The 72,089-nt window shown below is 37.7% G+C and overlaps 1 protein-coding gene and 2 non-coding genes across 3 annotated transcripts; all 3 read left to right on the top strand.

Annotated features, from left to right (window-relative positions):
* The first annotated feature begins 38,434 nt into the window (after window positions 1-38,434).
* LOC149990283 (small nucleolar RNA SNORA42/SNORA80 family) lies at window positions 38,435-38,571 on the top strand. The gene has a single exon (XR_016508875.1). It is a non-coding gene; the product is annotated as a small nucleolar RNA SNORA42/SNORA80 family (small nucleolar RNA).
* Window positions 38,572-46,053: 7,482 nt separating this feature from the next.
* On the top strand, window positions 46,054-64,822 carry LOC149990281 (zinc finger X-chromosomal protein-like). The gene is made up of 7 exons (XM_090265496.1): window positions 46,054-46,136; window positions 51,675-52,223; window positions 59,965-60,114; window positions 60,292-60,435; window positions 60,781-60,936; window positions 61,364-61,504; window positions 62,245-64,822. The coding sequence occupies exons 1-7, from the start codon at window positions 46,082-46,084 to the stop codon at window positions 63,423-63,425; spliced, it is 2,376 nt and encodes a 791-aa protein (XP_090121622.1). The 5' UTR covers window positions 46,054-46,081; the 3' UTR covers window positions 63,426-64,822.
* On the top strand, window positions 58,635-58,763 carry LOC149990282 (U4atac minor spliceosomal RNA). The gene has a single exon (XR_016508877.1). It is a non-coding gene; the product is annotated as a U4atac minor spliceosomal RNA (small nuclear RNA).
* Window positions 64,823-72,089: the final 7,267 nt, after the last annotated feature.

The raw sequence follows: 72,089 nt of genomic DNA, 5'->3' as shown, positions 1-72,089 counted from the left end.
ATCCAAAACCTACAACCACGAATACTCTATCCAGCGAAATTGTCATTCAGAATAGAAGGACAGAGAAAGTGTTTCCAGGACAAAATAAAACTGAAAGAGTTCATTAGATCCAAACCACTGTTATATGAGATGTTAAAGGGACTGGTTTAAAAAAACAGAAGCTAGGGAGATGAAACAAAGGTAAACTAAATAGGCAACGAGAGTGGAAAAGGAACTGTGGGTACGGGAAGCATATTGGGGGGAGGTCAACAGGGAGGGGGAATGGGGAAAGGAAGGGAGATGATATAGGAATTGGGGATCAAGGTAGGAGGGAATGGAATAGACGGAGAGAGGTTGGGAGGAACTATATGCAAAACTAATGGACATAATCTAAAAGGGGGGGACAACTGGAGGGAGGAGGGCCACTGGGTGGAGGGGAGCAGAGGGAAGGGAAATTGGCACAAATGTAATATTTTAATCAATAAAACACATTAAATCTGAAAAAAAAATTTTATTTTCTCAGAGATACAATTTTTTTGTTACATTGGCTTTTTCTATTGTTTTTGAATTGTTCATATATTTCTGCTGTAATTTGTTTTTGTTTTTGTTCTGCCAGTTTTGTTTGTTTTTTCATTTTTTAAGATATCAGTTTAGATTATTGACTTGAGGGTTTTTTAATGTAGGCTTTTTACATATAGGCTTTTAAAACTATAGATTTTTCTCTGATAATGTTTGGATGCATTATCTATACAGTATTCCCTCACCTATCGCAGGTATTACATTCTAGACCCCCCTGTGAAGTAGGAACCTTACATTTATTCTACACTCTTAAGCCCGCGTAACTTTAACAATATATGTATACAGTACCACAAAATCCTGTGATATAGTGAAAAATCCATGATAAATAATTAAATATAATATTTTTAAAAATCTCGCAATATAGTGAGGCCGTGATAAGTGAACCGCGATATAGAGAGGGACTACTGTATAGTGATTATTGATATGTATGTATGTATGTGTGTGATTATTATAAGCAAAAATTGATAATAATGAGGGAAGAGATTGTTCCACAATAGCAGTTGGAGACTTCAGTATCTATTTTAGAATAAATAGAACAACAAGTAAATAGAAGATCTGAACAATATTATAAACCACAAAAATACTCTCAAGAAATTTAGGAGGGTGGAAATTAATTGAAACTATTGTATTTTGTACTACAGTTCAAGAAGATTCTTTTGTGATTTCAGTATTTTTATTTTTTTGAGTTTCTTTTATGTCTAGAACAGGCATCCCCGACCTCCAGGCCATGGACTGATATAGGTCCTTGGACTATTAGGACCTGAGCCGCACAGTAGTTGGTGAGCAGTGGGTGCACAAGCAAAGCCTCACTTGTATTTACAGATGCTCCCCATCATTCATATTTCTGCTTGAGTTCCACCTCTTGTCAGGTCAGCAGCAGCATTAGGTTCTCAAAGGAATGCAAACCCTACTGTGAACTGTGTACAAGGGGTCTAGGTTTCGTGCTCCTTAGGAGAATCTAATGCCTGATGATCTGAGGTAGAGCACAGGCAGTGATGCTAGCTCTGGAGGGGTGGCTGCAGATACTGATTATCATTAGCAGAGAGGTTTGACTGCATGGAAACTGTAATAAATCAATTGCTTGCAGACTCATATCAAAACCCTATCATTAAAAAAAAAAAAAAAAAAAAAACCCTATCAGTGAGTGGTAAGTGACCATTAAGCTTCATCTGGCGACAGGCTTTATAGGAGGAAGTGAGTTGATGTACTTCACTTGTACAGCTGCATCTGTTGGCAGGCTTTAAGTCAAAATCTGACACTTATTTTAGTCTGTGGGTAGTCCGCCCATTATTTTATTTACAACTTTTGAATATGCCTCTTTCCCACACTGCGCACTTGTCTCGGTCACAGTTTTGGTAAGCCCCCAAGCTAACCCTAGCCAAAATGAAAAAAAAAAAACAAATATTGCTGGACAGCCTCTTTGTAAAGGGGGAAAGACCCAATGATGAGCCATCAGAAGACTCTTAAGACTTCCAACAGAAAGAAAGCTGCATTTAAAAGAAAATACCAAGAGTCCCACTGAAATTACTGGTTCATTGCAACAGGTGATTCACGTTCTCCAAGCCCACTTTGTATAATATGTGGCAACTGGCTATCCAACAAAGTCATGAAGCTTTCAAAACTGCTTTGCCACATGGAAACCAAGCACCGTGCATAAAAAGACAAGCCTTTGGAGGTTTCCAAAAGAAAAAACTTAACACAAAGAACAGAGCAATTATTGAAGGCCACACTTCATCAGATGTCTCTGCACTGACAGCATCATTCTTTTGGCTAACATCGTTGCTAAAGCTAGGAAGCCCTTTCCTATGGGTGTAGAGTTGATTCTGCTTGCTGCTAAGGACATTTGTCATTAACTTTTAGGCTGCAGTTCAAAAGGTGACACGTTCCTGTTTCAGCTAGCACCATAACTAGAGGAATTGATGAAATAACAGGACAATGAAGTCCATTTGTTAGAGAATTAAGGAGTCATCGTGGTATGCAATTCAGGTTGTGTGTCTACCAGTGTTGACAACAAGGCAACAATGCTTGTTTTTGTGTGATATTTTTCAGGGGGATGTGCATGAGGATATGTTATGGGCACTTTTGTTGCCAACCAGCACCAAAACTGAAGAACTACTAGGTTTTTGAATTATTACATATCAGGAAAACTGAATTGGTCACTTTCTGTAGGTATATGCATGGATGGAGCAGCTGCCATGACAGGATGGCTTTATGATTTCAGTTACTCAGGTCAAAGAGATCGCTTCTGAATGTGAGTCTATGCACTGTGTCATCCATAGGGAAATTCTTGCTAGCCAAAAAAATGTCACCTGAACTTAACAACATTTTGCAGGATGTGATTAAAATTATCAACCACATTAAAGTACATGCGCTTAACTCAACATCTGTTCCAACAACTCTTTGAGGAGATTCATGCTGAGCACACACATTTTCTCTTATACACAGAAGAGAGATGACTTTCTAAAGATAGATCACAGTCCAGAGTTTTAATTTACAAGAGCTGCTTGAAAGATTTCTTTAAAAAAAGTCACCTGGCACCGCTTTTCATTGGCATGGTATGGGGTGCTTACTCTGCTCAATAAATTCAATCTGTCACTTCATAGGAGAATGACACCTGTGTTCAAGTTGGCAGATAAAGTGGCTGCATTCAAAGCCAAACTGGAATTATGGGGGTAACAAGTGACCATTGGGACTTTTGACGTTTCAAACATTAGCAGACATTTTGAAGGAGAATGAGCCAGGGACTTCTTTCTTCCAGCTGGTGCACAATCACCTATCTCAGCTTTCAGAAGACATTGAGCATTACTTCCCAACCACAAAGACTCCCAAACTGGAAAAGAATGGATCTGTGACCCATTTGTGAATAAGCCAGGTGAATTGACTTTGTCTGTGTTAGAAGAGGATCACCACAAGTGATGGTGGCCTTAAAAGTATGTTTGAGACAACTTCAAATTTCCATACATTCTGGATTAAAACCATGGTGGAATATCCTGAGGTTGCCAGAAAAGCACCAAAAGCCTGCTTCCATCTTCAACAACCTATCTTTGGGAAGCAGGATTTTCTGCAGTGATAGCAACAATAGTGAGATTACAGAGTAGCTGGGCATAACAACAGACTTCCAAGTATCACAGTCTCCCATGACGCCTAGATGAGACCATCTAGTTGCAGGAAAACAAGCTCAGGACTCCCACTGATTGTGCATTATGATAAGTTGTATAATTATATCATTATATGTTACAGTGTAATAATAGAAATGAAGTGCACAATAAATGTGATGCACTTGAATCATCCCCAAACTACCTCCCTACGCCCACCTGGTCTGTGGAAAAATTGTCTTTCATTAAACCAGTCCCTGGTGCTAAAATGGTTGAGGACTGCTGGCCTAGAATATCGTTTATCCTAAAGGATGTTTATGTGCCATTGAGAAGAATGTCTTATCATGTTGTATGGAGTGGAGTGTTATAGCTCTTTGGTCCAAGTAGTTTATATTTTTGTTGAAGTATCTTTTTTTTTTTTTTGTCTTTGGTGATATCACAGACATGGTTTAATTTTCGAGTGAAACCATATTTTAAATGAGAAGAAACTTTTAAGACGGTTAGTTGCCCTGTTTTATACTCTACTACTGATCATTGTGATTTTCCTTGAATAGTGATTTTTCTCCCTAAGATTACCCTCCTTGTCTTTAAAGGAATTGCATTAAGTCCATTTTTAATTTATCCTGTTCATTTGCATAAACATAACAAGAGCAGCAAATGATCACTTAGGATCTTTAGTTCTGCTTTGCTGGAACTTACGCAAGGAATATTTGGGGTGACCCTCAGTCTGCTTTTCAGGGCACAGAAGCTGGGCCACATTCCTGGCATTCATCCTTGCCTGTACACACCTGTCCTTTCCAAGTCTTTCTGGTTTTTCATTGTGCCTTAAGGTCCCTTCTAGCCACCTTTCAGGAAAACAACCTTCGTTCCTTCCCTGGAAAGATTGCTGTGGACCGCACAACCAACCATGGTACCAGGCCTTTTATCTCGCAGGCTTTTATTACTTTTGAAAGTCATTCCCAGTTCCTCGGGGCTTTTTCGTAACAATCTGTGCCCAAGTATGTTTCCTTTAGGCTTGACATTCCAGTCAAAGACTTGGTCAAAAAAAAAAAAGAAAAAGAAAAAAAAGGAACCTCTATTGACCACTGGTCTTATTAGTTCTATGCAAAGAAACTTATGTCATTACTTACTTGTTTAGAATGCCAAACTCTGGAGGGATCAAATAGGGAGAAAAATATACAACGTGAAGGAAAATCTTTGTCCTAATATTCACTGAACTGGCATTTCCATTCTTCATATTTTCATTTTTCCCCCACTAAAAAATAAATTTTTGTTTGTTTTTCCATTACAGTTGTCTCACTTTTTCCCCCTCTTGCTTCCCTGCACCCTGCCCCTCCCTTCCCCCACATTTAGTCTCCACTCAGTTGCCCATGTCCATTTGTTGTTTATACATGTTCTTTGACTTGACACTTCCCCTTCTTACCCCCTTCTCTCCCTCCCACCTCTCCCCTTGTTACTGTTAGTCTACGTCTTGTTTACATACCTCTGGTTCAATTTTGCTCATTTGTTTGTGTTGTTCATTAGTTTCCTGTAATAGGTGACAGCATAAGGTATTTTTCTTTTGTTGCCTGGCTTATTTCACTAAGCATAATTCTCTCTAGTTCCATCCATGTTGTTGCAAATGGTAGAAGTTCCTTCTTTTTCTCTGCTGCATAGTATTCCATTATGTAAATGTACCACAGTTTTTTGATCCACTCATCTACAGATGGGCACTTAGGCTGTTTCCAGCACTTGGCTGTTGTAAATAGTGCTGCTATGAACATTGGAGTGCATAGGTTCTTTTGAATTGGTGTTTCGGGATTTTTTGGATATAATCCTAGCAATGGAATTGCTGGTTCAAAAGGCAGTTCCATTTTTAGTTTTTTGAGGAAATTCCAAACTGTTTTCCACAGTGGCTCCACCAGTCTGCATTCCCACCAGCAATGCACCAGGGTTCCCGTTTCTCCGCATCCTCTCCAGCACAGGTTGTTTGTTGATTTGTTGATGATGGCCATTCTGACTGGTATGAGGTGGTTTGAAGTATTTTTTTTTTAATGATTTTCTATAGGGTAGTGAAGTTACCAATGATTATTATAGGTCTGTCTATTGAACTGCCCAGAATCTAGCAGAACAGAAGTCTATAAGGAAATATAATGGAGATATAAAAAAGGCTGTTTCACACACACAGCTGTGTGAGAGTTAAAAAATAAGAGGCATAGGGTAGGTGGAGATCAAAGGGAGTATAGGGGGAACAATTAAAGATGGAAAAGAAGAGGTACACTTCCCCTGTGGAGATGTGCCCTGAGGATAAGCAGTCTCACCCCCACATCAGGACACCCAACACAAGGTTTCTGTGACTGGAAAAGGAGTCCCTATAACTTCTGGCTATGAAAACCAGCAAAAATTGTGACTAATGTGAGGGCTCCTGGATCTCGCTCTCTTTTTTTTAAATGTCCTAAATAATGTATTTTTATCAAAGTTCAGTCTGCTCTCTCGCTTGTGAGACTAAATTGACATTGGGAGATGGTGCCATGTGGTCTTCATTTCTATGTTTGAAGAAGTCAACTCAGGTAGAGCTGGTCACCTGAAAAGAGAGCAGTTTGATGTCAGCTTCCAGTGACATCAAAGATTTTCTGGAGAGCAGGTAGCTTTCATTCTGAAAGTTTCCCTTCATCAGGTGTGTATTTGTATCTGCGATAGGTGTGGTTTGGTGAGATGCAGATTGCCCAGCCAGACCCATGCTTGTGCTTGAAAAGTGATGACACCAGCTCTCATTCATTCCATCAGACTTTGTCCCTGTCTGACTTGGGTTGTCACCACGTGTGGAGGGAGAGACTTTATTTTGAATACAAAGCAGCAAGCTTGCTAAAGATAGGGGTCTCATCTGTGTCACCACCCTGCGTCCTATGCTCCCTGGGACTGAACAGCTGGGGAAAGAAGAGACACTCTAAAATGGCAATGTCCAAGGCCTTTATAAAAATTTACAGAGGCATAGCTATGACATGAAGACTTCTGTAAAGTATGAAGTCAGATACAATTATTGTTGTTATTAGAGTAGGCACTTGATTAAGCAGTTAACAAATAGTAGTAAGAAAAAAAGTATGGGAAAAATAAGTGTCCAGGCAGTACTTCTTAAAGGGCTACTGAATGGACTTACTTGGATTCACTTGCTCTGAGATCTAGTACTGGAGCAGCAGCTCAAAAGACTCCAGGGACTTACAAGAAGTGACTGAATTGTCTGGCCTCAGGCTGATAGCTGGGGGTATACAAAAGTGTTGTCAGAGACCATTGTTTCTTTGCTGAGCCACCTTCCTCCTCCCCCCTCATCCCAAACTGCCAGTAGGTACCATGTCTGGTCTCCATCAACCTGGCTCACACTGCTTAACCCCTCCTGGTGATTCTCTGAATCCCTACCCCACCCAACTTGCCAGCCCACCAAGGCTATTTCTTGTGGCATTTCCATAGAGCCTGTCTAATGCTGTGGACTTTCCTAAATTTTCTCAGAGTTTCAAAAATCTCTAACAAGCAGCGTCTGACCTCAGCATGCTCTGTACCTCTTACTAAATGTCCCTAGGCCTGGCACTAGTGGAATTTAGCCTTGGTTTATATCTTGTCCTCTTTCAGCACAAGTTCAGCACAAGTCCAGCACAAGTAGCAGCTGCCTGCAGATCACTTTGTAACTCATTCTGGATGTCTCTGGCCAGGGTATATGCCATGGATGACCTTGTTCTATACCTCTTGGGAGGCCCAGAGGCAGTACAACTGATGGACAGTTTCAAATGACACCAAGGCACCACCCAACCATCTCCACACACTGAAGAGGTAGGCTCAGCAGGCACCACAGACCTGTTGAAGTGAATCCTGCTCTGTTGGGTTAGCTCCTACCAGGAGATCCTCTATAGCATTTTTGGCCAGGCTTCACAGCGGATGTGCCAACAGCAAAAGAGGCTCAATTATATCAGGAGGTTCACATAGCCCACATAGGGAGGTGCACCTGGAGCACCCAGGTGAGGTGACTGGGGAGGCTGCACCATTTGGCCGAACAGGACAGGTAAACATAAGGCTTCTCTAAAAACACCAGAACAGAGCAGCTCTACCTAATACACAGAAGCAAACACAGGATTGACTTAATTCATATTTTCAGAGCATGTCACCTTAAAGCAACAGAATATATATTTTTTTCAAATGGGCGTGGAACATTCTTTAGGATAAACAACATATTAGGACTCAAAATACATCTAAGGAGATTGAAGTCATACTTAGCATCTTCTCTGATGATAATGGTATGAACCTAAGAATCAACTACAAGAAAAAAATCTGAAAACACATATATGGAGAGTAAATCAACATAAAATAGGTTAACAATGACATCAAGGAAGAAATAAAAACATATCTTGAGATAAATGATAATAAAAACATCATGGGACACAGTGAAGTGACTGTAAAGGAAATTTATATATCTTCCTCAAAAAACAAGAAAAATCTCAAACTATCCTTCCTTATCTAAAATAACTAGAAAAAAAATCTAAAAGTGTGTAGAAGGACAAAGGTAATGAAAATAGGAACAGAAATAAATGCAATAGTCTAAAAAATACAATAGGAAAGATGAAGTCAAGTGCTAATTCTTCAAAAAATAAACAAAACTGATAAACTTTTAGCTAGACTCATAAAAAAAAATGTAAGCAAGACCCAACTAAATAAAATCAGAAATAAAAAAGTGACAACTCACACCACAGAAATACAAAGGAATATAAAAAAATATTAAAATTATATGCCTATGAATTGTACAACTTGTCAGAAATGGATAAATTTCAAGAAGCATACAATTTTCCAAAGATAAATAAGGAGAAAACAAAATTAGATCACTGGTAACTGCTAACACAATTGAATCAGTAATAAAAAAAACTCCCAAGGAACTAAAGCCCTGGACCATATGGCTTCACAGGTGAATTTTATCAAACAAAGAATTAACACCTATCCTTCTCAAACTATTCTAAAGAGTTGAAGAGAAGGGAAGATTCCCACGCTCTTTTTAGGAGGCCAGCATTACCCTGATTCCAAAACAAGACAAAGATATTTACAAAAAAAAGAAAATTATAGGCCAATATCTCTGATGAATATAGATTCACAAATCCTCAATAAAATAATTAGCAAACCAAATTCATCAAAACATTAGAAAACTCAAACAGTTTGATCAGTTGGAATTTATCTCTAGGGCATAAGGCTGGTTCAATATCTCCAAATCAATTAAAATGATAGCTCTGGCTGCTGTGGCTCAGTGGATTGAGCATCGGCCTTCGAGCCAAGTGTCACTGGTTCGATTCCCAGTTGGGCACATCACTAGGTTGCACGTCAGGTCCCCAGTTGGGGGCATGAGTGAGAGGCAGCCACAGAGTGAAAAAAAAAAAAGACATATTACATAAGCAAAATGAAGGATAAAAATCATATGATCATATCAATAAATGTAGAAAAACATTTGTCAGAATCCTATAGCTCTTTAAAAAAAAAAATCCCAGAGCTATTTATAATTAAAACTCTCAGCAAAGTGGCAAGGTGCAGAATATATAAATTTAGTGTAGGCTATGCATACAGTATTTATAGGTCTATAGTAGTTAACAGTAATGCCCTTGGTTTTCACAATCACTCACCACTCACTCACTCACTCACCCAGAGCAACTTCCAGCTCTGCAAACTCCATTCACATTAAGTACCCAATATATGTGCACATTTTTTCTTTTTACTATATATTTGTGGTTCCTTTTTAATGGTTATGTGTGTTTATATACACACATACTTACCATGATGTTACAGTTGCATACAGTGTTCAGTACAACAACATACTCTTCAGGTTTGTGGCCTAGGAGTAAATAACCTATGCCAGATACCAGTGATATTAAGCATTTTTCATCTCATGGTACAAAACCAAGTTACTAAAATTCTGTGGCACACTGAAAAATATGTTCTTTGCTGATCCGAAAAAGGATTAGATATAATTCTGATACATTCACACCAGATAGCTACTGTGTTGCTATTGTCTTTTTTTAACCTGACAGTCTAAGAGAAAAGATATCAGTGCCAATGATTAAATAGTCAGGTATTGCATGTTTTAAAAATTCTTATATCACACTGGTTGAAACTCACTGCCATATAGCCTAGGTAAGTGGTAGGCTATACTACCTAGGTTTGTGTAAGTCCACTTTATGACGTTTGCACAACAATAAAATATCCTAACAACATGTTTATCAAAACATATCATTATGAGATGCATTACTGTAACAGAAGAGCTAATCCCTTTTCTACCCACATTCAGAAACTGCATACAAAGCAGGCCTTATAGCAGAAATTTGACCAGTGTATAAGAAGGCAATAATTTTTACCTTAAATATTCAGAGCACAATAGTCTTAAAAGAAAATAAGCCAGGCAAAGAAAGAAAAATACCATATGATATCACCTAATACAGGAAACTAAAGAACAACACAAACAAAAGAACTAAATAGAACAAAGAGCAGAATAGCAGTCAATAGGGGGGAGAGGGGAGGTAGAGAAGGGGATAAGTAAGGGAAGGGTCTAGTCAAGGAACGTGTATAAATGACTCATGGACATGGACAACGGGGAGGGATATGACTGTGGGAGAAGGGATGGGCTGGGAGGGGGGAGCAATGGGGGAAAATGGGACAACTGTAATTGAAAAAACAAAAAATAAAAATAAATTGAAAAAAAGTAAAAAAAAAGAATATGTTACCCAACCCATTTAAGGAGCTAATTTAACCCCGATATCAAAACTAGATCTAAAAAAAATAACAAAACAAACAAAAAAAGAAAACTAGATCTGTGTGGTTCAGTTGGTTTGGCATCGTCCTGTAAAGAGGTCACTATTTGATTCCCAGAGGAAACTGATCTCTTTCTCTCTCACATCAATCTTTATGTCCCTCTCTTTCTCCTTCCCTTCCCCCTTTCTCTAAAAATAAATAACTTAAATCTTCAAAAAAACAAAAACAAAACAAAACTAGATCTCGCATGAAAAAATTATAAGCAATCAGTACTTTTAAACAAGAATGTAAGTATTATAGATTGGCTTTTGGAGCTTCTGTAAAAGAATTATGACTGCATAGAATTTATCACTGAAATAAATAAATGGTTCAACTTTAGTAAAAATTGATAACAGATCTATATGTGCAGGTTAAAGAAGAAAATTATGATTATCTCAATTCAGTATTAACTCCTAATATAAATTCCTAGCAAACGAGGAATGGAAAATTTTTTCCTGTCCTCTTATTTAGCTACCAAAAATCTAGTCTAAAAACCATGCAATTCCAATTTTATTTACTTTAGATTACGTAATTTCTAAAAATAGAGCTTAGTCCTGGCCAGATGGCTCTGTTGATTGTAGTGTTGTCCCTACACAAAAAGGGTGAGGGGTTTGACTCCTGGTCAGGGCACATGCCTAAGTTACAGGTTTGATTTTCCGTCAGGGTGCATACAGAAAGCAACTGATTGATGTTTCTCTCACATCCATGATTCTTTCTCTTACTCTGTCTCTCTCCTTCTCACTCCTCTCTAAAATTGATAAACAAATCATTGGATGAGAATTAAACATTTTTAAAAATATAGCTTAAAAGTAACCTTATTTATAATTGCAGCACAATAAGGTAACTGTAAATAAACCTAAATAAAAATAGTGGTAATTTTTATTAAAATGTTAGAAAATATTTTTTACATAGATATAAGGAAAATAATTTGAAATTATATACCAAATTCATGTATGGAAAGGATCATTAAAACACTAGTTATCCCCAGATAAATCTATAAATAATTTACTGTAATTATATTTCTTTAAAATACCTTGTAATATTAAATATTTATTTTTGACTTATGTTCATATTTCTAAGACTAAATTTTAATATAGATATGAAAATTTGGGTGGGGAAGCAATCTAACAAAATAAAAAGTTATAATAAAGCTTGTAGTTTTTAAAGAATGACTCTAGTGTAGGAATAAATGAATATATTAGTGTGCCAGAGCAGAAACACTAAAATATTTTTGGGCCAACATTAAAACAGCATATAATAGAGTTGATCTCACAAATACAGGGTTTGGCAAAGTAGGTTTACAGTTCTGAGTATGCAAACCACAGGGTTAATAAAGCTATTTTAATAATCAAAACCACATGTCTTTTTCCATATAAACAACTGTAAACCTACTCTTGCCCATCCCTTTAGACAAAGGTTGTGGTATTCAACAAATGTTAAAACAAGTGAATTCCCACAGGGGGAGAAATAAAATTAAGTGCTTCCATTAATACACATACCCATATACACAAAATAAACTCAAGATAGATTAAAGAATTATGTGACAAAAAATACTGTATTCAATGTCCTGGGAAAACTTTGGATTTCTTTAAAGAGACCAAGAAGTAAATAAACAAAAATGATTGATATGATTATGTGAAATTTAAAGACTATGTAAGTCATCTGGTGTCACAGATCTAGTTTAATTTACAAATGCAAGGTACCTTTAAACGAAAAGAGACTTTAACGACGGTTAGCTGTATTACCATTGTGATTTTCCTTGGGTCACGATTTTTCTCCCTAAGCTTACCTCCCCTGTCATCGAAGGGACTGTATTAGGTCCATTTTTAATTTATCCTGTTCCTTTGCATGAACTCAACAAGAGCAGCAAATGATAAATTCTGATATTTAAGTCTGCTTTGCTGGAACTTATACACGGAATATTTAGGGTGACCTTCAGTCTGCCCTTCAGGGCACCGAAGTTAAGCCACGTACCTGCCATTCAGCCTGGTCTGTACACACCTATCTTTTCCAAGTCCTTCAGGTTTTCCATTGTGCTTTAAGGTCCCTTTTAGCCATTTCTCAGGAAAGCAACAGTCATTCCTTCCCTGGAAAGATTGTCATGGACCGCACATCCAACCTGGGTACCAGGCCTTTTTCTTCGTGGTGAAGCCCACAGTTTTTATAGGGGTGGGGAGATGAGGGATTTCCTTCCTATCCAATAATCTTGCTAGGTTTGGTACACTCCAGGGCCCAGTCCATTCTCTTTCTAGCTTTTGGCATGCTTGGGCCCTAGCCATTCATCTTTTTAACTTTCAGAGAACTCTGCTCCTGCCCATTCATGTTTCTAGCTTTTGGCATGTTCAGTGTCAAAATTTGACCTGTATACCTGGTAGGAGAAATATTATATGCATTTTAACTGATTTAGAGGTCTTCAAAACTGAAATTAACAAGAATTAAGAGATGCAATATCCTTACTAATTGCTGTATAATTTAATATTTTTGTTGTTGTGGTTGTGGTTTTTTTTTTCTTTTTTACATTATACACTTTCAATCATGACATGCTGGATTTGTGGCTCTTTACTGTTTAGTGATAAGCTTTCTAAAAATATAGCTATGCTGAGGTTATGTTACAGAAACAGGGGAGTCCAGATATCCCCAGAGCTTGTGGCTGGGGGATAGGGAGAAGGAAGCAGCTTTTGGAATGCCTCCACATGCCTGAGGCTGGTGGCTAGTGTCTTTTTTTATGCAAAATGGCTTTAATGCATCCAAAGCCTCAGGTAGATGGGAGGAGTCTTGAACCAGGGGACGGTATGAAGAAAGCACACAGAGCCTGCGTAGGGGTCTGTGAATGGTCAGAACTGTTTGCTACGCCCACTGCGTCAGTTCTGCATTGAGAGCTGGAGGGCACCACACCACAGAAAGGACCTCCCCAATCAGATTTGAGTGATTGGTAGCTGCTGGTAAAGCTGAACTGTGTTTGGAAAGTAGGGAAATGGTTTCTCTAACTTTTCTAAAACTAGCCTGGTTTGGTAGGGGGGAGGCAAGGATATGTGTTTATGGGTGTTTTAAAGAACATAAGACTTAGCAACAGAAATCCGCCTGGTTTGGTAGGGGGGAGGCAAGGATATGTGTTTATGGGTGTTTTAAAGAACATAAGACTTAGCAACAGAAATCCGCAAATAGCCAAATCTATGTAACTGTTAAATAAACTATTCTTTTTCTTTTCACCAAACTCTGGTATTGAGAGTTATAATTTTGGCAGCAGGCAATTGGGCCCCTAACTAAAGAGCCCGTGGGTTTGTTTTCAACTGGAGTAGCCCAGGGCTTCTGTAACAGTTACACCCCAATAAAATGAGAATTTCTGGAGCTTGATTATGGACAATGATTTTTAAAAAGATCTGCAGGTGATTTTGATTAGGCTTAGAATAACTGTACTATTAGACAAAGTAAAAAACAAGTGCCCTGTCACGGGAACTAATCATTGTGGTTTGCTTTGGGACTTAAGAACTTCTCAGGCACAGGACTTTTAATGTCAAAAGTCCTGAGAAAATGAGAGGACTTTGTTTCCATAAAAGGAAGGGGATATTTGAAACAAATACAGGCAGAAGGGATTAACATTCATAATGGATAAAATATTTGCAATATAATAAAACAGAAGATAAAGGATAACATTATTACAAGGTAATTTATAAAAGAGGGAAACTATATAGCTAATGATAATACAAAACCTACAAAATTAAAACAACGCTAGGATTTCACCATTATTAGGTTGATGTTTAAAATCTTTTTAAGTGTGAGCATATCAAGAATAGACCAAAAAGCTATCCCAAAGGCTAAGATGACCATGACTTCAATTCTGCTGCATCCTTTCAGCCACTACACCCTGCAACTATGCAGTGTCCCACCATGACAACGGCAACATGCTCTTGTCTAGCCACCACCAATATCCCCAGGGCCCAATCTTGGAGTGGCTGAACAAACAGAGCACCTCCATTGACAGGGAGAAGTTGTCTTCCTTTATTGTCCCCAATAAAAATGTAAACCTAGCCCTGACCTGTGTGGCTCAGTTAGTTGTGGTGTCATCCCATAAAGCGAAAGGTCACCAGTGATTCCTGATCAGGGCGTATGCGTGGGTTGCAGGTTCAGAACTGATCAGGTAGTGTTCCAGACGCAGCTGATCAATGTTTCTCTCTCGCATTGATGTTTCTCTCCTCTCTCCCTACTGTAAAAAACAAGGAAATAGTGACTCCCAAACCAGTAGAAAATCATTAGTAACAAAGGACAAATATAATCAGGGGGTCTTCAGGGCAAATGTAATTAGAGGATCTCTGAGAAGGGAGTTGACAGCATTTAGCATATTTACAAATCACAATAGGGACATTCGGATAATCGCATTAAATTGTCGTCGTCGTCGTCGTCGGCAGCCGTCCGTCTCGAGAGACGATGGTGTAGCTTCTCAAGAGTCTATCTGCACCGCCGAGAATGGCTGTGCAGTCCGACTCGGGAGTGACATCGTATCTGTCTCCTCCCGTGTTGAATCAACATCTTGCGATGACGCTGAAGCTACAGAGCCTGGGCAGGGTGATATGGAGGGTCTGCTGTTGCCCATGCAGCAGACCCCCCCTCTCTTCGCAGCTGAAGGGTCCAAGGGAAAGACGGAGTCAATACAGCTTGGCTTCAGGTGCGCCGCAGGAGTTGCCGGTGTTGACTACAACGTCAAACCGCCTTAGGGACTCCGGCTCCGGATTTTCTGTCAGGGTTTACTCCCTTAGCCTTTCCCCTGAAGAGGTATGCCGCAAGGCAGCGGAGGTTTTTTGGAGTCAGAGTTTTCCTTCTCTGATGTACCCTGACTGGAAGATCGAACCAGCGACACTTAGCTCGCAGGCCGACGCATTAAATTGTAACTCCTGAGTAACCAGTAATGGAGAAACGGGGAAGAAGGAGAGGGGAGGGGAATCTAATAGCGTTAGAGAGGGGGAGTTATTCTCATTATTGTAAAACCGGTTTTCTTTGTTTACGTTGCCTCACGTTCTCCTGGCCCCATTCTGCAGACTCGTGAATAAACGCCTTGCTTTGCTCCTCAAGTCCTGTGTCCTGGTTTTCATTGTGAGCATTTCTCACACTACCTTACTCTCTCTAAAAAGAAATAAAATCTTTTAAAAATAATGCAAAACTACCCCCTACTGGTAGGAATAAAAACGACTATGGTCATATTACTACACTATATGGTCCTATTGTTAGAAACAAGGACATAGTGACTCTCAAACCAGTGAAAAGTCATTAGTAACAAAGGGCAAATGTAATTAAAGGGTCTTAAGGGCAAATGTAATTAGAGGGTCTCTGAGAAGGGAGCTGACAGCACTGGCATATCTATAAACCACAGAAGGGGCATTTAGATAACTGTGTTAGATTGTAACTCCAGAGTAACCAGTAATGGAGAAACGGGGAAGAAGGAGCGGGGAGGGGGAGCTAATTGCGTTAGGGCGGGGAAGCTAATCGCTCTCACTTTAGGGCAAAGAAGATAATCACTTTAGGGTGGCAATTTCAGGATGGAAAAGATAATCACTTTAGGGTGGCAATTTCAGGGTGGGGAAGCTAAGACTATAAAACCAGTTTCCTTTGTCTACTTGGGGCGCACATTCTCCTGGCTGTGAGGGTGCGCCCGGCTCTGCAGACTCGTGAATAAAGGCCTCGTTTTACTGCTCAAGTCCTGTGTCCCAGTTTTTATTGTGAGCATTTCTCACACTATGTACTAAACCGAACAATTTTATCTTTATCCTCACGCAAAAGCCGTAAGTGTGCACAAAAAGATGTGCTAATATCTCTGTTTTGGCATTTGGGTCACTATGTTACTATAGACGGTCAGAGCTCCACAGAGTCTCCCCTATTGGTCAAGCTGGCAGCAGGAGGATGTTCTTATACTGAATGTGCCAAAAGCTAGAAACATGAATGGGCAGGAGCAGAGTTCTCTGAAAGTTAAAAAGATGAATGGCTAGGGCCCAAGCATGCCAAAAGCTAGAAAGAGAATGGACTGGGCCCTGGAGTGTACCAAACCTAGCAAGATTATTGGATAGGAAGGAAATCCCTCATCTCCCCACCCCTATAAAAACTGTGGGCTTCACCACGAAGAAAAAGGCCTGGTACCCAGGTTGGATGTGCGGTCCATGACAATCTTTCCAGGGAAGGAATGACTGTTGCTTTCCTGAGAAATGGCTAAAAGGGACCTTAAAGCACAATGGAAAACCTGAAGGACTTGGAAAAGATAGGTGTGTACAGACCAGGCTGAATGGCAGGTACGTGGCTTAACTTCGGCGCCCTGAAGGGCAGACTGAAGGTCACCCTAAATGTTCCGTGTATAAGTTCCAGCAAAGCAGACTTAAAGATCAGAATTTATCATTTGCTGCTCTTGTTGAGTTCATGCAAAAGAACAGGATAAATTAAAAATGGACCTAATACAGTCCCTTCGATGACAGGGGAGGTAAGCTTAGGGAGAAAAATCGTGACCCAAGGAAAATCACAATGGTAATACAGCTAACCGTCGTTAAAGTCTCTTTTCGTTTAAAGGTACCTTGCATTTGTAAATTAAACTAGATCTGTGACACCAGATGCTTAAGTTACAGGTAAAAAGGATGTCAGATGCCTTGCAACTGGATGTCTTCCCATTAAGATAGGCTTACAGAACTAGAGAATGGTTTGTGGGTTATATTACATAAATTAACATGTGTTTTCTGTCTTCAAAGGGCATAAGCCTAGTATCTCACTACCTGAGTGATTGTATGCAGGTATAGTCCTTACTTAATCCTGTCTGCATCACTGCCTCCGGAGACTGAACAGTTTGGCTCTACCAAGCGGCTTGGTTGGTGAAGAATGGGATGGTCTGTGGGCTTCACCTTAAAACAGGTTTCTGTTTTCTATTCCAATGGCTTGGACAGAAAAGACCCAGAGGTCTGAGAGGGGGGAAACCTAAAATATTTCCCTCGGCCCAAACTAAATATAATGGTCAAAAGGGTTCTGGATGGATATGATGTGCCTGGCACACCTTCCTCCAAAGAAGCCCCTCTTTTTTTCCCTAATGTGGGACATTGAAAAATTAATCCCTGCCTTTTGTCATCTAGTGGTTATGGATTGAATGATGCCTTCTAACCATGTTGCCAAATCTGTTGCCCCCAGAATACAAGGATGCCAGCCTGTTAAGCCAAGCACGCCGTTGTCTGGGGACAGACAACTGACCCAGAGTCTGCACAATCCTTCCCCATGTGGGAAGGCCACCCTCCCCTCCACTCCCCCACTCTTATTAGGGATTTCTGGACCCAAGGGTAGGTAGGACGAGGACCGTGTCCAGCTTGAAGCAGCTAGAAGAGCAGGAGACCGTTGCCCACTGTCCTCTGTAAGATTACAAAGGGTCTAAAGTCTGGGGGGTGGGGGGGATGCTACTTTTTTTATTGTTATAAAAAAAATCAATGAAGTAATCATAAAATAATGGTAACATAGGAAAAGGAGAAACTGGAGAGATTGTATGCAGGAATCATGGACATCGACTGGGGAGGGGAGGGATTGCTGGGGGTGGGAGGTGCTGGTGGGGGGGCAAAGGGGAAAAAAATGGAACTACTGTGACAATATAATCTATAAAATGTAATAAAAAAAAAAAAAAACGAAAAACCGTGGGCTTCAGCAGGACGATGAGATGGTGTTTGATACACAGTGCACTATTCTCACAGGTCATGAGTAAAACCTCTTTTCTTTTGCATCATAAGTTTGTTTTTTGTTGTAGCTGGCAGCTTAACCTTCATTTTGTTAGCTACAATTTGTCTGTATCACCTGGGCTTGTTAGAATTCTTGCTTTTGGCCTAGGAGTTAGGGCCTAGGAAACCTGAATCTTTGTCAACATGGTTCCGTTGATAATTTCAGAATGATTGCTGTTTTAATTATAACTAACCTCTGTTGTTTATAGGTTGTTTAGTTATTTAGCTGTTTTGCAAATGTGTTATAATGTAGCTTGACAGAAAAATGAGGAAAGAAGTCATAAGAATCTATAATACTTGCCTTTATGCAAATTTTCTTTGAAATATAAAGGTAAAAATTTTTTTTTTAATGAAAAAAGGCAATTTCTTTGTTTTATAGAGTTCCCTATCTTCTGGATTTTGTCAATTTATTCCTTTAGGTCACCATACACCTTTGTTTTTGTTTCTCTGGACTCCTGTATCTACTATAAATTTCCTCATTAAATCTTCAGTGTTGATCACATTCACATTTAATTTTGGGGAGAGGTAATGAGGCACTTACTACTTTATAGGTGATATTGTGTAGAGCCATTATGATGGAGATATACAATTGTCTCTGTTTTTAAGTCATAGATGATTATTGCTTTGATTAGATATTGTATTTCGGTAAACCTTTTTTAATGTATTAGTTTACTTCTATGAAGAGAAAATTTATATAAACTCTTTAGTTGGAAACAGTTTCTAATCATTTCTCAAAATAATTTGTGGTTCTTTAGTATAATCAAAATGTGATTATTTTTAGAAATGAGTTCATAAATTTGTAAATCTGGACAGATTTGATGTGTTTAACTCCAATGCAATTAATATTTTTATTCTCAAATTTTCTCATTTCTAGCAAGTGGGAGCCTCTGCAAATTGGGTTGTGACAGCTTTTGATATATACTAGTAATCTTTAACACTTAAAAAAACTTTCTGGTACAAGATGTCCTAATTCAGGAATCAACATTTCTCTAAAGAAAGATAGTTGGGAAATTGTTATTGAACAAAAATAAATTTGTTTGCTTGTTTGCTAGGAAAAGAATGAAGTAATGAGTCAGGTGCTGGTACAAAAGGAAAGAGATTTAATCCGGTGATGCACAACCTGGGAAAATAGTAGACTTCTGTCTCAAAGACCATCTCAATCCCCCGCTCAAGCCTACAGCTCTTATAAGGATAGGGAGGGGAGGTTTTTTGTTGTTGTTTTTTTTAAATCCAATTGTCTTTCTAGTTTTTATTGTGCTTGGGGTCCTATTCATTCACCTTTCTACAACAGGTTTTAGCTTACTCTGGCCCTATGCATTCATCTTTCTAGCTTTTGGCATGCTCAGTTTAAGGAATTGCCACTGTCGTCATCTTGGCTAATGGGCAGGGACTCCCCTGGAGCTCGATTGTTTTACAGTAATAGTTCTCCTTTCAAAACTATGCACAGTTGTAATCTTGGAAGGGTAAATAGATGAAGGTCTCATTCTTCTGTAGTTACTTCTTGCTGTCAAAGGACTTAGTCTTACATATCCCAGGTTCTAGAGATTCTTACTATCTAACAAAGGAAGAGGTGGGGACCGGGATGGGGCAGGAATGGAGGGAAGCCTTTATGCCAGGTAGAATGATTGTTGTCTTCAGAAGGTGGCATATATCGTGTGTCAAAGATGGTAGTGCTCAACAAGCAAAGCTTATGGACTGCTTCATGTTTCAAGAGATGGCATTGCAAACGGGGTCGCAAAGTGAGACATGCTGTGTTTAGTAAGGGGTCAGAAATTAGGGACTAAAGGATCCCCATGATCTAACCCAGAACAGGGGTTTGGACAACAGCCTTCCACAGCAGAATAAATTTGCTTTAGGCAATCCCTATTTGGGAAATGCAGAAGAAATAGGAAAAAATAAAATAAGATAAAAATAAAATTATTTAAAAATACAGTGTCATTTAGCTTTGGGAGCCACTGACCCTTTCCAAAAGAAACTTTAGATCTCCTTCAGGAGTGCAGGTGCAGCTTTCCCTGGCAGTATCAATAGTAGCACCACATTATCTTTGTGTGGTGGAGCCAAGGCTTTTTTCCTGTGAGCTGTAGGGAAGAGTGTGTGGTCAGCAGGACATCATGGGGACAAGGCCATTGCTTCACTAACTGCTGTTCAGGGCGTTGAGTCTTCTAGGTCTTTAGCAAGAATAACATTAGTATGGACACTTAGTATTGCTGGGGCATTGAGACCCTGTCCTACCTAAGACATAAAAAGTAAACAAATAAACTAAAATACATTTTGTTTCCTCACCAGTATATTATTGACTATATGTTTAGAGTTTGTTATTGTTTAAAACTGTCTTCACCTATTATTTATGTTGTTACTGAAGAAGATAGGATGGCATGTCTCAGTGTAGGGGAAGACCACCTACTTTGAGTTTCAAATTCAGTATGAAAAGATAGCATGGAAATTAATGAATATGCAAAATAAGTTTTTGGAGATGATATATGTTGTGTGCTTAATCAAATATTTTTCCTTTCTTTCTAGTGTCTTTAAAAGCTCTTGCGTAAGCAGTTGTTTTAAAAAAACACATACACAGCATGCCCAATTCTGCTTATACTAAATATGGAAATACAAAAACTCACTATGTGTGAAAAAATTACACAAGACATATTTCATAGGCTCCAGGATCTTGAAACACAGCTACATATAACTATACATGAAATCATTTTACATTTAATTGTGTGCAAGCAGGCTGAAAGCGTAGTCTTTACCATTTTCAAACCAGTTAAGATTCTCTGACTTAAGTATTTTAAAATAGAATGGATTGGTAGTTTCTTTAGAGTGTCTTCTCTTTGCCACATTACCCATTTAGACTGGCAAGCCTATTTTCATTTTATTTCAAATATATATAATTTAAGAGAGAAACGGACTGCGTGGATTGCTAAATTGATCCTCGCCAGCCACAGGAATGAAGGAAATACATGTAGTGCGAGCAGGGGGTCTGTGGCTCTGTAAACAATTTGAGCGGGCGCCTGGACGAGGAATGTGAAGTCCAGGCTCCGGGAAGGGCTCAGTGGGGCCACCATGGCTCACGGGACAGGGTACGAGGGTATCTGGCGGCCTGGGCCCAGCGCTGACTTTATACTCAGGGCGGCGATAGCCACTCGTGTTCGGCAGCGGGCGGGAGCGCAGAGGAGAAGACATCGTTCTCACAGACATTCCAGCGGCCGGAAACCCAGTCTCTGCGAGGTCACTGGGATCGGAGTCGCGAGACCCTAGAACCCCCTGGGCGGAAGGGGCCCATCTACCCTTCCGCATTTTCCTGGGTTTCTCTGCCGGGCGGTGACGTGACGTGCTGACGGAGGGCCCGGGCCGACGAGTTGTACGGTTTTCTCTTAGGTCTGAGCTCGGCCCCTCCTCTCTCCCTCATCCCGCCCCAGTAGTCGAAATTCGGTCCAGGATTCCGGAGTAAGGCCGGCTTGCAGCACCCGATATAGACACCGACCTTCGGTACCGGGTCTGGTGAGTTGGAGGCGCTGGCGTGGCCGCGGGGCCTAGCGCGCGTGCTTCGGCCTGGTCGGCGCCCACCTAGGCGCCATTACGCGCTAGGTATGGGGGCGTCGCGCGTGGCGCCGAGCGGGCCCGAAAGGGCCGCAGTTAGGCCCGGGCAGGAGCCCGGTTCCCGGGTTGGTGTCAGTGTCGCACTCCATAAACTAGTGGGAGTTGGGGGACAGTTGCTTGGTGGCTCGTGAGGCTGACAAGGGCCTAGGATCGGCACCGCTCGGGGGCGAGGCCTGACCAGCTGGCTAACTCTGGCAGGCTTGTGAGTTGAAGGCCGTTGGCCGGCGGGCGGATATTCGCTATGTAAATATTGGCGAGGGGGTGGGGGAGGGACGGGGACAAAATGGCGGTCGTTTGGCGTCTGGTGCAGGGGATGATTTAAGGGATGGCCGGACGGGGATTCCGCCATCTTGAGTGCCGTGCGGAAAGAAAAATTTTCGTTGCATCCCGTGAGAGGGCTTTTGGAGAGGGGACTGTGGCAGCTGCAGTTCGACAGATTGGCCCTGCAGGCCGAGCTCGTTAAAGCTTGTGCGCGCGCGCGCGCGCGGAAGGGGCGTGCTCACACCCCCTACGCCATTACGCTCTATACGTTGATGCGCTCCAGGCTATAATCGGCAGACCCACCTTCCTGCCCTGTCTCCTCCCTCCCTGTGACAGGCTCTTGGCTTACGCTGTATTTTAAGTCGGCTGCGGCAGCGCGCAGATGCCTTCGCCTTTCTCCTTAGCGAAAGCATCACGCGCAGGCAGTCGAGGAAACCGGGCTCAGCAAGGCAAATGGTGCCCCAATAAATTTTAATTTAAGCGGCATAATTCCTGCCTGATAGAGCGTATTCCGCTCCGTTGTTTTCCAGTAGTTACCTTCCCAAGTGTTAAAATTTTGAGTTAACTTTGGGTTAATAGGGGGGTAATATTGCATTTTTTGAAGATTAAAAGCGGAGGACTATTAGACGACTTTTTTTCTTGCTTAATTGAAAACCTATAAGTTAGTGATGATTTTATGAGATATGAAAAATAATTTTTCTTATTTAGGTACAACAAAATGTACATTGTTTACCGGGTAATGAACCCTGGTGATAATTTCTTCTCATTAAAAAAAGTGTAAGGTGCAACTGCATTCGTTACAGTAGTTTATATTTCGTGCTATTCAATTTGATGGTAAACTCCGAGGCCAGAAAGGCCGGTGCACCGCGCTAAATAATTGAAGAGTTTCTTAAAATGTACGTCAGGTGGCTGAAATTTGGACCAAATTTGGATTAAACGGTTCTTCAAGTATGTAACAACTTGAAAGGTAAATTGAAAGATGGCTAAGACTTTGTTACACGGAGGAGGGAAAGTAGAAAGTAAGGGTGAAGCTTCTACAGAGCACAGCAAATACTTTGGTTGGAATATAGGTAAGAGACTAGTAGGAATTTGTCTACTAAATGTACATGGTGAAAGTAGCAGAGTGATGAAACACCCGAGCTGTGCTTCAAATTCATTTAGTAGTCTGGCCCCAATCTTCGGAAAAGTTTCAAAGTTGACAAATAATTAAAATAACTAATGTCTTACTCAGTTTTTCATTACTAAAATACATCAAGAATGCTGTTTTTTGAATGAATCGTGTCTTTTCTGTTCCTTCTTTTCTGTACTAAATTCAAACACCAAATAAACTTGCTCAGAAGTGTTGTTTCCCATATTGAACAAAATTTACTGTGGTTGAGAATTACAGCGATAATTTATAAAGCAAATTTGAAAACTGCAGTACAAGAGTAATTTCTAAAAACCTTTCAAATGGCCTTATGCAAACCTCCTTTGCCCTAGTGAAACCTCTCCCTCATGAAAATGACCTTTTTAATTAAAAAACAATTACGGATTTTAGAAGAGAGGGGAAGGCAGAGAGAGAAAAGAGTTAGAGACTAAAGACATTGATTTGTTGTTTCACGTTTTTATGCATCCAATTGCTTGATTTTTGTATGTGCCCTGACCACGGATCAAATCAACACCCTTAGTGTATCAGAATTATGCTCTAACCAATTGAGCTACTTAGCTGGTGCATGTAAATAATCTTTTTATCACACGTTACTAAGCTAAGCTTTAAAGTTCATATTTTGGTCAATATATGGATGTTTAGATGAAGTTCCAGAAAGCATGTGGCGTTTCCGAAGATTTTACAATACAAAAAAACAAGTCTCCATTTTCCTTGCCTGTAACAGGTCAGGCACTATAGTTGTTGAGGTAGTAAGGCTAAACAAACTGTAGAAGTAGTTGCATTATATCTTGACAGCTGGGATGGGCATAGAAGAGATCTAAAGAAGATAGAGTTGTATGCTGCACAGTGCAGCAGCAGCAGATGTTCCAGTACAGCAACAATGGATATTCAATGTTAAAAATAGATTAGACTCAACCTTATAATTAAGAGAGGTAAGTATATAAATTAAAGCATTTACATCAGAAATGGTTCAATATAAACGTTTTGCTCACAGGGTTATACTTGGATGATCTGGAAAACTGATAGACTTTGATTAGCCAACTGTTTTGGATAAATGAGGTGTTTATAACTTAGGTGTATTTTTAAAATAGATGCAGCTTTCTTCTTTTAAATAAACCAAACCATGCTTTTTTGTTAATACTTACTCTCTGACCCTGCTAACACTTGTATTTTCACTAGTTGATCATATTTCTTGCTGTTCCACACTGGCAGTTACAAACTGTTATTATTTTATCTTAATACAACCCCATTATTTGAAATTCCTCGACTTCATGGATCACTATTTTACTTAACTGAGGAAGATAAATGGCCATCTGATATAAATGCTTGATATCTAACTTTATGCATTTTCTCTATTTCTACCTAGGCTTTTTTTTTTTTCCCTTTTTCTGTAACAATGCCCTTCTTCCAAGTCCAGCTTCTCTGCTTTATGTTCTTCCCTGAACTCAGTGACTCAGTTCTCCTAAATATTTGTTGTTAATCTAATAAGAATCTCATTTGTCTTGTCTTTTCATCTGTTTTATTTCTCTTTAACTTATTTCTAAATTTATTATTTCCCAAATTATAAAACTATGCCACAGTTAATAGGTATGTGTCATAGAAGTGTTTTGTGTTCCAGAAACTGAGCCTTCTTTGCTATGGTTTTTCTTCTTCTTTCGCATCACTGTCTCTTATTATGCCTACCTTTGATTTGAGTGTCTCTTCTAGCATTTCCAGTCACCTACTGAACAGCTCTATCCTGATTTTTCTTCATTCCTCAAACTCATTATTGCTGAAATAAACTTATCTGACTTATAGTAGGTGCTCATACTATTTACTGAAAATGTTTAGGAACTAAGGTTCCTAAAACAGTTCTTTCTTCTTGATTTCTTTCTGTTTGTGGTTCTTTTCCCCAGACTTACTCTTTTCTCACATAGAAGGAATGTAGACTTTAGCATTAAATGTTAGTCTTCACTAAACTTTGAAGGTTCTAATTGTAGAAAGTTTCTCATTCTGTGTTGTCCCCTTGGCAAAATGATTTGGTACATGGACATTTTTTCAAAAACTTTTAGATGATTGAGTACAGAGATTATTAGGGATTTGAATAGCTTTCCAATGAAATTAAGTTCCTAAACAGATACAGTGTTCTTGATAAGAGTGTATAAATATTAAAACATGCCACATACATTGTGTTATGAAGGCACCAGGGTTAGAGTTTGTTTTTACCATGAAGAGGTAAGAATATACAAAATGTGTCTGTTTATAGGCTTTTATGTTTATTATGTTAACAGCATTGTGCTATACTGTATAATTTTTGTTAACATAAGAATAGATTTTTAAAATTTAGTATCTTGTTATAAATTATAACCAACTCAACTGTTGACTGTTGTAGTGATCATGCAACTTTACACCATCATATGCATAACCATATTGCATACATTCTGAGATGCATTTTCCTCATATTTTTATATTTCTGAAATCTTACGTATTTTACAACTAATGGGGTCTGAGAATCATTCTTGTCCAGGCAGATATGTATCTACATATCTCACAGATTGCAATAGTCATGGACTATTCATTTTTTTGTCACTTCATATCCTTTATTGGATTACTACTACATGTGTTGCTGCTAATATATATCAGACAGTGCATCTGAAGGTAGAATGAATTGCCCTTGGAAAAGTTCAAAGATGTTTGAAGTTGTTCCAGAGGCTCTGCAGAATTATTTTATCCATCATGAAAGAAATACCTGCTATTACCCAGCTTTTCACCAGGTTTAGTTTCCTCCTATGAAAACTTGTGTTACAAATTTACTTCTCTTTAATTTCTGGCAACTTGAAACCTTTCTTTAATAACATAAATCATATTTTCTGAGCATGACTTAAGGAGGAAAACTTAAAGTTAATTAAAAAACTATATATTTGGGAGATCATAATCAGAAAATTGATTTTTGCATACATATTAGCAAGCATATACTTCATTTAAATATATGGGAAACAAGCACTGTTTTAAAACTTGCCCAAAAGAGAGAAATAAAACTAGGAATCAGGATTTATGAAGTATAAATATTGAGTAAATTACACTCATTAGTATTTTAACAGATAAAAGATTGCTAAACTTGTTCAATATGTGGTGTTATTGTTTTAAGGAATGGAAAATTATTTTTGCGTATTCACTGGATTTTTTTTTTATTACAACTAAATTTTTCAGCTATGAATTCTCCCAGGAATCTCATGATCTTACTTTCCTTTTTTATTTTTTGTTAATGTAATTATTGATTATATTGTTACAATAGTTTCAATTTTCTCCCCTTTACTCCCCTCCACTCAGCATCTCCCTCCCCCAACAATACCCCCCCCAAGTCCATACTCATGGTTCGTAAAAAATAACTATCCTTCCCTCTCAGATATTAAGACCCTTTGTAATCTTGTAAAGAACAATGGGCGAAGGTCTCAAGCTCCTCTAGCTGCTTCAAGCTGGACATGGTCGTCATCCTACCTACCCTTGGGTCCAGAAAACCCTAATAATAGTGGGGTTGTGGAGGGGAGGGTGGCCTTCCCACATGGGGAAGGATCATGCAGACTCCAGGTCAGTTGGCGGTCTCCGGACAACGGCGTGCTTGGTTTAACAGGCTGGCATCCTTGTTGTGTTCTGGGGCAACAGATTTGGCGAAAAGGGTTAAAAGACATCATTCAATCCATAACTACTAGATGACAAAAGGCAGGGATTAATTTTTCAATGTTCCACAATAGGAGAAAGGAAAAAAAGGGGGGGGGGGCTTCTTGGGAGGAAGGTGTGCTAGGCACATCTCACCTGTCCAAAACCCTTTTGCCCATTATACTTAGTTTGGGCTGAGGGAAATAGTTTAGGTTTTCACCCTCTCAGACCTCGGGCCGTTTCTGTCCAAGCCATTAGGATAGAAAAGAGAAACCCGTTTTAAAATGAAGCCCACAGACCACCCCATTCTTCACCAACCCAGCCATTTAGTTTAGCCAAACCGTTGACTCTCAGGAGACAGCACTGCAGAGAGGATTAAGTGAGGCTTACACGTACAGACAATCACTCAGGTAATGCGATCATAGGCTTATGTCCTTTGAAAACAGAAAACACATGTTAATTTATGTAACATAACCCACAAACAAGTCTCTTATTCTGTAAAACTGTCTTATTGGGAAGACATCCAGTTGCAAGGCACTTGACATTCTACTTGCCTGCAACTTGAATATCTTTGAGGATATCACAGACATGGTTTAATTTTCAAGTGAAACCATATTTTAAATGAAAAGAAACTTTTAAGACGGTTAGTTGCCCTACTTTATAGTCTACTACTGATCATTGTGATTTTTCTGGAATAGTGATTTTTCTCCCTAAGATTACCCTCCTTGTCATTAAAGGGACTAAATTAAGTCCATTTTTAATTTATCCTGTTCATTTGCATAAACATAGCAAGAGCAGCAAATGATCACTTAGGATCTTTAGTTCTGCTTTGCTGGAACTTACACAGGAACATTTAGGGTGACCCTCAGTCTGCTCTTCAGGGCACAGAAGCTGGGCCACATACCTGGCATTCATCCTTGCCTGTACACACCTGTCCTTTCCAAGTCTTTCTGGTTTTTCATTGTGCCTTATGGTCCCTTCTAGCCATCTTTCAGGAAAACAACCTTCGTTCCTTACCTGGAAAGATTGCTGTGGACCACACAACCAACCATGGCAGCAGGCCTTTTATCTCGCGGGCTTTTATTACCTTTGAAAGTCATTCCCCGTTGCTCAGGGCTTTTTGGTAACAACCTGAGCCCAAGTATGTCTCCTTTAGGCTTGACATTCCAGTCAAAGACTTGGTCAAAAAAAAAAGAAAAAAAAAAGGAACCTCTATTAACAACTGGTCTTATTAGTTCTATGCAAAGAAACTTATGTCATTACTTACTTGTTTAGAATGCCAAACTCTGGAGGGATCAAATAGGGAGAAAAATATACAACGTGAAGGAAAATCTTTGTCCTGATATTCACTGAACTGGCATTTCCATTCTTCATATTTTCATTTTTCCCCCACTAAAAAATAAATTTTTGTTTGTTTTTCCATTACAGTTGTCTCACTTTTTTCCCCCTCTTGCTTCCCTGCACCCTGCCCCTCCCTTCCCCCACATTCAGTCCTCACGCAGTTGCCCATGTCCGTGAGTCATTTATACATGTTCTTTGACTAGACCCTTCCCCTTCTTACATCCTTCTCTCCCTCCCCCCGCCCTCCTTGTTACTGTTAGTCTACTTCTTGTTTACATAGCTCTGGTTCAATTTTGCTCATTTGTTTGTGTCGTTCAATAGTTTCCTGTAATAGGTGACAGCATAAGGTATTTTTCTTTCGTTGACTGGCTTATTTTGCTAAGCATAATTCTCTCTAGTTCCATCCATGTTGTTGCAAATGGTAGATGTCCCTTCTTTCTTTCTGCTACATAGAACTCCATTGTGTAAATGTAGCACAGTGTTTTGATCCACTCATCTACAGATGGGCATTTAGGTTGTTTCCAGCACTTGGCTATTGTAAACAGGGCTGCTATGAACATAGGGGTGCATAGGTTCTTTTGAATTGGTGTTTCAGGATTTTTCGGATATAATTCTAGCAATGGAATTGCTGATTCAAAAGGCAGTTTCATTTTTAGTTTTTTTAAGGAAATTCCAAACTGTTTTCCATAGTGGCTGCACCAGTCTGCATTCCCACCAGCAATGCACCAGGGTTCCCGTTTCTCCGCATGCTCTCCAGCACAAGTTGTTTGTTGATTTGTTGATCATGGCCATTCTGACTGGTGTGAGGTGGTATCTCATTGTGGTTTTTACTTGCATCTCTCTGATGACTAATGATATTGAGCATTTTTTCATGTGTCTATGGACCTTCTGTATGTTCTCTTTGGAGAAGTGTTTGTTCAGGTCCTTTGCCCATTTTTTAATTAGGTTGTCTGTCTTCTTGGTGTTGAGTCGTATGAGTTCTTTATATATTTTGGAGATCGATCCCTTGTCTGAGATGTCATTGGCGAATATATTTTCCGATATGGTTGGTTTCCTTTTCATCTTGCTGATGTTTTCTTTAGCTGAGCAGAAACACTTTAGTTTAATGTAGTCCCATTTCTTTATTCTTTCCTTTATTTCTCTTGCCTTAGGAGATACATCAGTGAAAATGTTGCTACGTGGGATATCCGAAATATTCCTGCCTATTTTTTAATCTAGGACTTTTATGGTGTCACGGCTTACATTTAAGTCTTTGATCCATTTTGAGTTTATTCTGGTGTGTGGTGTAAGTTGGTGGTCTAGTTTCATTTTTTTGCATGTCACTGTCCAGTTCTCCCAACATTATTTGTTGAAGAGGCTCTTTTCACTCCATTTGATGTTCTTTCCCCCTTTGTGAAATATTAGTTGACCATATGAACCTGGGTTTATTTCTGGGCTCTCTTATTCTGTTCCATTGATCTATATGTCTCTTTTTATGCCAGTACCAGACTGTTTTGATTACCGTGGCCTTGTAGTATAGTTTGATATCAGGTATTGTGATTTCTCCTACTGTGTTCTTCGTCAAAATTGCTGTGGCTATTCGGGCTCTTTTTTGGTTCCATATAAATTTTTGAAGTATCTGTTCTAGGTCTGTAAAATATGTTGCTGGTATTTTAATAGGGATTGCATTGAATCTGTAAATTGCTTTGGGTAGTATGGACATTTTAATGATGTTGATTCTTCCCATCCATGAGCATGGTATACGCTTCCATTTATTTGTATCTTTTTTAATTTCTTTCTTCAATGTTATGTAGTTTTCTGAGTACAGATCTTTTACCTCCTTGGTTAAGTTTATTCCTAGGTATTTTATTTTTCTTGTTGCTATGGTAAATGGGATTTTTCTTTCAGTTTCTATCTCCGAGTTTTTATTGGTGTATAAAAATGCCTTCGATTTCTTAATATTGACTTTGTATCCTATTTTGCCAAATTCACTTATTAGGTTGAGTAGTTTTTTTGTGGAGTCTATAGGGTTTTCTATGGACACTATCATGTCATCTGCAAATAATGACAGTTTTACTTCCTCTTTTCCAATTTGGATGCCTTTTATTTCTCTTTCTTGTCTGATTGCTGTGGCTAAAACTTCCAAGACTATGTTGAATAGGAGTGGAGAGAGCGGACATCCTTGTCTTGTTCCTGATCTCAGGGGGAATGCTCTCAGTTTTTGCCCATTGAGTATGATGTTGGCTTCAGGTTTCTCATATATGGCCTTTATTATGTTGAGGTATGCTTCCTCTATTCCCATTTTGCTGAGAGTTTTTATCATAAATGGGTGTTGTACTTTATCAAATGCTTTTTCTGCATCTATTGATATGATCATGTGGTTTTTGTCTTTCATTTTGTTTATGTGGTGTATTACGTTTATTGATATCTGAAAATTAAACCATCCTTGCATCCCTGGGATGAATCCTGCTTGATCGTGGTGTATGATCTTTGTAATGTGTTGCTGGATGTGGTTTGCCAATATTTTGTTGAGGATTTTAGCATCTATGTTCATCAGCGATATTGGCCTGTAGTTTTCTTTCTTTGTTGTGTCTTGACCTGGTTTTGGAATTAGGGTTATACTGCCTTCATAGAACAAGTTTGGGAGTCTTTCCTCTTCTTGTATCTTTTGGAATAGTCTGAGGATAGGAGTTAGTTCTTTCCTAAATGTTTTGTAGAATTCACTTGTGAAGCCATGCGGTCCTGGGCTTTTGTGTGCTGGGAGATTTTTGATTACTGCTTCAATTTCACTAGATGTTATTGGTCTATTCAGACTTTCTGCTTCTTCTTGATTCAGTTTGGGCAGACTATAGGTTTCCAGGAATTTGTCCATGTCCTCTATGTTGTCAAATTTCTTGCCATAAGTTGTTCGTAATAATTTCTTAAAATCCTTTGTATTTCTGTTGTATCAGTTGTGATTTCTCCTCTTTCGTTTCTGATTTTATTTATTTGGGTCCGCTTTTGTTCTTGATGAGCCTGGTTAAAGGCTTGTCAATTTTGTTTATCTTTTCAAAGAACCAGCTCCTACTTTTGTTGATCTTTTGAATTGTTACTTTAGACTCTGTGTCATTTAATTGTGCTCAGATCTTGATGATTTTCTTCCTTCTACTTGATCTGGGCTTTGCTTGTTGTTCTTCCTTTAGTTCTTGTAGCTGTAGGGTTAAATTTTTTATTAGAGATTCTTCTAGCTTTTTTAGGTAGGCCTGTATTGCTATGAACATTCCTCTTAGGACTGCTTTCGCTGTATCCCATAGGTTTTGGGTTGTTGTGTGTTCATTATCATTAGTTTCCAGAAACTTTTTGATTTCTTCCGTGATGTCATTGTTAACCTATTCATTATTTAATAGCATGTTATTCATTCTCCATGAGTTTGAATGTTTTTGAGTTTTTTCCTTGAGGTTGATTTCCAATTTTAAGCCATTGTGATCTGAGAAGATGCTTGATATAATTTCAGTTTTCTTGAATTTGTTGTTGTTTTGTGTCCTGCCATGTGGTCTATCTTTGAAAATGTTCCATGTGCACTTGAGAAGTATGTATATTTTGCTTCTTTGGAGTGAAAACTTCTATATATATCGACTAAGTCCATTTGATCTAGAGTGTTGATCAGTGCCTCAATATCTTTGGTGTTTCTTTGCTTCGAAGATCAGTCCATTGTTGATAATGGGGTGTTAAAATCCCCTACTATGAGTGTGTTACTGTCTATATCTTTCTGGGAGTCTTTCAAAATTTTCCTTATATATTTGTGTGCTCCTAAGTTGGGTGCATATATATTTATAAGGGTTATATCTTCTTGATGGATTTTTCCCTTAAGTATTATGAAATGCCCTTCTTTGTCTCTTTTTATGGACTTTGCTGTGAAATCTGTTTTGTCTGATAAAAGTATTGCTACCCTTTTTTTTCATGTCCGTTTGCTTGAAATACTTTTTTCCATCCCTTCACTTTCAGTCTGTGTAGATCTTTTGTTCTAAGGTGGGTCTCTTGTAGACAGCATATATGTGGGTCATTCTTTCTAATCCATTCAGCTACCCTATGTCTTTTAATTGGAGCGTTTAATCCATTTACATTTAAGGTTATTACTGATAAGTACTTATTCATTGTCATTTTCCCCCTTTGTACTCGTGTTCTTCTCTGTCTCTCTGTTTCTTTATCTTCTTAAAGCTGACCCTTTAGCTCTCTTGCATTGCTGGTTTGGTGGTGATGTATTCTTTTCGCCTTCTTTTGTCTTGGAAGCTCCTTATTTCACCCTCCATTTTGAATGAGAGCTTTGCTGGGTAGAGTATTCTAGGTTGTAGGCTTTTGTTTTTCATTGCTTGGAATATTTTTTGCCATTCCCTTCTGGCTTGTAGTGTTTCTGTGGAGAAATCTGATGATAGCCTTATTGGAGCTCCCTTGTATGTTATTAGTTGTTTCCCTCTTGCTGCTTTTAGGATTCTCTCTTTGTCTTTGAATGTTGCCATTTTAATTATGATGTGTCTTGAGGTGGGCCTGTTGGGGTTCATCTTCATTGGGACCCTCTGTGCCTCCTGGATTTGCGTGACTCTTTCTCTCCTCATGTGAGGGAAGTTTTCTGTCATTAGTTTTTCAAAGAGGTTTTCTATCCCTTGCTCTTCTCCTTCTCCTTCTGGAATTCCAATGATACGGATATTGTTACGTTTCATGTTGTCCTGTAGCTGTCTTAGAACCTCTTCAGTCTTGTTCAGTCTTTTTTCACTTTGTTGCATTGTCTGGGAGTTTTTGTGTAGGTTGTCCTCCAGCTCGCTGATCCGATCTTCTGCTTCCTCTAGCCTGCTTTTAATTCCTTCTGTGTTCGTCAATTCAGATATCGTATTCTTCATTTCCTCCTGGCTCTTATTGATAGCTTCTATGTCCTTTTTCATGCTCGTGTAATTCTCTGTGAGTTCCTTGTAGTTTTTCTGGAGTTCCCTGGAGTTTCCCTGGAGTTCTTTGTAGTTTCTGCTGAGCTCATTCAGCTTCTCCAGAATCCATCTTTTGAATTCTGTATCTGTTATTTTGCTCCCCTCTATTTCATTTAGCAGTCTCTCTGGGGATTCTACCTTTCCTTTTGATGGGGGGGTTGTTTCTCTGTCTCCCCATTTTTGTGATTCCTATTGTTTGTTGGTGCTTCTTAGAATGATCTGCACTTCCTGGATCTGCCCCTGGTAGCGTCAGAGCATGTACCAGACTGGCCCTAGGCAGCCTGTTGGAAGCTTCCAGGGATCTACTGCCTTTGTCTCTCTTCTTTAGTTGTTACTATACTCAATCTGTGATCAGCCGTCAAGCTTAAGGACCGTGCGTGTGGCTGCTTAATTCCTGTAGGCAGGACTTTTATTTCCCCTTAGTCTGATGCCACTTTGAGGGGGATGGTCTGTCTGCTGTACTGGGGCTGAGTCAGCACTGGCTGCTCCTAGCAGGAGGTTAGTGTAGCTTCCACTTACTCCTCCGCCATCTTGGATCTCTGTCTGTGTTGTCCTTGATGTTATTTGTTTAATCTGTCTGGTTGTATTTCAGCTACTCTTTGGTGGGTCTTTTTCTCTGGTTAGTTGATTGAGAGTCACTCTGCCCACCTTGTCTTGAGATCTTTTGTGAAGGTGCTGCTAAAACATAATTACACAACCCAGGCAAGAAACCCACACCCTCCAATATCTCCCCCAACTACAATCTCACTATAGTTTGCCAATGAGCCCATATTAATATACTTGTGGAGATATTGGGACTGTTATTTTGTAGGAGAAACAGATAGGTGTTGTTTTAAGTGAAGGAAGGGTGATTTTTGAGCGGGCAGTTGATAAAGTAATAATATTAGCAATTGGGATCAAGGTTATGTAAGACAGCAATTAGCATTTATACTGTATGTTTGAAAAGGAGGGGAGGGTTACAGTGTGTAGTGAGAAAGTGGAAGTGTATAGTATTAGGATTATATAATCGGTATATGCTATATGTTTAGCGTGGAAGGGAGGATAGACACAACAGACATCCAGACAGGCAGGCAGACAGACAGCCAGACATTGAAGCAGAGGGCTGAGGAGGTTAGGAGGTAGGAAACAGATTGAGAAAACTTTTTCAAGAATAAAAATGCAGAGTAGAAAATAGCAAGACAGGAACGGAGAGAGGAAAGAGAGAGAGAAAGTAGAGAAGAGAAAGGTAGGAAAGAGAACGAAAGAAGAAGGGGAGGGAGAAGAGGGGGGACTGGATTAAAAATTTTTTAAAGTATATATTATAAAGTATTAGGAGATTAAAACATGATATAAAATAGAAAGATAGAAAGAGAGAATATAGAGAGAGAGAAATAAGAAATAGGAAAGCAAGAGGATGGGGCAGGGAAAGAACACGGGGAGGGAAGGAAATCAAGAGGAAGAGGAGATACTAGGGAGGGAAAGATTGAACTTGAAGAGTTGACAAAAGATAGGATGAAGGAGAGAAATACAAGAGGGAGAGAAAGAAGTGAGGGGCTGGGGAGGAATGAGAGAAGGGCTAAGAAGGGGAGGGTGAAGGGGGAGGGGAATGCGTTAGAATTAAAATTTAAATATTAAAAGATTAGAATATAAAGTGGAATAGGTATAGAGAAAGAAAGAGAGAATATAGGGAGAGAAGGAAAAGAAGGGCAAGGGAGGAAAGAAAAACGAATGTTGACTGAAGGGGGACAAAATAAAGAAAGGAATTCAATGAAATTGAAAGTGCTTAGCGCAGAGAAAGGAGAGAGAGAGAAAGGAAACGGAGGGAGGATGAGGATAAGGGGGAGGGAAGGGGATTAGAAGAAGGGAATAGGAAGGAAAGGGAGAGAACTTTAAGTTAAAAAATTAACAAAGAATAGGGTGAAGGGGAGACATGCTAAGGGGAGAGAAGGGAGGGAAGGGGAGGGGAGAAAAGGAGAGAGAATAAGAAAGGACGGGAGGGGCAGTTAGAGAGAGAGTGAGAAATAAGAGAATGAGAGGATTTTAACTCAATTCTACTTTTAGGCCCAGTCTCTGGGTATTTTTGGTTTGTTTGTTTTTGTTTTTCCTTCCTTCCTTTCTGAGTCCGCCCCTATTCAAAATTCCATGGGTTTCAAATCTTTTCTGGTTGGTTGGCTGGCTGTGGGAAGGTCCTGCTTGATTCTGGGATTGCTAGTCTTTTATTCATGGGCCTACCACCGCTCTGCTGTGAGCTGCGTTTAGTTGTCCCCTCCTGAGGCAGCCTCAGCCCTCCTCAGGCTTGTCCAGCTACTCCTTCCCACTCTTGGTGCAGCCTGTGCCTGCCTGCAATCCCCGCCCTGCCTCCAGTCGTGTCTCTATTCCCAGGCTACAGCTTCTGCTCCCTTCCCTGTCTATATGCCTGGGCACCCTGCCTCTCTCCCTGTCTCAAGATCGTCCTTTTGTTCTGCAGGACTCTGGCACAGTCGGTCAAAGCGCCGGGCCCAGTGGCACTCTCCTGCCCAGGGCCTCTCCCCTAGTCTGGAGCTCTGCAGCGGCTTTCCTGCGTGTGCTCTTCTCCTTGCCCCAAAACTGTCTCTATTCCGAGCTACAGCTTCCGCTGGCTTCCCTGTCTATCGGCCTGCGCACTCTATCTTTCTTCCCGCCACAGCACCGTCCCTTTGTTCTGCAGGATTCTAGTGTGGTCGGTCAGCGCAGCACTCTCCTACCCAGGAGTTCTCCCCCAGTCTGGAGCTCCACAGCTGCCTTTCCCTGCGGGCCCTTCTCCCCGCCCTAAAACCGTCTCCCCTCCAGAACCACCGCCTCTGCTCTCTTCCCTACTTACACGCCCTGCGTGCTGTGCCCTATTTCTCTCCTAGCCCCAAACCCGCCTTTTGTTCAGTGGGATTCTAGCGTGATCGCTCAAAGCGCTGGGGGCATGCACTGCTCCCCTGCTCAGGAGCTCTCCCCTGGTCCAGAGTTCTGCAGCGGCTTTTCCGCGCAGGCCCGTCTCCTTGTCCCAAAACTGTCCCTTTGTTCTGTAGGGCCCTAGCGCAAGTGCTGCGCGTGCCCGGAGTGCCGAGCTTTCGGTCGGAGCTTGCAGCTGAGGAGGTTTTCCTCTAGACTCAGGTCACACAGTTTCTCCCAGTCCTGGTTGTTCACTGTTCTGTCACTCCCCTGGCTTTTTCAGCCAAATCCTCTCCCTAACTCCCTGCAAGAATTCACTTATCGGTGTGCCCCGAGCAGGGGGAGCCTCCAAGCAGCTCTCGACTAGTGAGCTCTCCGGCTTGATACTGCACACGCACCGGGTCCCGGAATGACTCAGCCTGCAGTGCGTGGTAAACCCCTCCACCCCCCTCCATGCTGCTCCCACGATCTCCTCCCTGTTCACGCTATCAGAGATCCACCCTCACTCAGTCACTCCTCTCCGCATTCGTTCCTGGAGTCTCTCCTTAACAGGAGCGAGCTGAGAACACTGCCACTACTCCACCGCCATCTTCCCCTCCTCCCCTCATGATCTTACTTTCATAGTAGGTGTCATAATTTTCTAGATGAGAACTCTTTCAGGTGGGGCAAGTGTTAAACTGAGTTTGAGGTAACACTAAGTTTGAGGTAAAGTATTTTCAGTACATAACAAATAGGGCTTTTTCATCTATTCTTTAGACTTGTTTTCTTGGTTTATTCTGCTTATATGACTTGATTCAGCTGATGTGTGGGCTGTAAGTCTCGGACAACTTCAGTAAATCATCATATAATCTTTCACTTTTATCAGTTATGAAGCCTCTTTGAGTATAATCTATTAAAAACATGATTTTATTCTAAATATTGGACGGAATTAGCACTTCTATCCCAAGAAAGCTTACTCAAGTAAGGTGGCCATCTTTGCAGTGCAGGAGAATTTCTTTTGCCTATTTCAGTTCTCTTCAGTGGTGATCTAGAGGGGAAATTAATTTAACTGCATTGTTGAACAATGATTGTTTTCTGTGTGTAAAAATAGTACACGTAGGGCATCCGTTGTCATACACGAGACTATATATTAGTACATGCATATGATGTGAAGTTGAAATTGACTCTTTATTTTTTAAATCCTCCCTTTATGATACGTTCATTGATTTCAGAGAGAGGGAAGTGGGTATGGGGGAGAGCATAGAGAGAGAAACATTTATCAGTTATATCTCAGTTGGAGATTGAACCCACAACCCAGGTGTGTGTGCTCACCGGGAGTTGAACCCACAGTCTTTTGGTGTATGGGGTGCCTCTAGCTAGCTGAGCCACTGGCCAGGACTGAAGTTGACTCTTATACTTGAAGGTTTTCAATTAGTAACTGACTTTGCAGGAAAGGTCCTAGAGTGCAATCTGTCCGTTAATGGTAGTTTTTCACTTGAACTCTTCTTTTTATTCATTGCCGGGATTCAGTGATCTGTGGCTTATTTGGTTGGCTAAGTGAACTGGTCACTTTTACCAAGCCCCTAAGTACCTGGCATCACTACCTTCTTCCCACATATATAAACTCTGTGTACTTATTGACTTGTATTTATTGACTCTGTGTCAGTTGAATAGCCATAACTTCATTTTAGAAAACACGTCCCAGAAAATTCCAGAAATATCAAAGAAGTGTTAAGGAACACAAAAAGGCTTGCAGAATATGCTGGCCATTTAGGCTGCAAAATTGGCTAACAGAATAAGTCTGTTATGATGTTACCTTTGGTTCATAAGTAATAAGGAAGTGATTTAAGTTACCTGAGTAGGGTGTGTCAGGATAGAAGTAATGCTTCAGGAACATTTGTCCTCCCGAAGATTGCATGAATGCTTCCTAACATCAGCATCAATTCTTTCTTGTAATAGGATTCCTACTCTTAATGTTTGTCTAGGAATGGCAGAAAGGAGCAAGGCAATTTAAGGAAATAGTTTTATCTCCAGAGATCAGAAAATATGAAGTGGAAATTAAATGGGGAAGAAAGAATGAACAAGACTGTATCTCAGCTAAAAGGGAGGAAAGAAAGGAAGCCGAAGTGATTTTTTTCAAGGGAAGCTGGATTTTATTCAAATGAAAATATTCATCAGACAGTCCAGCAGAAGTGGTAGAGTTTCTGAATTTTGGAAATCATCTTTTTCTACATGGGAGTTGAAGCTGTGGGAATAAAGAGAAGCAGAAGAAAAGGTGTCTGGATGCACAATCCTTGGCAAGGCTGCAGTAAGTGTAGAGGGGCGGCAGAGTAGCCTGCAGTGGGGGAAGGTGAGAAGATTAGAATGTTGCTTTTAAAAAAAAGGGAGAAAAATTTCAAAATTATCTCTTAAAATCTATAAGAAAAGCAAAGAAGGATGAATGAAAAAAGGTTATTCTGCATGTTAGACTCCTCCCTTTATTGAAAATATGGAGCATGGTAATGGATTTATGGTGGGCCCTTCTCTGTGGGCCTCTCATAATATACCCATGCCAGAGCACATTGCAACCTCGAACCATTGCCCAGCCTTCTTATCTGTGGGTTGTGAGCACTGAAGGAGGTTGTACAGTAAAAAAAAAAAAAGAAAGAAAATATGAATGACATATATAAGTTCAGGGTGTTTGGTGAAATGATTTGATATGTGTATGTATTGTGAAATGATCTTCACAATAATGTTAGGTACATGTACCTAATAGCCAGTTGTTTGTCCTAATTGACAAAATGTGTTTCCTTTGCTTATTTTTTCAACTGGATCTTTTTTCCATTGAGTTCTATGAGTTTATTACATATTTTGGATATTTATCTCACATCAGATAGATTACTTGCAAATATTTTCTTTTATTCTGTAGGTTACCATTTTTACCTTGTTCATGGCTTCCTTTGCTTGTGCAAAAAGCCTTTTATTTTGATGTACCCCGTTTTTTAATTTTCATTTTTTCTTGTTTGTGCTTTTTATGTCATCTCCAAAAATCATTGCTGAGAGTCATGTCAAGGGACGTTTTATAAAACTTTTCTTCTAGGTGTTTTAAGGTTCAGGTCTTTAATACATTTCAAGTTAATTTTTGTGAATGGTTTAAGACTGGAGTCCAGTTTTACTCTGTATATAATTACCCAGCTTTCTTACATGGTTAAAAAAGACTGTTCTTTCCCCTTTGTATTCCCAGCTCCCCTATAAAATCTTCTTTGCTGGTATGTGCATGGGTTTTTTCTTGACTCTTGATTCTTCTGTGACTCATACAAATTTTAGGATTGTATTTACTGTCACTGTGAAAAATACCACTGAAATTTTTATCGGAATTAAATCTATAGGTGGCTTTGAGTAGTATAACATTTTACAATATTAATTCTTCCTATCCATGATTGGGATACCTGCTAATTTATTTGTGTCATTTTCAGTTTCTTTCATCAAACTTTTGTAGCTTTCAGTGGACCCATTAATCTTTCAGTGTTTTTGTTTTTGTTTTTTTTTTTGGTGAAGTTGTTAGGATTTTAACATATTAAATTGTGTCATCTTCAATTACTGACAATTTTCCTTTTTCTTTTTTAATTCTGATGACTTAACAAATCATTTTATGTGTATAACCTTTATTAAGCTGATAATATCTTAACTTTGCATATATTTTACTTTGAGCCTCATATTTTATGTTTTAGTTGTAATTTACCTTTTTTATTTTGTGTGCCTTTTGACAGATCGTAGGTATAGTCATTTTTAATACTTTTGTTCTTTAACTTATACTACATACAGTTAACATTATAGTACTGGATTATTTTGACTGACTGTACACCTTTACCAGTATGCTTTGTATATTTTCGTGTTACTACTGAACTTTTAAATTTCATCGTTTATTATAAGGCACGTCTAGTGATGATTAACTTCCTTAGCTTTTGTTTGGAAAGTCTTCATCATTTTTTTGAAAATTTTTATGTATTGATATATGAAGAGAGGGGACAGGAAAGAGAAAAACATCAACTTGTTCCACTTATTTATGCATTCATTAGTTGCTTCTTGTATGTGCCCTGATAGGGTATGGAACTTGAACCTTGGCATAAGGGGACGACATGCTAACTCACTGAGATATGGGACTAGGGCCATCTTTCCTTTATTTCTGAAGGACAGCTTCACCAGTTAGGTATTCTTGGTGTCATTACTTTTTCTTTCAGCACTCTGTGTGCTGAACTGTTCTCTGCTACCTTGCAGTATTTCTACTGAAAAATTTGTTACTAGTCTGATCGTCATACGTTTGTATGTGAGAAATATTTTTCCTTTGATGCTGTTAACTTTTTTTCTTTTTCCTTAACAAATTGAACTATTATTTCAGGGATAAACATAATCTTGTCTGTCCAAAATTCCCATAGTTTTAGGAAGTTCTTAGCCATTCTTTCTTTTTTTTTTTTAATGTGTTTTATTGATTATAATATTACATTTGTGCCAATTTCCCTTCCCTCTGCTCCCCTCCACCCGGTGGCCCCCCTCCCTCCAGTTGTCCCCCCCTTTTAGATCATGTCCATTAGTTGTGCATATAGTTCTTCTCAACCTCTCTGTCTATTCCATTCCCTCCTACCATGATCCTTAATTCCTATATCATCTCCCTCCCTCTCCCCCTTCCCCCTCCCTGTTGACTTCCCCCCAATATGCTCCCCATACCTATAGTTCTTTTTCCAGTCTCGTTGCCTGTTTAGTTTGCCTTTGTTTCAATTCCCTAGCTTCTGTTGTTGTTTCTTGTGATGCAGTTTTCATTTTAGATTTCATAGTTTTGATCCTCCTTTTTCTAAACCAGTCCCTTTAACATCTGATATAATAGTGGTTTGGATCTGTTGAACTCTTTCAGTTTTATTTTGTCCTGGAAACACTTTCTCTGCCCTTCTATTCTGAATGACAGCTTCGCTGGATAGAGTATTCGTGGTTGTAGGTTTTGGATTTTCATTACTTTGAATATTTCTTGCCAGTCCCTTCTTGCCTGCAGGGTCTCCCTTGAGAAGTCAGCTGATAGTCTAATTGGGACCCCTTTGTACATAATTCTTTTCTTCTCTCTTGCTGCTTTTAAGATTCTCTCTTTATCTTTAACTCTTGACATTTTGATTATAATGTGTCTTGGAGTGGTTCTCCCTGGGTCCAGTTTTTTTGGAACTCTGTGCTTCCTGGACCTGTGAGTCTATTTCCCTCCCCAAGTCTGGGAAGTTCTCCTTTATTATATTTTCACTCAATTTTTCAAGTTCTAGTTCATCTTACTCGCTCTCTGGCAAACCAGTGATTCTTATGTTGGGCCTTTTATAGCTGTCCCAGAGGTTTCTGATCCTCTCATCGTTGCTTCCCATTTCCTCTCTCTGCATTGGTTGACTGCTTGTTCCTTCTCCATATTCCAGTTTGTTGAAATGAACTCTGGATTTTATTTCCTCACCATCTGTCTCACATGAGGTTTTCCTTTCAGTATGAGTGTTTTTCGATTCTTTCTCATCTTTTTTCAGATCTTTTGTGAATTCTGTAAGCCACCTGATAACAATGGCCCAGAACTGAGCCTCTGACAGGTTTCTTATCTGTTCATCTGTCAGGTTCTCTATCTGCTGCCTGGTGAGCTGCGCCACCGGGATTTCTATATTTGTCTGCCTCATTTTGACAGATGCGTTTTGTTTTCTTGGGCCGGCTGTCCGGGGCAGTGCCTGTGTACGCGTCACAATCCAGCGACCGGCGCCTGCCTGTCCGCGACCTATTTCGCAGCCCTGTGGCGCTTTCTTTGGGGGCGGGGGTCCAAGATGGATTCACACAGTTATTCTGCTAGGAGACCGGGATCCGTCCTCCCGCCCCCCTGGGCCTCACTGTTCGAGGCGATGTGGTGGCTGCTTTCCCCAGCGCTGGGGTCGCGAGCTGCCGGGGTTCGACTGCAGCTGAGACTGCTCTCCCTGCCGCTGTCCCAGGTGCGACCGCAAACAGCTCCGCCCCCTTTCTCTCGTCCTACCTGCCCAAAGAGCGCCGCTGGTTTATAACTTCATATGTTGGGCTTCCGTGTAGTTTTATTTTCTGGAATTTCTAGTTATCCTTTGTTTTGAAGTAGTTGTATTCCTCTCTAGTTGTAGAGGGAGACCTAGCGTGTCCGTCTAAGCCTCCATCTTGGCCGGAAGTCGCCATTATTTCTTTAAGTAAGTTTTCTGCTTCCTCTATTTGCTCACTTTTTGTGACTACAGTAATATTTAGGTTGTTCCCCTTTAATGGTATAGTTTGTGTAGGCTATCTTTACTCTTTTTCATTTTTTCTTTATTTACCCCTTGACTAAATTATATCAAAAGATCTATTTCTATGTCACAATTGCTTCTGCTTGTTCCAGTTTGTTATTGAAGCTCTTACTGCATTTTTAAAATTTCATTCCTTGTATTTTTCAGCTCCAGAATTTGATTGCTTCTATTTTATGATCTTTATCGTCCTTTGAAACTTCTCATTTTGTTACATATTATTCTGTGTTGTCTTCTAACTCTTTAATCTTCCTTTAAACAACTACTTGAAATTCTTTATGACAAATCACGGAATCTCCATTTCTTTGGGCCAGTTGCTAGAAAATTACTGTGTTCTTTTGAAGTCCTTTGTCCTTGATTTTTCATCTTCCTTGAGGTCTTATGTTATTTTCACATTTGAAGAATCAGTCACCTTCTCTAGTCTTTACTTTTTGGTTTCTGGTTCCCTTGTTAGCCCTTTTAGGGAATTTGAGTCTCTGGACATTTTCTGTAGATATGCCCTGTTCCATATATTTTGCCTGTCTTTTTATGGGAATTCTTAAAATGGGATGGCTTCTCTTCATCCCGCAAAGGCAGGCTGGGTACTAAGAGCTGCATATTCGATTTTCCAGGGCAGTGCTGGATGCCCAACTTTGTGTGCTTTCACCTAATCCCAGAATCAGGCCTACTGTTGCTGCTGTTGGCAATGTACATAAGGAACTAACCATGTACTGAGTAAGCCACAAGAAGCACTGGTGTGGTCATTGACCAATTGGGGTGATCATAGGCAAGGCATGGATTTCCTGGTGGATCTCATGGGTGGATTTTCTGTTGGAGTCATGAAGCACTTAATAGGATTGCATCCAAGAACCTGAGCTGCTGTTACTTGCCTACAGGTTGTGCTGCACACTCAGTATTCTGGATGGGATGAAAAAGAAGAGGGCCTTTTAAATAGTATCCTGCACACATGCGGAAGCTGGGGGCTCTTGACAATCTCTCACTTTTCCAGGAGAAGGATTGTTCTCTTGACAGAGTTGTGCTGCCTTGGGGGAGGGGTGATAACACTTCCTCGTTACCTGTTCCAGTGTGTCCAATCTTAAATTTTTGGGGGGGGTTTTGTAACTTTATAGGACAATCAGCATTTCTCATCTACATTAACTGTTTGTAGATTTTTAAAGTAGTGACAGGTACATAGATGACCAGTGTATAGATTTCATTTGGTGAATCTTCATCATCATTAATGTTTTCTGGACAACCACACCTGATGTGGTATGGGACATTCCTTATTTCTTTGACCCAGACAGCTTTGTTGACTCTGGTGTCAGTGAGCACATCTGGAGTTCCCGCCTCCTTCATGGCAAATCTGCAGATCTTTTTTGAGTGCCCAAGGATCACATTTCTTGAAACCCACTCCATGGATGCACTTGTGGATATTCATGGTGTATTCTCTGGTCATAACCTCTTTGGTGGCAGAATGGCTCTTCTACTACGCTTCTTTGCAGGAGCCGTTATGCCAGGCCCAAGTTGGGAAGAAAGAGCAAGAGGTATTGTTAATTTTTTTCCCCCCCTGCTTAACAGAGTACTGGAACTTCTCTGAAAGACTCTTCAGTTTCCATGGTGGAAGTCCATGGGTGATGGTCTCAGTGTTTGGGATAAGGATAATAAGAACAATAGAAAACATTCCTCTATGAGGACTCAGCTTGAACTTTATTAGAGTTAAGGAGGTTCATTTTTGTAGGGAAACTTGAAGAAACCATAAATAACATTACGTTTATTTTTATTCTTAATTGGGTTAATTTTATGAGTTTTATTTAGTTATGCTTACAACATATTTTTGCATTTATCCTTTTATTATATTTTAAGAGGCAAAAATTACAAAGCCTACAAAGCCAGAGTATTTTGGGGTGCGGAAGTGGTGACTGCTTATTTAGAGGAAGTACATTTTCCATTTTGTTGAGGTTGAAAAAATATTATAGCTGTGGTCATCAAATAAATTATTTGATGTATTTTGAATAAATCTACTAAAACATACTATTTTTAAAAGACATTGGGTATATCTTAGAAGTGACATAGTAAGTTAATTTCATTACAATATAAATTACAATTTTCTTATATGCATTTTCCACAAGTATTATATAGTTTAATATCTGAACATTAAGGCATAAATTACCATGACATATGCTAAAAAATAGAGTAAAGAAAGATAAAGTGGTATGGAAATTCAGGGATAGGGAGGGATGGTTTGTAGCGTTTTGTGTGTATTAGATGGAAGGAGATGAAAGGAATAAATCAGATGATACGGAAGAAAAAACTTAAAAAGAATTTTGATCATGTGGAGACAGTGGGTATTTTTGTTTGGTTTAACAGAGATTGGGGTTATGGGGGAGCAGTGGTGAGGAGGGGAAGATGAATAAAAGGAAATGATGAGAGTGGAAAGGTAGTTAGGCCAGATCTTATAGGGTTGTAGGCCGAGCTTGAGTTTTATTTGGAGTCAACAGAAAGCCATTGAAACATTTTTGAACGAGGTCTGATACTTAAATCATGTTTTAGAAAATTCACTCGTTTTTACATATATTAAAATGTATTCAGGATTTGTTTTAATTAGATATGGTAAAACCTAAGGTACAAAAATGCTTATTGAAGGAAGATAAATAATATAAAAGGAGGAAGAGAGGCATGCCATTCCATTAAGGGTCACCTAGGGGAAGGAACAGGGTTCGAGAGAAGGAGAGGGGACAGAATGGTCCAGAGCACAGCAGAAAGAAATGGGCAAGCTAGGGCAGGTATGCTAAATTTAGAATTGGAATATCTTGTAAGAGCTTGTACCTAGTTATTTGGTACGTAGCCCTGGGGTATTTTAGAGTGGGGGAATGTTGGCTTGGTACATAAGTTTGTTGGAGTGGGGACTCGGGTTGGCTTATGTCAGGATGTCCTCACAGAGGAGACATGCTATTTGTGGAATTTAGCTAGCTCTGGGAGGGACTGTGTCTTCAGGATCAAGTCCCCAAATCAAGAGTATGTACAATGCAGAAAATAAGAAAATAAAATACTACAGTTTTTAAAAAATTTAACCAGAGGAATACATTTTTATTATTGTGGACAAAAATGATAAACATTTAAGAACTTCTATCTAATAACACTTGTTAAAGGTAAATTATAAAGAGAGAAACTAGATATTATAAAAAGACCTCTTTCTGATTTCTTTACTCACTTGATTTTTAGTCATATATTAGGGTCATTGCATTGTTTGGATTTTAGCTTTAAAAAAAAAAACTCTTTTTTCTGCTACCCTTAGCCAAATTTGATAAATAACCTTCAGCTGTCTTGTTCATTTATTATATTTTTATTCACCAAGGGAGAGGGAGAGCATGCAGCTTATGATTTCCGATTAAATTACATTAAATGTAAAGATGTAATAAAATCTTAGTGAAATTTTTCTAATAACCTACAAAAGGTGTTAAAATTGAACCTAAAAGAGTCATTATTGGACTGTTGCTACAGAGTAGGCAAGAGGGGGAGTGGTATTCTTTTAGGGTATAAGAAATGTTCTTTATCTTAATCTGAATGACAGTAATATGAATTTACATAGGTACATTTTAAAGTACACGCTTCAGATTTGTGCATTTTATGTAATACTGTGATGCTGAATAAAACAAGACCATTGTCAGGATTAACTGTTCTGTCTTCTGATATAGCTTTTCATGTGTCACTGGAAGTCAGTATGTTCCCATTAATAGGTTTCTTATGAGTCAAGAAATTGGAAACTTTTAGAAATGTAAATATCATGATGCCATTTTAAATATGTGACATTAAAAGTTAATGTTTGGTATACTTTATTCCCTAGTTTAGGAGCTGTGACTAATGAGAGTCAAAGACCATGGATGAAGATGAAATGCAGCCACAAGAACCCAAGTCATTTTTTGAAGGAATAGGTATATCTATTTCTTGGGTTGTTGATACTTTCCATCTGCCAAATGTGGAGTTGCTTGTCAAGAGCATGAATTTCTAGATATTATATTGATTCATACTTAAGTGTCTTCTTACCTTGTTAAAATCTCATAGTCAGAAAACTAAGTAACACTATCAACATCAAAATCTCAAGTTACTTTCAGTATTTCTCATATTATAGTTATACCACTAACTCCAGAGAACATTGAGAGGACACATTGAAAGTGTTTCTGTGTTTCTTGTTTAGTTCTGCTTGTATAGGTTTATTATCGATGCCATAATAAATTGCCACAAATTTAGTGACATAAAACAACAACAGTTTGTTACTTACACAGTTTTGTAGGTCAGATGTCCAGATGTAGTGTGGTTCAACTGTGTTCTGTGATTATAGTTTCACCAACTCAGGATTAAGATGTTGACTGTTGACTGCTACATTTCTTTCTGGAGCCTCTGAGGGAGAATCCTGTTTTAAGACATTCAGATTTTTGGCCAAATTTAATTCCTGGTGATTGTAAGGTGGAGATTCTTGTTTCCTTACTATTAGGAAGTGCCATTTTTTTGGTTCTAGAGACTGTCTATATTTCTTCCTTTTTTTTTTTTTCCTGCCTATATTTCTTGTGTGACAAAAATGGGTTGAGTCCTTCTTACACTTCAGATATTTTGGGCATTCTGTGCCATCACATATTTTTTACTCCCCCCAGAAGCCCACTTAAGATAATTTACCTACCTTACATCCATAACCTTATTATTTATATCTGCCGGGTTTCTTTTATCATGTTGGGTAATGTATTCAGAACATCTAGGAACTAGTTTGGATATCCTTGAAGAACCTTTCTACCACTGTCTACACCTGGTGCCCTAAACATGTATCTTCTTCCCAAATGTAAAGTTGTTTTCAGATTTAATATCCAAAATTGTTATCTGAAATTAAGCAGTTCAGAAATTCCAAATATTAAATCGTGTACTCTAAATACTGCTGTATTTAATTCATTAAATACATTTGCTCCCAGCAGAAATGGTAGGGCAGTTTTGAATATTCTGGTTCAAACAGGGTGAAAAGGAAGGTTAAATGTAATCACTACTCAAAAGAAAGCCGTTTCAATGTGTTTTAGCCGTGGGAATAATCCTTTATGGTCTATGGCATTCCGCTTGTAAGTTATCCTTGTTTTTTCATCTAAGATAGCAAGTGTTTATAGCTGTATAGTTTTTATCCTGTTTTTATCTTGCTTCCTGCACTTACAATTTGGGAGTCCAACAGTCTCCTTTATACTGTCCTCTCTGTCCCTTTCAATCCATATTAACATTGGTTCTGTTGATTTAAATTTTTAAAGAATTTTGTGCATCTTCTGTGTATGGGAATTTACTTTATTAGAAACTCATTTACATATCTTTCTCAGCTGACCCCATCTCTTTCTGACTTCTACTGAGATGGCTGAGGGACAGTGCCCATATTAAGCTCCTTTGAAGCACCTAAGTTTGTTTGTCTGAGGCATACCCTGAATAGCCTCAAAGGACATTATATTTTGATTATTCAGATAACAGGGAAGAGTTGTAGAATCACAGACTGCTTTTTCTGTACAACATTCTTTCCTGACAACAAACCTAATTTTAACTTTTTTCTCTTTTTGCCAACTTTATAGGCTAAGAACCTCCCAGTTAAGTCCAGCTATGTTTTTATCATTTCTTCCTAACAGTTTCATTTTCTTTTCTTGAATTTTACTTAACCCTTTGAGTGCCAGTGCCACTGCCAGAGACTTTTTTCGATGGCTATAAATGTAAATAACAATAGGTTAATACGCATTTTATGTTTTTTTCTTTTTGTACCTCAGGTTATATGTTGATACAATTTTTTCTCATGTTGATCCACATTTCGAATTACGCATGGCACTCAAAGGGTTAAGCAGCAAGAAGAAACCAGGCCACATCTTTAACACTACTAAAATCCCCTGAGCTAAATATGCTAGTTTATTGTTATAATTTATGTCTCTCACATAACTGCAGGATACAGTTTTGCTATGACATCTGCCATAACCTAACAAGGATATTATTTTTTTCAGTTTACAATAACATGTTTCTAACTTGTTCTGTGCCCTGACTAGCAGTGTTCTTAAAGACAAGTTTTCTCTTAAGTCTTTACAAGATAACTTAAGTATTAAGTCCATCTATGATTTCTCTACCTTGGTCATTTTTTCTGAATTCTCATGAACATGAGTTGTTAACATTCAAACGATATTTCTACTGGTGGTCTGTTCAAGGAATATCTGACTCCAGAGCCAGTTCACATATTTAGTTTTATGTCCGTCAGCACGCTACTCTCTGACACTGGAATCTGTATTTCTGTTGCTGCACCAAAAATTCAACAAACTTAGCAGTTTAAAACTAAATTCATTGTGTCAGTTTCTTTAGGTCAGAAAACTATGATGTCATAACTGGGCACTCTCCATTGAATTTTCTATGGCTGAACTCAAAGTGTCAGCAAGATGTTGTTTCTTCTGGGACTTGAGAGATTAATCTGACTTGAAGCTAATTCAGATAGTTGCTGAATTCACTAAAGGCCCAAGTTCCCCATTGTTTTCCTGATTGTCAGCTGCAGTTCTGGTCATTGTTCCTTGCAGCTGCTTGTATTCCTTCTCTTGCTTTTCAGGAGGTCCCTTTAAAGCAATAATGAATTGAGTCTCTCTCAAACTTAGAATGTTCTCTACCTTTAACATAAACCTATGTTAAGGTTTATAACCTTATATCTTCAAAGTCCTCATGGCATAAACCATAGCGTGAGATATTCACAGTTCCAGTGATTAGGGCATGGATATCTTTCTAGGTGGATATGATGAAGTGGATGAGCTAGGGAGTCTTCTTACCATAGATCTCTTCACATGGGTTTCTGTTACTTGCACTGGCACTCTCTCATTCTTAATCTGTAATATTAAACTATTTTCTTCATGGTTAGTTTTTGTATCTATCATACGAGTTAATTATCATCCTAAATAACACATGGATTATGTCATTTCTCAGTTCTCCACTGCTCAGGAGATAAAGTATAAACTCAAGGTTCTCCACTTTTACAAACTTGTTTTATCAAAAGGCTTCCCAAAGTGAGCCTTATGAATCATTCAGGTAGAACCTGCCCTCAATCCCCCAAGTGTGTAAGGAAAATTCTTTTTGTAAACTGTAACAGTGAGGGAAAAAATTCATAATTCCATGATCCTACATCCATAAAATGGTAAAGTGATTGTACTAGATTTTATATAAAATTGGTTCATTATTACATACTCTTATAAGTTAAAATTTTAGTGATTTATTCATTGAGTACTATGTGATCATATTGGCATATATAAAAGCTTAGTAACTTAATTCTACCAAGAAACATGAGGATTAGCTTTCGAAATACTGTATGAGTGTATGTATTGGTGTGTTTGTTAGGGAATAGTCTTAATGACTCACATTTGATAAGGGTAAATACAAAGTTGAAAATCTTTCTTTATTTGAACATAATGAAGTGTGTAAGTAATGTTCTTAAAAGAGAAACTGTAAATTCTTTGGAAAGAAATTCAAATTACTCACTAACTTAATCTTGCCACAAGCCAGAATACATCATGGGCTAAGTGGAATTAAGCTCTTGTATTTTAGCCCTGATTCTTAACACTTACAGTGTTTGTTCATCTTTGAGCAAGTCACTTAATCTGCCAAGGACTCCGTTTTCAAATGTCCTAATAATATGGAAAACTCTCATTACAGTGTTTCAGAACACTTCCCACACATTTCCATTTGACCATCACAACAGTCCTGTGAGGCATGCGTGGCAGATACTACTGTCCTCACTTTACTGACCAAGAAACAAGCTCAGAGGTTAAATGACTTGCCCAAGGTCACAAAATGAATAAGTGTCTAAACTCTTGTCTGATATACATTTTTTAATCAGTGCTCTTGCCAATAAATGCTTACATATTTATGTGTAAATGGAGATTTAAATGATTTATTTCTTTTTAAAAATTATATATTGATTTCTATAGAGAGAGAGGAAGGGAAAAATAAAAACATTGATTTGTTGTTCCGTTTATTTATACATTCATTGTGCAACTCTTGTATGTGCCCTGACCATGGATTGAACCTGCAACCTTGGCATATCGGTACAATGCTTTTAAACTACTGAGCTACCCAGCCAGGACAAAAAGATCTATTTTTTGATGTGAATTATTACAGACCTTGAAGACAAGTGATTATAAAGCACTTTGTAGTTCTATAGAAATGAAAGAAAACATTCTCTCATTATTCTATATGTAATTCAGATGGGTACTAACCAACTTTTGAAAGATTTTCTACAACTTTTTATTAGTTTTTGGCTCTTGTTGATCACTTTTTCTGATTGAAAAATTGTGTGTTTCTCTGATGGCCTGGCCATTGACACAATTATTGAGTCAGGAAACTGCTTAAACTTGGCCACTTGGAATGGCCACCAGGAGCGCTAATCTATTGTAACCAAGATAGCAGATTTGTTTTATGTTTTTGGCATTTTGTTTCCACTTAATGGCATTCATTCATGGTAGTATTTTGAGTGTCACATGCTGTGCAAAGAACTGTGATCTTGGTGAACTCATTTAATCTCAGTGGGCTCCTATATATTCACCTCTCTACCTTCATTCCTAAATGAAGAGTGGACTAAAATAGGATTGATTATATTCTGGGGAACTGGGAGTATTGGGGGTTGGAGGAGGCTGGATAGAAGGCATAGTATTCTATCCTGGTGAGGTTGGGGCAGGGTCTATTCCGAAGAACCTCATATTCCACCACGTTTTAGCAGCTGCACTTTTATTATTTTATCCATAGAGCTCCCAATCATTTATCTTTTCTCTTTCCTCCTTAATTATGGCCTTTTATCCCTCTATAATTTTTGTTCAAGTCTTTTTATATCCTAAATTCAGAAGGTAACTTTTAAATTTCCAGTTATATTTATGCTCCAGTCATTGTATATTCTAAAGTCAGAGGGTAATTTATCAATTTCTAGTCATTAATGAAGGATATAGATAGAATGGTAAGATTATAATGGCTGAAAGAAAAAACAAGAAAAGAGAAGTCTTAAGACTGATAAAAAGAAAACTGATGTTTTAAAGGAGTTGGGATAAAAAAGAAAGATATGAAGGAAAATGGTTTAAGAGTTTGAATTTGTGTTACTTGATTAATTTTTAGTATTATCTTTTTAAGAGTTTATGTAGTTGTATGGGAACTTTTTATGTTGATGCTCTAAATTTTTTTTTTTCATGAATGATTGTCTTTAACTGTTCCACATTTTTTGCTCTTTTAGTATTTCTTCATAATTGATTAGGGTTGAGTAAATAACAGTTTTGTGTTTAAAATGTCTTTTATGAATCGAAGATAGACTCCCGTTTTAAAAATCTCCGTTTCAATGCTTGAGAGAACTGAGGATGTAGCCTTTTTCCTGGTTCAAATTAAACAACATTTACATAATTTTAGATAGTCGTGCATGTCTACCTGAAATTTGTCATTTTGATTTTTGTTTTTTTAAGGAACTGATGCTACACACATGGATGGTGATCAAATTGTTGTCGAAGTTCAAGAAACTGTTTTTGTTTCAGATGTTGTGGATTCAGATATAACTGTACATAACTTTGTTCCTGATGACCCAGACTCAGTTGTAATTCAAGATGTTATTGAGGATGTTGTTATTGAGGATGTTCAGTGCTCAGATATATTAGAAGAAGCAGATATATCTGAAAATGTCATCATTCCTGAGCAAGTGCTTTATTCAGATATAACCGAAGAAATTTCTTTAGCACATTGCACAGTCCCAGACATTACTTCAGCCTCAATGTCTATGCCAGAACACGTCTTGACAAGTGAATCTGTACATGTGTCTGACATTGGACATATTGAACACGTTCATGATAGTGTAGTAGAAGCAGAAATCATGACTGATCCTCTGACAACTGATGTAGTTTCAGAAGAAGTATTGGTAGCAGATTGTGCCTCTGAAGCAGTCATAGATGCCAACCGGATCCCTGTGGACCAGCATGATGATGATAAAAGCAGCTGTGAGGACTACCTTATGATTTCCTGTAAGTTTTGGGGTACAGTGATTGTCAAAAGTGTTTTTAAAGGCTGTGTTTTCTTATCACGTCAGGGTGATAGTTTCATGACAATATAAAATTAAGATAAATCTCATAAGTCTATGAGCATTGTTGTTTTAGTTTGGATCCTGTAAGATGAGCCATAATTAAGAAAAAGAATGGTATAAGTAGAGTTACTACTATATAAGAGTAGAGTAATGGTTAGAAAGACTAAAAAATCATGAAGATGTGATTAGGCCGTTACCTTACCTTATCAGAGTTACCTCTGAAACTAGAAAGGATTTCAGCTTGAAAAGAAAAGCCTTTTGTATTTTTTATACAGTCAATTCAGAACTTACTGTTTTCCTTCCACAATGATGTCTCTCTTTCCTTCAAAATAATGATTATACTTAAAACAATCAATTCACTCTTGGTTTTGGAGTTGTATTGATTTAAAGCCTTGTAATAAACAAATATATAGATTTCAGATTGGTTAGAAATTTAATATTACTGGTTTTTTATTGTGTTCACTGTTCTTTATGTGATACTGGCTTTCTTGACTTTAATTCTGCATCATTTAGGACATAATTAGAATTTTGCTTTAAGTTGCAAATGTCATAGTAGTTCTGTTAGTAAATCCCATAGGTGTCTCTAATCTTTTTTAACCATTTTTGAATATGTTCTCTATAGTAATGAGGTTTCAGTTTGTTAGTTGATCCTGCCATCTGCTTCCTGGTTTAAATAAGTTGGTTGTCCTTAATTACCAGCTCATGGGACTGTTAGTTTTCTGGAAGTAAGTTAAAAATATTAACATAAATTAAAATACAAATTTTATAAGATGAATTTATCTACAGATACCAGTTTTCTTAGTCTCTTGTTTTTAGAATACTGCTTTTTCTAACGCTACATTATAATTTAGAACCCAGCTGGGGAGGCGGAAGGGAGGCGACTCATCACAGACAGTTGACAAATACAATCTGGATAGAAAAATTATGCTCTAATCTGATTTATAGATAATAGAGAGAATGGAGAAGCTATTGAGTAAATTTTAATGCTTTTTATAGTATAAGAAATGGAAGGATATCAGTTTCTATGATATCTTTATTCAACATACAGAACCAAAGAATCTGATATATCAGTTCTCTTCTGTAGAAATTTTAGTCATTCATTGGATCCATATAACTAATAGTTTTTATAATATATTGAGAATCTGTCTTGATGAATTTCTTCCTTTTAAAGATCTTGCTTAAAATGATGACAAAAAGATTTTATTGTTTATGGTGTTGTAGTGTATCTGGACACAAATGCTCAGTTGTTACAGCATAACTGCTATAGATAGTCTTACAGTCTGGATCCTACTGTTGATTTCAAGTTGATTATATGTTTCTTGAGGACAAAATCTATTACATTTTATCCACTAGGTAACTGTGACTGACTATAATCAAGGCTCTTGTGATCAGGCTTTAAAAATACAAAATGAAATGGTTAAAAGAAAGATGTAAACTTGAATATGGAGAAAACTTGATAGATTAAGAAGACAGAAACATGAAATAAAACCTATATGCAAGAAAGAAGGCAAAGTTAAGGGAGAAAGTTTCTCTTAACAGTTATTAAAAATCCTTTCCCCTTTAGGCAAAATAAGAACACTTGTAGAAATGCCAAAATAAGCTTAAGAACTGTGGAAACTTGCAGTATTACAGGAAATTGTTTATTCAACCAAAGAAAGGCTAAATCTTGGTAACACCGTTGAGCTTTGTGGCCTTTTAACTTTCCACATCCACTCCTCCCAGAGGTGTGTGAGTTTACCTTTAAAACCAATATCCTTTTTACCATGATAAACATTAATAGCCTGACAGCTACTAGAGATGGCAGAACGGTGTCAGAGCTCCTTCAAGTCCTATTTCGAGAAAGTTGTCATTATTTGACCTAATGGTTTTTTGGAAGACCTCATTTGTAAGGCTGTTTCCTTTTTTTTTTTTGGAGATTTTGAGCTTGCTTGTAATAGTGCTTTTATTGGAGTTGTCAGAAAAGATCAGATAATTATTAAACATAACTGCTAAGGCAGTAGATAAAGTTAGAGAAAACATATATGTTATAACTGTTCTAAAGCTTAGGAAAATCTGTGAAATGAGATATCTATAGAGAGCTTTGAAAAACTGGGTTAGACTCCCGTGACTCTTGAATATGAGTATACAACGGAAATGCCTATGGTAGGGAGAAATCTGACAAGGACCTAAGCTCATACCTTTGACAAACCTTGAAGTTCTGCCCAAGCAGAAAATGAAAGCCAATATGGAGTATAAATTACATGGTTAAATTTTAAAGATGTTTTTTCAGCACCCATATAGAGCTCCTTGGCAAAACTGGAAGAATTACTGATTGTATGGAAATCTCTGTCAATGGTTTACCATTTACCAGATTATTTAGTAGCACACAAACAAACTTTATTTAACAAAGGTTACTATACAAGCAGCAACACCAAACCAAAGGAATAGGAGAAATAAAGCAGTAGCTTGCAGGAAATGGGGGGATCAAGAGAAGGTGGCTTTATTCTGAGAGGGTAAAGAAAGTTTGTTGATAAAGTATTATAGAGGATGACAGGTAAAATAATGGTGTAAAAGGTAATTGCTGAGATGTAGAGAATGTATAGTGCTTAAGCAGGGGGATTGGTTTTAAATAGGAGGAGCACAATTAGTTTGTGGAAACAGATTGAAGACAAAATTTATGGATTTAGCTGTTGCCAGGCAGGCAGAGTGAAATATAGTGAATCGTCTTTTATGGTGATTCAGTTCTCAGGGAAATAGGAAGTTAACATCAATTGTGTAGTCGGTGTTAAGAGTTTTAAGAAGAAAATGTGAGATAAAATTTGTTCAAGTATTTAAAAATGAGGACATAAATATTTTGAATTTTCTTTTTTTAAGATTTAGTTGCATAGGTACAGGGGTACATATTTGGATTAAATAGGTTTGCAGTTCTCCAAGTGTGATGAAATGAGAGATGAACATAGGATTTAGAAGAATATGCAAGGAAATAAATAGAATGATAAGCTGTGCAATTTAACTGGTTTTGTAGTTGGGTTTGATTTAAATTTTAAAATATAACTATTTACAAGTTACTTTTTTTTCGTTGTTTTACTTGCATATATGCATACAGAAATATCTAATGTACTAAATTTAATTGACAGTTCTGGGTGATCGGATTTGAGTACAATACGATGTATCGTCTCTACAAAAACTTGCCTGTCTTTTAAAGTGAAGTTGAAGTGTAAAAGAACTTAAGACGTCCTTAAATATAGGGCACATGGGGTACATTGGTGTGGGTATTGGGAAAGAAGACTCAAGCAGAAAGCAGCTTGAGCAGTTGCTAGGATGATTTATATCTTACTTGATAGGAAAAGAAGAATATATGTGTAAGGGGTCTGACTGGGTCTTTGTTTTAGGAAATCTGATTATAGCAGTGACTAAGGGGGGTTTGATGGGAAACCTGGAGAGAAGGAAATCAAATAGACGCTTCTGTTCCTGGGATAAGCAGTGGTTGATAAACTAAAAACAGTCTGATTTTCAAAGATTATGCTAAGTAAATGGAGAAGCAACCCATATACTTGAGTAGGAACACTGAGAATGGTTTAAGAATTTTGCGTTTATGAGGTCAAATTAGAGAAAATGCAGTTCCTGTGCAACTCCTTTTTTTTTTTTTTTTTGCAAAATTAAAATGGATTTTCTCTAGAATCTTAGAGAAATGAGATAACATAACCAGATGAAAATGGAAGTCTGAGTACTAAAGGCAAACATCTTTATCGTTCCCTCCCCTAAACTCTTATTTAGGATTGATCACTCTTACTTGAAACATATTATATATCATCCAAAATCTTTTAGTTCTTTATCTGGGGAAACTGAGACAAAATATTTAGAAGTGTAAAATGTAAAATATTAGAAGTGCTAAGATGTGAAATATGCAAAATGTAGATATTAGAAGCAATCTTAATTTTCAGAAATTACATTGCTCTGTTTGGAGAGAGGACTTACTATAAAACTAGTTATTTATTACTAAATTATTTTTCAAAAAGGCAGTTGTGCAGAACACATACTATCTGGTGACTTAAGTTTTGTTCAGGCCTTTTTTTTTTTTTTTGGTCTGTTTTTAAATTTTAATTTTAATGGCAATTTTAAAATCAGTGAGAATGTGAATAGTAAGTGGACTCCTAAAATTTCTCTCTTTTATTTTCTTAATAAGCCACTTTAAACACTTCATGTTTAAATAGTTTTACTGATTGAATTAATAAGACACCTTTTTGAAGTGAAATTTTCAAGGCAAATTGTACTTTTTTCTAGTAATAGAATAGCTTTTCTTTTCTTGGATAGCTCTTATATTTTAATGTGTTTTTATTGCATACTGTCAAAAACAGAAGTAACCAAAAAGATCTTTTACAGGTAAATGTGCCATTTTGCAAACTACAAAAATACTAGATTTCCCAGTCCTCAGAAATTTTATGGTTACCTGCATTTTTAGGAGCGTTTTCTAAAAATGTCTAGTGTGTAGTAGACATAGAACTTCACATTTTTCAGTACTTGTTTAAAATCACTTTTTACAAACTTGTTAGAGGAGGCCAGTTTTATCATTATACAGTATTAAACTCCTCAGAGATTAGTTTTCTAAAGAAGTTACAGATTTATTCTGGATTCTCCTCCGGTTTGCTAAGATCTTAATTCTGTTAAGCAATCTCAGTTTGACATTCCAAAACCACTGTTAGAAAAATAGCTCAGTTAATTTTTAAATATTTAGCTTTAAAAAAGTGGCTAAATCAGACCAGAATTAAGGGCATGATGCTTATTTCTGCCCATGAAATATATTTATAAAACATAGTCGAAATACTTTAATTTAGGTAGTGAAGATCAGGATTTAGGCAAGGTGTATGTATTTAGGTATGCATGTATTTATAAATGTAAAAAATGTAACTGCTTAAGCTTTTTGAACCTTGATATCATTAAACTTTCCCTGTATTAGTCCATTTTCCTAACTTCTCAAGTTCGTAAGCCAATCGGCCGTTCTCTGTTTAGCAAAGTTCTTGCCTTCTTTTGTGTATATGTAGTTGAAGCCACCAGTCAGGATTTCTAACTACTATTTGCATTCCGAGCTCCTGTCCACCCCTCTCCCCCAAACGACATATGTATGTTCTGAATTGATATTTAATTTTTCTTGTTTCAAAAGAAGTAATGTTTTTCCTTTAATTTCATTTTTGCTCTTAGTTTCATCTTCTTCCTTTTCTGTCATAATCTTAAGCCCGCAATTCACCATGTCCTCTCCCTTTACTACTCATGTAGACTATGAACATGCTTGCTTTTATCATTGAACAATAGTCTCTGATCCTGCAATCCATTCAGATTACTGCTCCTTTCCTCCCCTTATTAAGAAGAAAACTTCTTGAAGAAATGTATACCTAACGTAGAGTTCTCAACACACTTTAGTCTGGACCCCACATTCAGCATTCGCTAAAACACTCTTTGCTAAGAACATCAGTGATCTCTGTTTTACTACAAGCCAGTGCAGCTGTTCCTTCTTGGCTTTGTACAAGAGTTGTATAATGAGTTATTCATATCTATAAGTAAGATTTCAGGATGATGTTTAAAAATATTCTGTCCAGTTAGTTTATTTGGCATGGGTTGGTCTTGATTTCTGATAAGCAAGAAACTAAATTAAATGAAATGTCACTATATTTTCATTTTTTGAAATAATAAATTTATTTTAATGTTCTACATAATAATATTCTGTGTAATTCTATATAAGAATCTTGATTTAGACAAATGTAATATTTGGATCTCTTAAACGTGATGAGGAATTTGCAGATGTCAAAGATGTAAAATCTGAGTTCTGTATTTATAAGCAAGAGTTTAAGACAAATAGTACACAAACTGTTACTGAAGTGTTACCTGAATTGTGCTTGAGTCATAAACATATTTTTCTGATCTCTACAAATGGAAACCATCTCTAGTTATACCACTTATTGCCTCCAACAACATAAATCTCATAGAATATATTTATTCTTAAAATATCAGAAATTGATTATTAGTTGTGAATCACATGGATTAAGTTTTGAATTCTGGTTTTGCCAGCTACTTGCTATGTGACCTCAGATAAGTCATTCAGCTTCTCTAAACTTCAGTTTGCTCTATTGTGTACAATGTTGGCAATATTTTGACACCTTTCTCATAGACTTAGTAGTACTTGTAGTAATCAATAAAATATGAGCTGTATTATTAATATTATCACATTTTAAAATAATTACCTGTTAATTATCTGCTTTTCCACTGAATTATAAACTTCCTGAGTCCAAAACTTTCTCATATTTGTTATCCCATTACCTAGCTCAGAGTCTGACTTACAGTTGTGCTTCTTTGTTAAATTGAAAAAATGTACAACCAAACTACCCTTTTCTTGGGGTTGCGCTACTATCCAATGAACATAGTGAGGATAGTACTGCTAACACCTTAAAAAAAAAAAAGTACAACCAAGAGGATAACAGAATACATCTCTCCAGAGGAACATGAAAAAGGATATTCAAAGGGAAATGAAAAGGTTTGTGAGGGTATTGAAGAAAAGTTAATCTTCTTTTCTGATAATTTGATTATCTCCACTATGTGCTTTTGATCTTTTGCTCTGTCAGATAAGCCACTTATGTCTAGAGCAGAGAGAACATTCCTTCAATGGCTGTCTAATGCACTCTTCATCAGTAAACTAACTTTTGTGGTAAGATAAATTGTACTAGGTTTTCATTAGTCTTTATTAAACTTTATTTTATGCCAGTGGATGACCACAAGTGGATAGCAGTGAATGAAAAAGATTACATTATATGGGAATTATATTTTTGGTGTTTATTCCAATCCAGAGGCCGGTATTTTTTACGTTATTTTTTACTTAAGTCTCCAAATCCAAAACATAATGCTACACTATTTCTTTTGATACTTTATAAGTTTCAAATATGAAATGTTTTATATTTTCTGAATACCTGCTCTTTGGAATCGTGTCTCTATTGGTAAGTAAGGGTAGATTTCTTATTTATTTATTTCTTCTGAAAGTCATAAAATAGGCAACCATCATTAAGGTATGTGAGAATCTCTTTAAATATACATGGTCTGCATTTGTCAGCAATGACCCAGACTTACTATTTTTATAATGTCCTGTTTGTGTGTGTGTGTGTGTATAAATAAAATATATATGTATGTGTAGCTTTATATTTAAACAATTTGATGTTAGAACTTATATTGACCATTGCAGTATACCTTTCTGAAAATCATATTTTGATGTTTAAATAAATTAAAATTCTAATATAAAAGAAAAAATATTGAGAAGTGAACGTTAGATCTGATAAAATAAGGATATTAAGACCAGTGTTTCCTGATTTTACTACTAAGGTATTTTTCTCAAGGTTTTTGAGAATATAATAATGCTTATATGTAATGAGTATAATTATATCCAGGGTTAAAGTAATCGTTTTATTTTTTTAGTTTTAAAGGCTATCATGTTTTTGCTTTAAGTAAAATATATTTTAATTTAGTATCTTATCCTAAAAATAAACAGCTGGAAAAATTCTCATTCTTGTTTTAGAAGACTTTCAAAATGTATTCAGTACTTTCTAAATCATCCAATTTTATGAGTCAAGTTAGAGATTATATTTGTAAGAAAGACTTGAGAATGTAATATTTTGTTTAAGCATCCGCTATTATTATTTATAGTGCGTTTCTTCTTTTTTTAGTGGATGATGCTGGCAAAATAGAGCAGAATAGCTCCTCTGGAATGACCATAAACACAGAGTCAGAAATCAGTTCTTGTAAAGTGGATGGCACTTGCCCTGAAGTCATTAAGGTGTACATTTTTAAAGCTGACCCTGGAGAGGATGACTTAGGTAAGAGGAAACCCTAAATATTTTATATATCCTAATTAAACACTTCAACCTAAAGATATCTTTTAAAACAGATTTCCAATACACTAACAGAAATGTTGGACGAGGTCATTGTTAAAATGAAACAGGTGAAATTGACTTTCCATATTAATTCTTGGTGCTATCATTTTTTTGTGCTAGGTGGCACTGTAGACATTGTGGAGAGTGAACCTGAGAATGATCATGGAGTTGAATTACTAGACCAGAATAGCAATGTTCGTGTGCCAAGAGAAAAGATGGTTTATATGACTGTCAAGGACTCTCAACAAGAAGATGACGAATTAAGTAAGTAGGTGGCCTTTTTATGGGAAACTTATATTTCTGTATGTTTTTAATTTAAAATGGAAGCATATTTGAAAAAGAAACAGCACTATTGTAGGCATGTTTTGTATTCTTTGATAATGTAAAGAACATCAGTGACTGTGTATGATGTCACTTGAAAAAGAAATTATAGTGAAAACAAAATAAGAAATTACTCAACAGATTTATAGACTAGTCTATGAAAATAATGTTCTACGTTTGGAACATTTGAATCTTTTTCTGTTTGTCTATCAATAGAATTGAAATAAGAGGTCATGTCTGATACCTTAAAACTTGATCCCAAAAGTGTCCTATTAATTTTATACTTAGATGTTGCAGAAGTCGCTGATGAAGTTTATATGGAAGTGATTGTAGGACAGGAGGATGCTGCTGTTGCAGCAGCAGGTGCTGCCACCATGCATGAACAGGAAATCGATGACAATGAAATAAAAACTTTCGTGCCAATAGCATGGGCAGCAGCTTATGGTATGTGATGCAGCAGCTCAAATGATTCATGTTTCTGTATAAATTTATTGTTGAAAATAGTTTTTACGGTTGTAGGTTTCAGAAATAGGAAGTGCTAGTATAGTAATTTAAGGAAAAGTAGAGGAAACTTATATAGTTCTTTTCTTTTTAATTTTACCAGGAATTTCCTTTATCTCTGTCTCATGTAAAAGGTACATAAGTTTTCAACCTGAAATTTTTTGTCTTGATTATAGTTGGCCCATGATTTTATAATTTTGAATCACAATGAGGCATGTTCATGGGGCAAAATACTGTTAGATTTGAAATTAGTTATGTCCTAGAGGGGGGAATATTTGTCATTCATGAGTATCGTGGCTTACTTTTGATTCCTGTAGTTGATAAATTAATGAGTACTGCATAATTTTGTTTTTAAATGCACAATTGTTAGGTAATAATTCTGATGGAATTGAAAGCCAGAATGGCACTGCAAGTGCTCTCTTGCACATAGATGAGTCTACTGGGCTTGGCAGACTGGCTAAACAAAAACCAAAGAAAAGGAGAAGACCTGATTCCAGGCAGTACCAAACAGGTGAGGGCAGATGGATTTCGCACCACAGTGTGCTTTATGAGCTCTAAATGAAATTAGTATTTATCCATGGAGGTGTTGTGATGGCATTTTAGCTGCTAGACCCTATGTAGTGTAGCCTTTGTGTATTGAATTGACAAATATAATTTTAAGAATGAAGTTTTCCAATCAGACATTCAGGAAAATAATTAAAACCTCATGTTATTTTAGTGGAAATGAAAATAAATTCCTAAAATATGTTTGTGAACTTTTAAGTGAATAAACATAAAGAAGCTGTTACTGTCGACATAAAGCGTCATCATTTACTGAGGAGTGAGGAGTAAGACAAATAATTTGGTTATTTCTTAGGCATACTGCTTTTATGTAATGTCTTGTATACTGATTTGGATGTTACTTTTTTTAATAGTTGTGGTTGAAATTTAAGTTAAATTTGTCTAGAAATAAATAAGGTTTTAATGTTGGATTTTCTTTTTTGAATGATTTACATTAGATATCTAAATTCAACTTTAAATTGATTATTTTGACCTGAGTGAGATTGGTTCAGTCATACTGAATTTTAAGTTTTTAGACCAGATTCTCTTTATTACTAAGCTGCTATATGCCTTTTATTGAAACATAGTAAAAGGAACATTAATCTAATTTAGGAGCGCTTGTCCAGTAATGTTTAGAATATACACTTTATATTCTTGAAAACATCAAAATAGAACTTGTTTTGTTCATTGATACTTTTTTCCTTTTCTTAGCAATAATAATTGGCCCTGATGGACATCCCTTGACTGTCTATCCTTGTATGATTTGTGGGAAAAAGTTTAAATCCAGAGGTTTTTTGAAAAGGCATATGAAAAATCATCCTGAACACCTTACCAAGAAGAAGTACTGCTGTACTGACTGTGATTACACTACCAACAAGAAGATAAATTTACACAACCACCTGGAGAGCCATAAGCTGATTGGCAAGGTAGACAAGGCCATCAAATGTGATGAATGTGGGAAGCATTTCTCTCATGCTGGGGCTTTGTTTACTCACAGAATGGTGCATAAGGAAAAAGCCAACAAAGTGCACAAGTGTAAATTTTGTGAATATGAAACAGCTGAACAAGGGTTATTGAATCGCCACCTTTTGGCAGTGCACAGCAAGAACTTTCCTCATATTTGTGTGGAGTGCGGTAAAGGTTTTCGTCACCCATCAGAGCTCAAAAAGCACATGCGAATTCATACTGGGGAGAAGCCATACCAGTGCCAGTACTGTGAATATAAGTCTGCAGACTCTTCTAACTTGAAAACACATGTGAAAACTAAGCATAGTAAAGAGATACCATTCAAGTGTGACATTTGTCTTCTGACTTTCTCAGATACCAAAGAGGTGCAGCAACATGCTCTTATCCACCAAGAAAGCAAAGCACACCAGTGTGTGCATTGTGACCACAAGAGTTCAAACTCAAGTGATTTGAAACGACACATAATTTCAGTTCACACAAAAGACTATCCCCATAAGTGTGACATGTGTGATAAAGGCTTTCACAGGCCTTCAGAACTAAAGAAGCATGTGGCTGCCCACAAGGGTAAAAAAATGCACCAGTGTAGACATTGTGACTTTAAGATTGCAGATCCATTTGTTCTAAGTCGCCATATTCTCTCGGTTCACACAAAAGACCTTCCCTTTAGATGTAAGAGATGCAGAAAAGGATTTAGGCAACAAAATGAGCTTAAAAAGCATATGAAGACACACAGTGGCAGGAAAGTGTATCAGTGTGAATACTGTGAGTATAGCACAACAGATGCCTCAGGGTTTAAACGACATGTTATATCCATTCATACGAAAGACTATCCTCACCGTTGTGAGTACTGCAAGAAAGGGTTCCGAAGACCTTCAGAAAAGAACCAGCACATAATGCGGCATCATAAAGAAGTTGGCCCACCGTAACAACACTTCTACAGAAATTCTTAGAGATGCTGTCCTTTAAGCAGAAAATTGATTTTAAAGCCTATTAGTCGTAGTCACATACATTACATTCATTTATACTCTGTACAAATAGAATATTTCTTATAGTTGACTTTTTTTTTTACATATTATTCCATAGAAAGTTCTGTATTCTATTCAGTTTTTTTTTTTTCAATGAGGGAAAAGTAGCAACAATCAAGTTGCTTTTATTTAAATAATCCCTGATTTTATGTTGAATTTTAAAGTCTTAGAACTTTTACTATTTATTTAACTATTTACTTTATTCACCTTGACAGTACTCTTCTAAGAATACTTAAAGATGTGATTGGATAAAATTGGAGACTAAAAATGATCATTTTGTCTTCCCTATGAATTTTTCATATTAAATAGAAACATCTGCTAACCTAAGTGGGAGAAACTACTGTAAGGTATAACTATAATAAGAAAGTTACTTCCTTCTCTTAGTATTGTTAGATCGCATGACAGCAGTTATCCTTATGATAACTAGTAGGTTTGTATTTTAAGTTTTATTTGGTTTAACAGACAAAATATGCTTCCTTTGACTTCCTTTGTAGTGTTTACATATTGTCAGTACACACACATAGAAAGTCTTACTGAGGTTTTGATTATTCCTGTTTTCTTCTGTCTATACTGCTTTGTTTTGGAGTAGTTGTGGTCTGCAAATGAGACTTATTGTGTACTGACTTTTAAAATCTTTGATAAATTGTGGTCATAGGACTTTTTGCAACTGGATGTGTAAATGTATCCCAAATTTTGTATGTCCTTTTGTGTTGCTTATTTTACAAATATATGTACACACAATTCCAAAGTTAAGTCTATAATGAAAAGTATTAAATGTACAATAAGTGGAAAGGCCCAGGAACATATGAAAAAGCATTTTGTAGACTGGCTATTCAAAGAGATTAAAATTTAGGTGTAGCATAAGACGGAAAGACACTCGTATTTTTAAAGATAAAAGTATTTTTTTAATTTAAATATCTTTGGTAATTGAGAAACAGCAATTATGGTGTTTCTAAATAGAATGTGTTCATACAATTTCAGCTTCTTAACTTTTGGTTTTTGAAAAGCTAATGACTATCCAGACATAAATCGCTTGGTTCTCACTGAGAAACCTAGAAAAGAAATGCCTTTTCACAAAATAGAGTGGACTTAGGAAGCAGTGGCTTCATGTACCAGAGAATGGATGCTAATTTATACTTGACAAATTCAGCCTGCTTTTATCAGCAGTGAGCAAAGTTGAAAAGGTTTAACACACAACTTTTTTCTTTCTAAGAAGATAAAAGCAAATGTACATGATTAAAATGTGAGGCTCTATTTGGAATAAAGTCTTTCAGTTTTTTTAAATTTGAAAGATGACATCTTAATGAGTAATAAACATAGATGTAAAGTTAACTCAAACAGAATTTGGTTTTGTTAATGCAAGTTTTTTTAGGTTACCTAAATTGGCTGTGGCACATTGTGGAAGATTAGAAATTTTTATTCCCTCTGATAGCTACAATGCAATTCTGTTATGGTGCTGCCATCTACTCTTGCTGTAAAGCTTTTACCTTTTACCTTTCTCTGTGCCACTAATAATTATATCAAAAGTTACATTTGTATGGTAAGGAATTAAATATTTGGGGATTTTGAGATTCTGTGAAGGCTAGATTAATTTAGTTCCAAATCAAATGCTTGTAGACACATAGTAACTTAAACCTAATGCCAACCATGCCACAGAAAGGATTTTGGTACCTCTTTTGCCTTCTTGGCTTTCATATATGTCCCCACCCTTTTTTAGTGTTCATCAATGGTCCTGTTCTTGAAAACATTTGTTTGTGTGATAATTTTTAAAAACCTCTCTTGGATATATTTTCTTCTGAAGTAATATAGAAAGAAATGTTTAAGTGAAAGTTTACATTTAAAGGTTTTAAAACAAAATAGCTATATATTTTTTAAATAAACTTAAACACTTTACATACTTTATTTTCTCACATAGTCTGAATTCATACATGATGCTTTGTTTTTAGCACAGTATTGAAACCTTTAAAAGGTAATTAAGTATTTGGTCTAATGAACATGACAGAACATTTAACAAAATGTGAAATTGTACTTACATGTTATGATACTAGTTGTAGGCAATTTTGATTTTTAAAACAATTTGATTAGCAAAGCTAAGAAAGTGGATGTTTCTGTTTAATGTTTTAAAGTACAGATTTTTATAAAAGCATAACTTAATGTTTTGTAAAATAGTCTACTAAATATGTCTTCCTCTGTACACATTGTAAAGTACTTAAAGTGTGACACTATTGTAAATGTGTACTTGAGATTAACATGCAAAAATAAAAATTAGAATATTTTTCTGTTAATCAATGTCTAGTCTATTTGATACCAGTTAACACTTTTTCTAAAAGGGAAAAGAAAAGGTCCAGTTTTATTAAATCTAATAAAAATGGGGCTATTTTTGTTTTCCCACTTATTAATTTTATATAGCAGAAGAATGGGAAGTGCTTAATTTTAATTTTGTGACTTGAATACAGATATTCCATAATTTTTGCAAGTAATAATTTAGGGTAGTTAAAGTCTTATCAGCAAGTTCTTCAATCAGCATGTCCTTGAAATTCATGTTTTTTTCTTTTATCTTCAAAAAAGATGTGTTATTGTCTCTAGTTCTGAGATGAAATTTCTCATGATAGTGTTTTTACATGTATATATGTTAATTTATTGGAGTAACATTAGCTACTAACATAAAAGTTTCAAGAGTACATTTCAGTGATACGTTGTTTATTGCACTGTTTACTACCCATAGTCTGGACTCCTTTTGTCACCATGTATTTGGCTCCCTTTACACTTCGCTACACCGCAGCACCCCTCCCTCTGGTAACCATCACACTGTGTTGATGAGTTTTTGTTTTTCTTGTTCATTGCTTTCGGTTTTATATCCCACATAGTGAAATCACACAGTTCTTGTCCTTTTGCATCTGACTTAGCATGACATTCTCAAGATCCATTGTGTTGTCACAGGTGGCAGTATTTTTACCTTTCTTATTGGCTAAGTAGTATTCCATTGTAAACATGTTCCACATCTTCTTTATTCAGTTATTCATCAAAGGATACTTAGGTTGTTTTCATGTCTTGGCCACCATCAATAATAATGCAATGAACATGGGGGTGCATATATCTTTACAAATAACATTCTCAAATTTTGGGGGGTTGATAACCAGAAGATTGATTGCTGGGTCATATGGTAGATGATGTGGTTTTTTCAACAGTCATTTCATATAGAGCACTTACAGCTGATACTGCAATGATTATTACTATATCGATAATAAAGTGCCCTTTCCTAGAGTTATCCTTTTGTATCAAGTTTGGAGAACTCCAGAACATACTAACATACTGTTCAATGGGTTATTGTCATAGTAAAAATCAGAAGGTAAATAAAGGTAATTAGTAGTTCTCTTAGTTCATTTAGGCTAGTGTAATGGTACAGGTATGGACAGGCAAACATACCTCACAGTTTGTACCCAGGTATGAAAATCTTAAGTGCTTATGTTCAGAATCAATTCAATAAAGGCTACTTTTCAGGGGGGAAGAAAAGGTTCTGCAGTTCTTCAATTCTGTAAGAATATGGTTTTGCCAAATTTAAATAGTTCATAAAACTTTGAGTTTAGTGTTAGGGTATATGGTGAGAAAATTTTTATTTATATGTGAAATCTAAAGAACTATAAACAAGAGGAACATACTGATGGTTGCCAGAGGCGAGGGATGTTGGGGAGCTGGGTGAAAAGGTGAAGGGATTAAGTACATACTGGTAGTTTAAAATAATATGGGTTGAAATATTGGGGGGATTACTTTGTAGGTTATATAAATGTCTAATAACTATTCTGTACACCTAGAGTAATAAAAAATAATATTGAATGTGTATTGTAATTTTTAAAAAATTTTTTAAAGAATAAGGTGAATGTCACTAACAAGTCAAATCAGACAGCAATTGAATAACTTAGTTATAATGGAGCATTTAAACAGCTAATGAGTAACACCTAACCACGTCTGTGATCCTATCTAGTCAGATAAGTTACTGCCTAGTTTTCTGGTGTACATCAATTTTATAGATTTATTTCTAAGAAATTCTAGGATTTGTGTGAGGAAAGGCATTATGACCAGTCAATGCCTTAAAGATGTGATATTGCAGAACAGTGGTTTTGAAGTGTAGGTGCCTGACAGCAGCATGCTTGGAAACTTGTCAGAAATGCAAAATACTGGGTGCAGTCTTATGTCTACTGCATCAAAAATTTATGTAGCACCCAGCAATCCTTTTATTGTAGTAAGGAACACATAACATGGGAGGAATGGTGACCTAGACTCCACATCATCAAACTCAGGTATGGGTTGGAATTGTTAAATCTGGGTTCTCCAGCCCCATGAGGTGAGTCTAGTCTTTTTTCCCTTGATCCAAAGGGAAAAGATTATCCCAGTTGTGAAAAATGTTTACCAATCCAAGGAAATGGTGGTGGACTAGAAGCTCTGTTCACGTGCTCCCATCCTGGACTATACCTGGAGTTAAAACAGAGTGGGGAGTGATGAGTGAGGCTGTGATTGAGCATGAACACTGACAAGAGCAGGTACTGTGAGGAAGTAGGAAAGAAGCTCCTGGGAGCTGATGGCTTGTGTCTTCAAAGTGGAGCCACAATGGCTGCACAGCCTAGTACTCCTGGCTGCACGGTGTAGAGGCAGCTACAGATCAGCACAGGAGGTACAGAGGCTGATGGAGAAGGCCTGGGAGGTGCGGCCTGGAAGCTGCACTACAGGTGCAGGCCTTCGCTGAGCTGAAGATCTCTGGAGGAAGTGGGCTCAGCACTCTGCCACTGACCTATATTACTTCAGGGCTTTTCCTGGAGCCATCTGGGAAATACCAGGTGAGAAACTTCATTGAAACTGAGGAAGACTGTGGCTATCCCTGACCCTGGGACACTGATTTGGGAGCAGGTGGAGCACATGGAGAATGGGGTGCCCAGGGACTGGTGATGCAGCATGGGGACCACGCAGACTTTCAAAGTGGGAGCTTAGGAAAGCCCTAGGGCTTGCATGCCTGTGTACAGGCACAGTGGCTCTGCTAAACAAAAAATCAGAGGAATGAAGTGCGCTGCAGGACCTGTGGGTGGGACCCAACGCAGAGTGGTACAGAGCAGAGGGCTATTCAAAGTGGAGGGTTGGCAGAACTCCCAGTAAGAGAGCAGAGGGTTCAGGACTGGGAGGCAGCAGCTGGAAACCTGAGATTTGTAGCAGCCAGCTAGATCCACTCTCAGACAAGGGAGCCCAACGATCATTGGCTGGATTCCAGGCTCTGCAGCTCAGTGAGTCCAGGCTCAGAAGCATCCTGCTGGGAACATTTCTGAAATTGAAAGAGCAAAAAACCTTGAAAAGGCCCTTCGCTATACACCAGGAGCTACACAGTTCCTAAGACCCCGATCTGCTAAACCCAGCAGAGCACAGAGAATAGAGATAGGCACAATAAAGCTCAGACTTCTATCCTGCGTAGGTTTTCAATATTTATATTTTGCCCTTCAAGTTTGGGCCTAATACAGATTTTATATTATAGTTTATTTCAAATCTCATATATTGCTCCTCCCTTCTCTTACCCCATTTTACTTCCTTTCTCTTCTTATTTTGGATTTAAATTCTATTTTTTCTCTTGCTACAACTTCTTTCCATTCCATGTTCTCACCATTTTTCTCCCCATAGCCACTCAAAACTGTGTGTGATTGTCATTAGCCATCTCAAGTCTTTTCCCCCATTCTTAAAATACCCTTATTCTCTCTTCACTTTTAACAATCTCTGCTCAGTAGTTGCAAATAAGGTAGTTGTTGATGCATTTCTGCAATCTTATATCTAGAGAGTCACTATTTTTGTATTTTAAATCTCATATTTTACCATTCCCCTGTCCTATTTAATTTTGCCTTCCTCCTACCCTTTCCTTTTTTCATTTTAAACTTAAATTTTTCCCTTAGACTGGTTTTAATTATTCACTCTCACTATTCCTTCTCCCTCTTTCTTCTCTCCCCTCCTGTTCCAGTCCTACCTATATAAACCTTAGCTCATTTGTTGATTGTGCTGTGGTAGATCTTTTTCTCCAATTAGGTCCCTATTATATGTTTTTCTTTTTCTCTCACTAGTTTTATATACATATATGTGTGTGTGGTTTAAATTTTGGTTTAAACCTAATATATGCTTCTATTACTCCATTCTACCTTCACTTCTCCCTTTCTTATGAAGTAAATTTTACTCTCTCTTTTTACTGTCTCTATTTCCTACTTTCATTATTCCTCTTCCCTATACCCTCACAATATCACTTTCAGTTATTTCATATTTGTTTTTCCTTATAATAGTCTTAATCTTTTTACACCTTTATTAATATTGGCTTATTTGCTGCTGATAGTGTGGTTGTGGGTGGGGGCTATTTTTGTGCATGTGGGTTATTTTTGTGGGTGGAGTCTCTTTCCTGGGCTGTGTTTGGTTTTGTTCTGGCAGCACCTACACAACAGTATACAAGATGTGGGGGGCAAAGTGACTCTAGGCAGCTGGAGAAAGGGCCCACCAAAGAATAACCCAACAACTAAAACCAAATTACAACTGAGAGAGCCCACATAAATGGCATAAAGGCCAGCCCAAGTGCATCAAGCTCAGGAACTCAAGGGGACTGTACATTGAGTCCCACAGGTCTCCTAATAAAGAAGGTCACACTGTAGACACAGGCAAAGCAGACCAATCTAATATTCAGAAACAAGAAGAGCCACCAAAAATGGGGAGACAAAGAAATAACTAATCAAAAGGAAAGGAGGAGTTCCCAGAGAGACTGTTAAGTGAAATAGAGGGAAGCAAACTATCAGACACTTGAGTTCAAAACAATGGTTATAATGCTTAAGGAGCTCAGTGAGAACTACAGACACATACACTTCCAGCCAAGATTGAGGCATAAGTAGACACATTCTGCCTCCTCCCACACAATAAGAAGGATTACATTGACCTCAAAACAAAATACGACCAGAACTACCAGAAAACAACTGCATGAAAGTCCAAGAAACAAAGATATAAAGCAGTACTCATCCAGACAAATAGTAGTGGTGGAGAGGACATTGTGTAGAGGCTGTGGTGGCAGCAGTGAAGGCAAAAAGGCTATAGCTATAGCTGGCCATTGGAAAGAGCAGTCACACATTATTAAAGCTGGGGGGGACACTGGGGAACAATCGCAGTCCCAGGCCAGTCTGCACAACTCATGGTTCCAGCACTGGGAAAATAAAGGCCTTATTGCCTCTGGGTGTGAAAACCAGTGGGGGCTAGTGTAAAGGATAAAACTTCCCATCTCTCATGAGTCTGTCTAGAGGACCCCTGTCCTACAACATTTGCAAACCCACCTACTCAGAACCATCACCAGGGCAACAGCTAGGGGGGGTGCCAGTTTTATATGTGAAGGAGGTTAAGTGACTGGAAAAGGGGCAAGTGCTGAGCAAGCAGCATTGCTCACTCTGATCCCTCCCCCACATACAGTCCAATAAGGTTGCCCTGCACTGACAAAAACCTAAGGCTTTATCCCTTACAACATAACAGTTACAACAGGTCTACCTATACAAACACAGGAGTCAAACACAAGAGGGTCTCAAGTTGAGAACACAGGGAAGTATGACCCAAAAGAAGGATCAAGGCTCCAATGGGAAAACTAAGCTACAAGGAGATAGCCAGCCTAACAGTCACAGAGTTCAAAACAAGACTGATAACAATGCTCACAGACTTCACAGACATGACTGAGTATGGCAACTACATACGGGAAGACATGAAGGCTATACTAGGTGCAATGAAAAAAAAAAAATCCGCAGAAAACCAGTGGTGAAGGGAAGGAAGCCAGGGTTCAAATCAATGATTTGGAACATAAGAAATCAGTACAGAATGAAGAAACAAGAACTTTTTTAAAAAATGAGGAGAGGCTTACAAACCTCTGTGACAACTTTATACCAACATTCATATCATAGGGGTACCAGAGGAAGAAGATGAAGAGCAAGAAATAAAAATCTTAGTTGAAAAAATAATGAAAAAAGCTTACCTAATATGGTGAAGGAAATAGATATACAAGTCCAGGAAGCACGGTCAGTCCCAAAAATACTAGACCAAAAGAGGACCATACCAAGACACATCATAATTAAAATGCCAAAAGTTAAAGAGAAAGAGAATCTTAAAAGTAGCAAGAGAAAATAAGAAAGCTATTTCCAAAGGAGTTCCCATAAGACTAGTAGCTGATTTCTCAAAAGAACAGTTGCAGGCAAGAAGAGACTGGCAAGAAATATTCAAAGGGATGAAAAGCAAGATTATTCTATCAAGAAAAGCTCTCATTTAGAATGGAAGGGCACATAAAGTGCTTCCTAGACAAGGTTAAGCTAAAAGATTTCATCATCACAAAATCCTTATTATATGAAATGTTAAAGGGACACATTTAAGAAAAATAAGATGAAAACAATGAACAGTAAAATGAAAACAAACTCACAACTATCAACAAATGAGTCTAAAAGAACAAAATAAGCAAACAGAACAGGAACAGAATCATAGATTTGGAGATCATATGGAGAGTTGTCAGTAGGGAGGGGAAAGGAAGAGAATGAG

This window comes from Furipterus horrens, unplaced genomic scaffold (genome assembly GCF_987537825.1).
Source record: "Furipterus horrens unplaced genomic scaffold, mFurHor1.1.pri manual_scaffold_19, whole genome shotgun sequence".
Lineage (NCBI taxonomy): Eukaryota > Metazoa > Chordata > Mammalia > Chiroptera > Furipteridae > Furipterus > Furipterus horrens.
Note: the sequence above shows the minus strand (reverse complement) of the source record. Positions and strands in the feature narration are given on the sequence as shown.

Bases quoted from the DNA above. Each gene is read 5' to 3' on its own strand.
- LOC149990281 (XM_090265496.1), top strand. From the start codon at position 46,082: ATGGATGAAGATGAAATGCAGCCACAAGAACCCAAGTCATTTTTTGAA. The intron at 60,937-61,363 runs GTATGTGATGCA...CACAATTGTTAG, and splicing joins AGCATGGGCAGCAGCTTATG to GTAATAATTCTGATGGAATT. The intron at 61,505-62,244 runs GTGAGGGCAGAT...TCCTTTTCTTAG, and splicing joins TTCCAGGCAGTACCAAACAG to CAATAATAATTGGCCCTGAT.